Source organism: Bidens hawaiensis, unplaced genomic scaffold, assembly GCF_021521415.1.
Source record: "Bidens hawaiensis isolate Kalapana, Puna unplaced genomic scaffold, B.hawaiensis_p1.1 tig00002186_1, whole genome shotgun sequence".
NCBI classification, from domain to species: Eukaryota; Viridiplantae; Streptophyta; class Magnoliopsida; order Asterales; family Asteraceae; genus Bidens; species Bidens hawaiensis.
The window spans coordinates 516,222-588,310 of record NW_027491117.1 but is presented as its reverse complement, the minus strand read 5'-3'; the positions used below and the strand labels follow the sequence as shown (position 1 = coordinate 588,310).

General features: G+C 36.4%; 3 protein-coding genes across 3 annotated transcripts in view; 1 reads left to right on the top strand and 2 right to left on the bottom strand.

Annotated features, from left to right (window-relative positions):
• Positions 1-43,644: 43,644 nt before the first annotated feature.
• Positions 43,645-44,199, top strand: LOC143609734 (uncharacterized). Its single transcript, XM_077084410.1, has one exon. The coding sequence runs from the start codon at positions 43,645-43,647 to the stop codon at positions 44,197-44,199; it is 555 nt and encodes a 184-aa protein (XP_076940525.1).
• Positions 44,200-46,350: 2,151 nt separating this feature from the next.
• LOC143610502 (cell division control protein 48 homolog C-like) lies at positions 46,351-51,939 on the bottom strand. Its single transcript, XM_077084967.1, has 10 exons — positions 50,900-51,939; positions 49,067-49,683; positions 48,817-48,969; positions 48,626-48,742; positions 48,262-48,366; positions 47,770-47,835; positions 47,606-47,670; positions 47,312-47,513; positions 47,071-47,235; positions 46,351-46,587 (listed from the first exon to the last, which is right to left on the bottom strand). The coding sequence occupies exons 1-10, from the start codon at positions 51,873-51,875 to the stop codon at positions 46,540-46,542; spliced, it is 2,514 nt and encodes an 837-aa protein (XP_076941082.1). The 5' UTR covers positions 51,876-51,939; the 3' UTR covers positions 46,351-46,539.
• A 15,886-nt stretch (positions 51,940-67,825) lies between these two features.
• The window catches only part of LOC143609999 (RNA pseudouridine synthase 3, mitochondrial-like), a 5,204-nt gene continuing 940 nt past the window's right edge, over positions 67,826-72,089 (bottom strand). The window contains exons 3-9 of the mRNA XM_077084604.1: positions 70,572-70,730; positions 70,445-70,492; positions 70,253-70,333; positions 69,212-69,328; positions 69,028-69,120; positions 68,792-68,950; positions 67,826-68,176 (exon numbers count right to left, since the gene is read on the bottom strand). Coding sequence (XP_076940719.1) covers positions 67,826-68,176; positions 68,792-68,950; positions 69,028-69,120; positions 69,212-69,328; positions 70,253-70,333; positions 70,445-70,492; positions 70,572-70,730 — 1,008 coding nt within the window. The remainder of the gene's footprint in view (positions 68,177-68,791; positions 68,951-69,027; positions 69,121-69,211; positions 69,329-70,252; positions 70,334-70,444; positions 70,493-70,571; positions 70,731-72,089) is intronic.

The following is a 72,089-nucleotide window of genomic DNA, read 5'->3' as shown; positions in this document are numbered from 1 at the left end:
CCGTCAGTTTGGGGATGGTAGGTGGTGCTTAGGTCAATTCGGGTTCCTGAGGCTTCTTGTACAGCTTGCCAGAATCGAGAAGTGAAATGGCTATCACGATCAGAGATGATTGAAACGGGTACGCCGTGTCGGGATACGATTTCGTTAATGTAAATGTGAGCAAGTTTTTCGGTTAAGTAAGTGGTACAGATTGGAAGGAAGTGTGCGGATTTGGTTAGTCGGTCAACTATCACCCATATTGCATCGTTCCCTCGAGAGGTTTTGTGAAGGTGTGTCACAAAATCTATGGTAATTTGTTCCCATTTCCATTGCGGTATCTCTGGTTGGTACAACATTCCTGAAGGTTTTTGATATTCAGCCTTAACCCTCGCACAAGTTAAACATTTACCAACATACGTGGCTATATCCTTCTTCATACCGGGCCACCAATAATACTCCTTCAAGTCCTTGTACATCTTATCTGTCCCTGGGTAAATGGAATATTTGAATTTATGGGCTTCGTCCATGATCATGTCCTGACGAGTGACTCGTAGGGAAGCCGGTAAGCGAGTTAAAAGATATAAATGCATTGGCTTAACCAACTTCATTTCATGGAATTAGTTTACTATGGTTACTCATATGTTTGCAGTTAGGAGGAGGTAGAGGATGAAATTACGAGAACGTGGGCGAAAACGGGGAAGAAAACGAAAAAGATATGAAGAAAACAAGAAATTGAGGAAGAGCTCCACCGTGGTCCACGGGGTGTTGACCGTGGGCCACGGTCAAACTGGCACCAAAATCAACAGAATACACCATACTGTGGCATTCCGGGCACCGTAACTTGACCGTGGTCAACGGTCTGGATCGTGGCCCACGGTCCGACTCATAACAGCTGAGTTTGGGCCACATTTTAGGACGTTTTTGGGCGTCTTTTCAGATATCTTTCAATTGGGACGACCCTAGGGCGATTTGTGGAGTCCAAAACATTGTTTTTGGTGATTCTAATCATTAGATTGAGTGTTTGATTCTTATGATTAAGACAATTGAAGCTATGATGATTCATCAAACCATGAGTGGCTAATTTCCTTGGTATTTCTCTTGGGATGTAAGGTTAATTGCAAGACACTTTATGTTATTTGTTCTTGAATTTGGATTGATTGTCTAATTGTTATGTTAGTATGATCATGTTGTTTATGTGATTGTTTGTAGTTTGTCTATATTGTTTAAACCTAGTTTTGAATCACACGTTCTTGGTGTCGTTGACAATTGAGATTAAGTGAAAAGAGTTAGGGTTAACATTATTGATAGATTGTTAAGTAACAACCTCGCGTTCTAGGAATCTGAGTACTTAGTTCTTGAATAATCACAAACAAGTGCATTTACACAAAACCAAGATAATATGGTTTATCCATTGAATGTTAACATAAGTGTTGAGTAATAACTCGAACCCCTAGAGAAATGCTCGTTTAATCAATTGTTTAAAAATTCCGTTTAGTTTATTATAGTTCACAAAAATCAAATCAAAACCAACTTGGAAATTACTTTGTGTCATTTACATTTATATTAGTTTAATTGTTAAGCTACTTATTTAACACATATTCCACAAACTCCTTGTGTTCGACACCCACTTAGTGCTATCTATTTAGTTGTAATTGGTTTATTTTTTAGTGAGTCTTCGACCTCACGTCAAATTTTGGCGCCGTTGCCGGGGAGTAGTGTGCAATGTGTGTTATTTCTGTAGTTTTTGTTTAAATTGTTATTGTCAGTTTTACGTGGGTTGTGCTAGTGTGAAGATACTTATAGGTATATGCATACAAGACGCTCTCGGTCTTCATCACCGTTAGTGTTTGATCCTGAAATCGAGAAAAAATTTTGTCAGAACCGGATTTTGCAAAGGGAAAACAAGGTTATTGGGTCGCCTAGTACAAAAAGTCGAACAACTGACACCACAATCATGGCTTCGGAACAAACTGTACCGCCGATGCCACCACCCATTAATTCACCAAACCCACCATCTACTGTACCTATTACCACCAACAATTCCACAAGTGAACTTACTTCAGCTGCGTTTAGCTTTCAGCCACCAGTAACCTCCCACCCTTGACAAATTTCATGCCTATTCAAGGACAATCATCAAAATCACCACAACAAACATCCTTCCAATCTCAACAAAATCCACGTTATCAACAACCATACACATTTACCCAAGACCCACCTATAATTCATACTTCACCGGGTCAAAGATCGGGCCCGCATTTGTTTGGCGGGCCACGGTATGGTGATGGCAATGAAGGATATAAAGATTTCAAAGAAGGATATTCAAGCGGGTTGATAGGAGTCAGTTGAGGATTCAAGGGCAGTTTGGGTATGGATCCGAATTTCAACCGCAACAACAAGTGCAACAATGGGGTGGCCCGAATATCAATCAAGTACAACAACCACAACCATTGTAACAAGTTCCACTAAAACCGCATTATCAACAACCTCAATTCCAACAACCAAATCCCCAATCGCAAGTTCAACAAAATATGCAACAAAGGCCTGTTTACCGACAAATGGGTCAACCGAGAGTACCATTGGGGGTACCAAGAAGGCATGCAAGGGAGATGGTTAGGGGAACTGAAGCTCATTTTAGACCGGTCATCACCAACAACCCATCTCCGGTGGTTATTCCTCAAAACCAAAATGGAAGAACGTTTGAGGTGAGAACTAATGCACTCCAAAGTTTACCAAAGTACAAGGGTCTTGCAACGGAAGAACCCTATTTTCACTTGGAAGCATACGATTCTATTTGCAACACAATCGGAGGTCAAGGTTTCTCACCGGATGAGGTGAAATTGTTTTTATTTCAATTTTTGTTGGAGGATAAGGCAAAGAGATAGTTTTACACATTGCCATCCGCATCGATTTACACTTGGGCCGAGATTCAACAAAGGTTCTTAGAAGAGTTTTACACGGCCCAAAAGACTAATGATGCGAGACAAAGTTTGAGGTCTTTCCAACAACAATCGGGTGAAATGTTTCATGAAGAATTTGAGAGGTTTAATATGATGATCAAGAATTGTCCACATCATGGTATAGCTCTTTGGGAGTTATTGAATGCTTTTCATGAAGGGTTGAATGCGGAAGATGAAAGGGATTTGATGTCAATCACAAATGGTACGTTCGGTACCAATTATGAACAAGACGATTGGGCATTTTTGGAACAAATGTCGGTCACATCGAAGAGAAAGGCTCAAACTGCAAGAAGAGCAAGACCGGCAATTGGAAGACCGCAAGTTCATGCCGTGGAAGATGTGGGGGTACAAACTACTAATCAAAGAATTGATGTTTGTACAAATTGTAACGAGTTGGGTCATGTGGCAGATATGTGTACGGTAGGGCAAGCACAAGTTGAAGAGGTAAATGAACTTCAAGGTCAAGGGGGTGGTAATCGGAATTTCAACATGAACTCAAACACTTACCACACCGGGTTGAGAAATCATCCAAATTTCCATTATGGAAACCAATCGACTCAACTCAATCCTAATTTTCAAGGGACTTCTCAAACACATTTTGTTTCTCGTCAACAATATTTTAATCAGGGGAATGCTCAAAGTGGGTCTTCGGGTCAAAGTTCTTCAAGTGAGAATGAAGTCATGGATATACTTAGGTTGATGCAACAAGACTTGCAAAGGAGAAATCAACTTGATGAAATGCGCATGCAAAAGGATGAAGTCCATGACAAAGCCATTCAATCGTTGATCACTGAAATGTGTCAACTTGCAACCGATGTTGAGAATTTGAAGAAAAATAGCTCGAGCTTAAAGAAGGAGAACAACGTGCATATCAATGCGGTAAGTCTTTTACCTAATTTTGGAATTTCTAGTGTTCAAGTTGATCCAAAACCACAGTTTGTTGAGGGGGTGGTGGAAGATATTGGCAATGAGATTGAAAATGTGGGTAATCATGAAACAATTTTTCAAAATAAATCTGAATTACAACCGAATGAAATATCTTTTTGTGAGAATTGTTCTTGTGATAAATGTTTAAATGACAAATTAACCAAAATAAGGGATGAGAGGGTTGATAATAATAATATTATCTCGAGTAAACTTCAAGACCCAGGAATGCCCCTTTATCAATCCAAATTGCTGAATTTAAAACTGATCGGGCACTACTAGATCTTGGAGCTTGTGTTAGTATCATGCCCGGTAGTTTATATGATCAGTATGAGTTTGGTCCGCTATAAAAATCAAACACCACCATGGTTTTAGCAGATCAAACCCATACACTTCCCCGAGGCATGATATATAATGTGATGGTACATGTGGAGGATTTCTGTTATTCAGTTGACATTTTAGTACTTGATTATGCTAAAAATGTAACTAATACGCAACCCACAGTTATATTGGGTAGACCCTTCCTCGCCACTTCACTTGCTGTAATTGATTATGCTAAGGGGACACTGGGAATTAAATGTGGGAATCGTGATAAACAGCTATTATTATTTGAAAATACTACTGACCCTTTTGTTGACAAGGAAAGCCTGAAGGCGGATTTTGTTAACAAGTGTGTATCGTTGAGCAAGGATGACGCGAAAATGGAGTGTTTTGTGATTGACAGGTCAGTTGAGAAGAAAGAAGTTGAGCATCAACAGAGTGAGAAGGTGACAGAAAAAGGTGGCCGACCAAGGAAGACGAACGTGAGACATCCACCTAACCTAAATGATCCAGGGTAAAGGATGAGGATGTTCGGGCCCGACCCTGGTTTGCCAGAAGACTGGCAACAGTTTCTTGAAAAAGAGCGTGCTTATAACGAGAAGGCTGTACGGGAGTGTTCCAGTCACCCACCTTGAATGTCATAAAAGTTTCAAAAAGGTGGTAATTGTACATTTTGTATATTTTTATTTTTATTTTTATTTTGCTTTATAATTTCTAGGTTGTTTGTTATTAATGGTATTTTAAGTTACCATCTTAGCAAAAACCAAGTGTGGGGAAATTCTTATGGATTTCTCTTCGACACTATGTTGGGGACAACATGGGTTTTTCATGAAAAGAAGTGTTGCTTTTAATTAGTAGTATCTTTGTTTTTATTTTCTCAAAACCATACATTGGGGACAATGTATCCCAAGTGTGGTGATGGGGAAGTTTTTGGTTTTACAAAAAAAAATTATAAAAAAAAGAAAAAAACTTAAGAAAAATAATTTTTTGAAAGAAAATCGGAAAGTGGTAAGATGGCGGGGTAAAGTTTTGGTCCCTTTTCATTGTCACAATTCTCTTAAATTCAAGTTTGCTTAGTTGTTTTAAAAACGAGGTTGTGTAGTATTATAGTCAAGGTTAGCATGCTTTCGGTACAATTACCTGCATAACATGTCCATATCCACTTGTTTATTGGGAAAGTGAAGATGGGTGATAGATTGGTTATTCTCCGTTAGAACTTGTGCGATTAATGCATTTCGAGATCTTAGCTTGGCATAAGTGCAAAAGTGATAGAGGCAATTAGGTTTAAGCCTCGTCTGGATGAGCGTGAGTGTGGGTTTTGGGGGTTGGGCCTCATACATTACACATATGAGCATAGGCAATGAGAGGGGCGGGGGGATGGTTCCCGTAGAAAACAGTATTGGACCTATTCTTTTTGATTCGATCAACCCTGATGTTAATTTGCGAGACGATCCGGCTTAGTAGGTATTTCTTTGTATTTGTAATTGTTATAGTACTAATCAATAGGAAGTATTAAGTATTATGTTTACTCGAAAAAAGTATTAAAAAAAGAAAAAATATATGAAAAAAGAAGAAAAAAAAAGAAAATAGAAAAAAGAGAAGAAAAGAGAAACAGAAAAAAGAGAAAAGACAGAAAAAGTTGAGAGTTAATGTTCGAAGTATTGTGTAGTGAGTGTTGAGATGCAAGTCAGTAATGTTTATAGTTGTTTATTTTATTGTTTACTTAGTTTTGATGTAATAAGCCGGATCGGATTGCCTGAGCTACTTTCAATATTCCCCTTCCATACCCTTACACCTTGCCCCATTATAACCCGTTTTAAGTCCTCTTGATTTGCATTTGTGTCAAAGCATTTATATAGGTGGAGATTTGACGGTAGTACAAGCGTATGCGAGGAGAATTAAGTATTATTGGAATATATGGAACGATCACCGATAAGAGGGTCAATGAGTGATGGTGTGTTATGTGTGGGTAAAAAACCGAAAACATGTTAAGGTTGACCAGAATTCTATGTTTTAAATATAATATTAAGTAATACTAATGCAAACCTCTAATAATGAGGGAATAGGGTATGATTTGGGACCTTGACCGAACCAGGTGTGTTGGTATGTTTGGTGGTTGTATTTTGAAAGCAATTGTGGTTTTAAGTGTTGCTTAGGGGCAAGCAACGGTTACGTGTGGGAATGTGACGAGTGACTCGTAGGGAAGCCGTTAAGCGAGTTAAAAGATATAAATGCATTGGCTTAATCAACTTAGTTTCATGGAATTAGTTGACTATTGCTACTCATATGGTTGCAGTTAGGAGGAGGTAGAGGATGAAATTACGAGAACGTGGGCGAAAACGGCGAAGAATACGGAGTTGAAACGAAAAAGATATGAAGAAAACAAGAAATTGAGGAAGAGCTCCACCGTGGTCCACGGGGTGTTGACCGTGGGCCACAGTCAAACTGGCACCAAATCAACATAATACACCGTACCGTCGCATTCCGGGCACCATAACTTGACCGTGGTCAACGGTCTGGATCGTGGCCCACGGTCCAACTCGTAACAGCTGAGTTTGGGCCACTTTTTAAGACGTTTTTGGGCGTCTTTTCAGATATCTTTCAATTGGGACGACCCTAGGGCGATTTGTGGAGTCCAAAACATTTTTTTTGGTGATTCTAATCATTAGATTGAGTGTTTGATTCTTATGATTAAGACAATTGAAGCTATGATGATTCATCAAACCATGAGTGGCTAATTTCCTTGGTATTTCTCTTGGGATGTAAGGTTAATTGCAAGACACTTTATGTTATTTGTTCTTGAATTTGGATTGATTGTCTAATTGTTATGTTAGTATGATCATGTTGTTTATGTGATTGTTTGTAGTTTGTCTATATTGTTTAAACCTAGTTGTGAATCACATGTTCTTGGTGTCGTTGACAATTGAGATTAAATGAAAAAGAATTAGGGTTAACATTATTGATAGATTGTTAAGTAACAACCTCGCGTTCTAGGAATCCGAGTACTTAGTTCTTGATTAATCACAAACAAGTGCATTTACACAAAACCAAGATAATATGGTTTATCCATTGAATGTTAACATAAGTGTTGAGTAATAACTCGAACCCCGAGAGAAATGCTCGTTTAATCAATTGTTTAAAAATTCCGTTTAGTTTATTGTAGTTCACAAAAATCAAATCAAAACCAACTTGGAAATTACTTTGTGTCATTTACATTTATATTAGTTTAATTGTTAAGCTACTTATTTAACACATATTCCACAAACTCCTTGTGTTCGACACCCACTTACTGCTATCTATTTAGTTGTAATTGGTTTATTTCTGAGTGAGTCTTCGACCTCACGTCATGTCCTGCAACTTGTTAATAGTGGGATTCCAAACGCAACTTTTGTCGTATAAAATTTCGTCGGTTCTTTCTTCAAAATTTTGTTCGGTCCCGTGTAAGTCTTCATTTTCCAATTGATCTTCTTTTAATGCTTCTTTTTGGGCAATGCAGATTTGTTAAGTAAGACTAGTTTGGACTATCATTCCAAGTGCTCGGACCCTAAGTGGTTTGATTCTATCTTTCCTGCTCAAAGCATCTGCTACTATATTGGCCTTGCCCGGATGATATCGTATTTCACAGTCATAATCATTCAAAAATTCTACCCATCTTCTCTGCCTCATGTTCAGCTCTTTTTGGTCGAAAATGTGCTGTAGGCTCTTGTGGTCGGTGTATACTGTGCATTTAGTGCCATATAAATAGTGCCTCCAGATCTTAAGTGCAAAGATAACCGCGTCCAATTATCATGGGTGGTGTAATTCTTCTCGTGTACCTTTAAAAACTATCGAGAAGCGTATGCTATAAACTTGTTTCCTTGCATTAGTACGCACCCTAAAACTTTCTGGGATGCGTCACAATAAACTACCAGATCATCAATTCCCTCTGGAAGACTTAGTATCGGGGTTTGGCATAACTTTTGCTTCAATAATTGAAAAGCCACTTGTAACGCCCGTCACTTCCGGTCTAATGATTTTAAGTCTTGTAAAGTATGTACAATTCTCGGGAGTGATCCGGCATTCCTCGATGACCTTCTCACCTCCCCGGTACGTTAAACTAATTAAACTTTTTACCAAGTATCGCATCTATGAAAATTTGGAGGGGCAAGAATGTAAATGTTTTATGTTATAAACAAACCCTAACCCTTCCCTCCCCCCCCCCTTTGGCCCATCGGAACACAGCAGCTGCAATAGGGCTTCGTTTTTCTTTTTTCTAGCCGCTCCCAAGGTCTAAAAGTTCAATTGAAGGTTAGTTTTATGTTCCCCCAAGTCTTTTACACCTTAATTAGTTATTATATCTTGCGTATTAATCGATAAACGGCTTGTTCTAGGCTAACCAGGAGGCTGTCCAATTGAGCAATTTCGGGACTGTTTTGGTGGAGGATTTTGCACCAACATCTTCCTAGGTATGTCTAGTATAACATACATTAAAATCATGTCTATTGGTGTACGTTTGATTGGTCAACTAGTTGTAGATTGAAAACTAGTTTTCGGTTGTCTAAAATAGTGATTTGTTGCGTTTAACGCGAGGGATGAAGTAAGTGATGACCAATTCAGTTTGGATAGCTTCGGTTTATTGTACGGGCTGTTGGAAAATGATTTTTATAAGTATTGGGGCTGAATTGGTTGTCGGTTTCTCAAACGGGTCGGTACAACGCGCATTCGCGTTTATTGAATAGTTGGTGCGTTGTGCTTGCGAGTTACCGACCCATTTGACTCGTGTAGCATTGTATGGACTTGTTGGCTTTGAATTTATCATATTGGGTCCACACGGGGCTGAGTTGGATGTTAATTGCCTAAATGACTCTTAAACGCGCTTGTTAGTATCACCTAGTGCTTCCAGGGGTAATTTGGGAATTCTTTATTCCCGGGAGTATCTAAGGGTCGTGTTGGTAAACTTAAGGCCCCGAGGGCTGTTATGAATGAGTTTGATGAGGTCGAGGCTTTAGGTAACTAGAACCATTCTAGAACGTCTCGTAGGATAAACGAGTCCTTTCGGTGTCGTTAGTAATGTTTGTATGTAAACCGATAGACTTTTGAGTTGTGGGGATACTTAGGGGTTCTCTAGCTCATGGTGAATTCCTGCCTTGCATCAGGTGAGTTCATCATGCCCCTTTTTACTCTTTTTAAGTTTTTGGGATAGCATGCACACCTAAGTGATTTTCTTTGATGAACCGTTTAAATTATTTTGCATAGGTTTACTTATATAAGGTAGGCCTTGGGATGATATTATTGTATGTTGTATGTATTTTTATACATGTATTATTGTATGACCAATAATTGGAGATGTTTATTAGTCGTTATCGACTAAGGATGTTTACGTATGCCTACTTAGGCATACGTTGGATGAGATGTTACGTGTTTGGGTTGTACGTGTGCTCGACCCTGATGTTATTACTTGGATGATAATTATAGGGATATAATTATATAGATGTATACATATAAGTATGACTACTTATTGTTGATGATGGCCTAACTGTTTGTATCCCGTTTTATTTTAAAATTCTTGGAATGATGATTATTATTATAGATGTCAATTATTAAAACTTGAACTCACTCAGCTCAAGCTAACTTTGTGTGCATGTTAGTGTGAGTTTCAGGTTAGGAGGAGGATACTTTATCGCTTGGACGTGCACGAGGCTACTTGGATGGTGGAGGCATATTTAGTCGGAAGTTTTCTTAATGAACATTGTTCTTTTAAATTTTTACTAAATACATTGAAATTTGATTTTGGGCATAATTCCCGGGTGTTGGGAACTTGTTTTAAATATTTTGATTTTCCGTTGATTTATACTCTGAACTGATTTTTTTGAAATGAAATGAATTGTTTGAGTTTAAGTATTTTGTAAGTTTATTGTATGAATACCAACTGTAGGATTCCCGGGATTCGGGGTCTTACACCACTTCTTGATCTTCTCCCCAAACATAAGCACGATCTTTTTGGGTCAAAAGGGTTAGAGGTTGGGCTATGCTGGAAAAGTTTGCGATAAAGCGCTTGTAATACCCAGCTAATCCCAAAAATTGGCGAATCTCTTTCGGTGACTTTGGGGCTTGCCAATTTTTGATGGCTTCAATTTTGCTCGGGTCTACATGGATACCGTGTCAGTTAACAATGTGACCTAAAAATTGTACCTCTTGTAGCAATAATTCACATTTTGACAACTTGGCATACAACTTTAGCTACCTCAATAGCTCCAAGATAGTTCGTAAATGTTGTTCGTGTTCCTCCTTGGTTTTCGAATATATTAGAATGTCATCTATGAATACAATGACGAATTTGTTGAGGTACGGCTTACAAACTTGGTTCATGAGGTCCATGAAAACCGCGGGTGCATTAGTCAGCCCAAGAGGCATAACTAAGAATTCATAATGACCATAACGAGTTCGAAATGCCGTTTTAGACACATCTTCCTCTTGGATTTTGACTTGATGGTTAACGGATCGGAGTTCGATTTTTGAGAAATAATTTGCACCTTGCAGTTGGTCGAACAAGTCGTCTATTCGTGGAAGAGGGTATCGGTTTTTTATGGTAACTTTGTTTAATTCTCGGTAATTGATGCACATTCTAAAACTTCCATTTTTCTTCTTTACGAACAATACCGGTGCTCCCCAAGGAGAATAGCTGGGACATATGAAACCCTTATCTAACAATTCTTGTAACTGGTTGGATAATTCTTGCATTTTAGAGGGTGCCAATCGATAAGGTGCCTTAGCAATAGGGGCTGATCCTGGGATTAGGTCAATACGGAATTCAACCTGTCGGTTCGGTGGTAATCCAGGTAAATCGTCGGGAAAGACATCGGGGTATTCACATACAACAGGAATATCTTCTGTGTGCTTCTCATCAGGGTTCTTTATGGTCACGTTTGCCAAAAGCGCCATACACCCTTGGTGTAAACATTACTACACTTTGAGATGAGACACGAGAGGTAATATCGAACCAGACTTCTCTCCCTGTACTATATTCATTTCACCATTCAAAAGGGGAATTTTAACTGTCTTGTCATCACACATAATCTCTGCCTTATACTTGGTTAACCAGTCCATGCCGACAATAACATCGAAACTTCCTAACTCTACTGGGAGTAGGTCAATAAGGAATGGGTGGTCAGTTTGAACAATGGAACAGTTTTGGGCTATTTGGTTGACAGTTATAGAGTTACCGTTAGCGAGTTCTATAGTATAGGGATTTGTTAGTTCACTAACTGGCATATTTCCCAAGGATACAAAGCTAGTGGAAACAAAGCTTCTATCGGCACCCGTGTCAAATAATAAAGAAGCATATTGACCAGAGACTATAAATGTACCTGTCACCACATTCAGGTCTTGTCGTGCTTCTCCTGACCCAATTACAAACGCACGTCCTCTAGGCGCAGTTGAAGTCGATGCTCGGTTCGGTCTAGTAATTGCTCTTGGATTCAACTTGGGGCAGTTTCTTCTAATATAATCTGTACCGCCGCACTCATAACAGGCACGTTAGGTTGTTGTGGCTGCAGTCTGTTGGATAGGTTGTTGGCAGATTAGTTGAGGTCTAGGTGGTTGTGGAGGACGAGGTTGAGTTGCTTGGGTTGGTCGGTTCACAATTTCTGTACCTGCTCTACAATTAGGGGCATAATGCCCAGTTCGCCCACATTTCTGGCATACCGGCAATCTGCATTCTCCCACATGATGGTAATTACATTTATCGCACTCTGGCAAGGGTCCCTTGTACATGTCTTGTTTTGTATCTGAACCAGTTATAGCATAATTTCTTATTGTCGGACATGTACGTTTGCTTGATTGTCCTCATTGTGATCTCGTCCCGTAGTCGGTTCGTTTCATACTCACTGATTCTCCTGTCTTTTTCAATACACCACTTCTTACTAAATCAAAAGTCACAATACCAGCCTGAGTCACGGCATTCTCAAACGATGTGTGACCCACGGAGTTCACCAAACTCCTCACTTCTGGGGCTAAACCCCAAACATAACGTTTAATTCGTTTGTCTTCAGGAGTTACTAACCAAGGTACTAAGCGAGCCAGTTCATTGAAGCGGTTCGTGTATCCCAAGTGATTCGCTCCTTTCATCTCTAAACTCCAGATCTCATGTTCCAACCTTTGTATTTCATTCTTTGGGCAAAAATGTTCTAGCATTAATGTTTTGAGTTCAGCCCATGTCATGCGATTAACTGCATCTTGACCTTTTATCTGAACTGTGGTGTTCCACCACATCAAAGAGTGATCCGTAAAAGTAGAGGCAACATACTTAACAATACTCTTAGGTGGACAATTGCTAATATTGAGAACAAATTCAATCTTCTCGATCCATTTAATCAACCCGTTTGGCCCTTTGGTGCCTTTAAAGTCAATCGGTTTACAGGCCATGAAATTCTTAATTGAGTATTCTTTACGAGGGGGATTAGGATTGTTATTGTTATTGTTTGGGTTCGGTGGAGGATTATTGTTGTTGACATTATTTGTATCAGGTGGGGGATTATTTGCATTGGGAGGGGCATTTGTATTAGGTGGGGGAATGTTATTCGTGACAGTTTCAGTGTTGTTTGGGGGAGCATTATTGATTGGTTGTTGGTTTGTTTGCATATTTGCATTTACACCGGTAGTTACTTGTGTTACAATAAGTGGAATCGTTGCCTGCATTTGCCGGGCAATCATCTCGGTTATTTCTGCTTCACTTATAGGGATTGCTTTCTTTGGGGCCATTCTATAATGATAATCAAATATAAGCCAATTAATACTAATTCCAGTATGTAACACATTGTAACAATAATTACAATAAGGGTTGAACAAGTAAATCAGAAAACACACTGATATTTCACAAACTGTTATGTACATGATAATAAAAGTACATAGACTTAGCCTGATAAAGGCCAGTGCTTGCATATATATATATATATATATATATATATATATATATATATATATATATATATATATCAAAATCTGTCACTAAGTGACTTCTAGACTTAACCCTGTAAGGGCCAGTGCTTGTAATAATACACAAAATCATGCTCCATGTTAGCATAACATACTACTATATACATACATGGAGTGTCAAAAGACCACATACACAGATCTGTAACATCCTGTATCTATCCATACAAACGATGGACTAACCAAAAACATAAAAACAACAACACCGTAATCACCTAGTAACAGCTTCACAGTCGGACTGTCACCCTATCAAGCACCAGTGGTGGTAAGCATCTGACTGCTGTAAGTTTAGTACTATCTGCTGCAATGTCAGTAAGCACTGGGTCACGTCTCTCCTCCTTTGGTTAATGTTAGCTATGGCTATCGAGTGGTCTATTGACCAGCCATCCAAGAGTTGTTTTCTATGTTTGGGTGGTCGGGGTTAGAGGTAGGTATGCTCAACGAACAGGAAGATGAAGTATCTGTCCTAGGACGTGAAGGCTATCCCCGATAGTGGGTAGATCTAAATGGAATTGAGGTAGGGTCAATCGGGGTTACCCTAATACGAGCAGTCTGTCGGACTCGTGCAGTAGCTGAAGTTGTTGGGGACAGATGGACAGGTGGAGTAGGTGATCTGGCTACTCTAGCAGGTGAACGATACTGACTGATAATCTCTTTCTGCCCTCTGGGTGGTGACCTGGGTGGGTAACTATTGCATCTGTAGTCGGAAAAGTCAGGCTCGTTTTGAGGTAGCTCTCTGCAAATCACTTCCTCTTCAATCTCTTCCTCATCGCCCTCTGGATCTTCCTCCGGATCCTCTTCTGGGTCCTCCTCCAGATCCTCCTCTGGGTCCTCCTCTGGATCCTCCTCCTCAATAGATATTACCGGTTCTTTTTTCGGTACGTAGTCATTATTCCTTGCCATACCTCTCCACAAAAGTTAGTTATAAGAATAATATTTATTGCTAGTGTTAACTATTGTAGGGAAGGTTAGTTAATTAAGCCCAATTTAATATTAATTATATTAAAATATAGTAAAATTTTAATTATAATTATAATTATAATTAATATTGAATATAAATGATATAATATTCATAATAAGGTTTACCGTTATCGATAGTATCGTACGCACACGTATTCGTACACCTTGTTTCAGATAAGCACGTATGTGTTTTACATATATATATATATATATATATATATATATATATATATATATATATATATATATATATATATATATACGTACTCAGTATTAATTTTTATACGCATATGTTGCCAGTTTTACCTATCTGCACATTCCGCGACTTCTCCCCGAATTCCCTCGTACAAGCAAGTTTGTTATTATGTTCCGGACCACAATAACTCACTTGCCCTACAAGTTCATCTCGGCATCCATCAGTATATAATATTAAATTATTATTTAATTATTTTTCGCAGAGTTACTCGAGCCTACGGTTATATTTTAGGTACCCCAAGGGATAACCTAATCCTTTATAACCTGGCTCTGATACCAACTTCTTGATACCAACTTTTGTCACACCCCGACTAGTACAATGCGGAAGCGTAAGACGGGAATGTAACAGACACCTCTGGTATCAACAACATTATTTTTAAAGAAACATTACAAACTAATTTACATTATATTACATTGATCTATCTTTGTTCACAACTAGGTGTTACAACAAAATATATTCGTTACATTATTCTATTCGTACTAATAACCTTGCGTCTATTCACATAGCATCAAGAACGATCCACGACAGGTAGTACATCATCACATTACACCACAGTTCAGATAAAAGGTCAAGATGCAGTTAATCGCAAGACATGGGCTGAACTCAAAACATTAATGCTAAAACATTTTTGCCCAAAGAATGAAATACAAAGGTTGGAACATGAGCTCTGGAGTTTAGAGATGAAAGGAGCGGATCACTTGGGTTACACGAACCGCTTCAATGAATTGGCACTTCTGTCACACCCCGACTAGCACAACGCGGAAGCGTAAACGGGAATGCAACAGACACCTCTGGTATCGATAACATTGTTTATAAAGAAGCATTACAAACTAATTTTCATTATATTACATTGATCTATCTTTGTTTACAAACTAGGTGTTACAACAAAATATGTTCATTAAACTATTCTATTCGTACTAATAACCTTGCGTCTATTCACATAGCATCAAGCACGTTCCACGATAGATAGCACGAAATCACTTTACTCCAACTTTGGTAATCCTGAAAAGCAGTTTAAAAATGGGTCAACTACTGGAGTTGGTGAGTTTCACGAGTTTCAAGAAAACAATTATGAATATTCACAAGTTAACACTTGTAATTATGATATAAATATGTATTTATGTAAATGATGTAATTATGCTAAGCTACAGTGAAGCCTTGACTGTATGTGTTGCGTGCATCCATTTCCCACGCTCAATCAACCACTGTGGCTCCCCTTCCGCCCACAACATGCCCCGGTAGCTATGTCTAACACTACATAACCTGTTTGTATAAATATGGTCATGTGCAAACGGCGCTATGTGACACGGCAACCAAACCGATTCCATTTGGGTTTGTCAAACCAATAGTAGTATTCACAAGCCACCAGCTCGAAGTTAATCACTGTGTTAGTGGGGACTTTTGTGTGTTAACACTTAGATAATTCACATCATTACAAGTTTCAGATGAGTATGCATAATCAAACATGCTTTTCACCCCAAAAGTTCGTAAAACAGTTCAGAAGAGGGGTCATGAAACTCACTGTTTAGTAGATAATCAACATTGTGTCAGCTCGCGGTTTGTTCGATTCGCTATCACTAGTTCCTATAATCAATATTATAATAATATCAATATTTTAATATTATTATAACTCAATACTAAAATGGGCTGTATATCTAATCTGGGTATAGATGGAACGCCCAGAAAGTGTCATTAGGCTTAGGTTGTGATGTTGTTCAATGTCTAGTACTTAAAACCGAACTTAACTCAGTTTTCCTGTGTTCCCAGCTGGGCCAAGTTGTTCGTTTATGCGTTCAAAAAACAGTTATGTGGAAGTAAGCTTGGGTAAATGTGTTGCTTGATAAAATGATTAAGTTATAAGAAAAGATCACATATTGGGTTCCGGCTACGTTATGGGGGCCGTTTCCGTTTATTTAGTTTAATTTAAGGAGAAACGCACACAATCTATCCAGATTGTCCAGGTTTCTCATAAAAAGGTTCGTTTTTACTTAATTAATCCAAAAATATGATTTTTGATCACTCTTGGTGTTCTGATATTTCCGCAGGTTCGTTAATCACGAACTTTCCGGTTTTTATCTGAATTGAATTTGTTTAATTTTTTAAATTAGCATAATTAATTAACCATTAATCATTAAATTATGAAAATTTAGCCACTTCAAATAAAATATGTAGATTTTTATAAAAATATTTCTGGAATTATTTGTTGGTTTATTAATTTATAAAAATTCATTTTTCCTGCTATATATAGCCTGAAAATCGTCCGTTTATCCCAAACAATTTCTGAAAATTTCACAAAAATTCCTGGATGCTAAATTTATATCCCAAAACCATCTATATCAATTCCAGAATGTAACAACCTTGTTCAATATTATTTTCGGCCCAAATCCGGCTATCAAAACTTATACGAACGCATATCCACAAAACATACATAGGGTTTTCCAAATGATTCAAATTTCATATGTGATCAAAATATAATAAATATGAGTTCCCCACAAAAGTTCATAATTTTTCAAGCATTTTAACTATTTTTCCCAATTAAACGTAACAAATTCGGTAATAAATTTGCCAAATATTCTCGGATGGTTGAAACATTACCAAATTTGAACAGGGACTCAATGATATGGTCCCTGATGTCCCTGAAAAATTTCAAGACCTAAAAATTTGCACATCACAACCTTAACCTAAACAGCTCGTAATCGCGTGTTTCGGCATTACCTTAGCGGGTTTGGCTCGTTTCCGCCTTTCTAATCAAGTTTTCAAGCTCTTGTGCTTCTATGCAGGCTAGATAAAATTCCTATGTCACAAACCAAGAAAATTTCATCAACATAACAGCCTTTTAACTTAGGGTTTCGACTAGGGTGTAAAAACGAACATTTGAACCGTAAAAATGTCGTTTCAACCATCTAATCCGTGTTTATGGAAAAAAAACTATCAAACCAGGTTTCTTACCATGTGTATGATCAAAACATGTTTATGGACCATTTTTAGGATTTGTACATGGTTAGAAATGATTTTTAGTAATCAAACCATGTTTACAAGTGATTAAGCGAGTTTAAACAAGTTAAAAATTAGCCAAAAATGAAGTTTTTACCTTGTTCTTGCTGGGTTTTATGAGGATCAGGGCTGGTGTCCAGATTTTTCTATAAAAATGATGTTAAAAATATCTTGTACTTAATAAATATTAAAGGAAACCTTAGGGAGGGTTCCCCTATTGTGGTCGCCCCAAAGGTGGGGTCCTAGGGCCCCCCTCTTGTTCATTTGTCTTGTTTTTCATGTCCTTACGTGAAATCCCGACCCCAAATTTATTTCGGATTCGGTTTTTGGCACGAAAAATATATCGGGTACGCCGAACATTGCGAAAATGAGTGTTTTTTGGCTAATTTATTGTAAATTTAGAAAAAGGTAGTATTTGCTTGAAAAAATCGAAAATATTTTCATGGATTACTTAAACCATTCCCACTAAGTGTTTGGTAAATCTTTTTTGGCTTAACGGATGATACAATGCTTGGTTTGTAACTATCTTTTGCATTTAAATCTATAGCAGGTAGTTAAACGAGCATATTTTCGTTTAACTTGTTTGCTATCGAACTAAGGCCATAATACTAATATATTAGCTTATATTAAACGTATATCACTTATAGATGGCCCCCTGGGATATCTGGGTCATAACCCGACCTGTTCGGTTAATCATTCGTTCATTACGTAAAAAACGTTTATTTGTTGAATCGATAAATACGTACTGAGGTGTACCTTGTTTTGGCTCAAATGTCACAAAAGGTCAAGCGATGGTGCCGGTGTTGACAAAATCATATATTGTGGCGACAGAACCAAAACTGGATGGTAGAGTCGGTGGCCGGCAATCGGAATTGAACATGTTGCGTTAGGTGATCGGAGTGCCAGTTCTAATTCATGATTAAACAAGAAAGTTGGTTCGATTGACAAAATCATAGATCACGGCGACGAAACAAAGACTGGATGGTAGAGTCGATGGCCGGCAATCGGACGGCGATGGAACAAAGACTAGATGGTAGAGTCGATGGCCGGCGATCGGAATGTGACGTTGGTGTTCGGAGTGCCAGTTCCGATTCATGATTAAACAAGAAAGTTTGTTCGATTGCTAATTGTTGAACAAGAATATTGTTGTTTCTTGGAGACTTTGAGTTTGTCTTCCGTTGTAAGACTCATACTTCAAGAAAATTAACTTTCTTGTTTGGGTTACCAAAAATATAATTTCCAGAATTAATAAGCAGATCGTGTTATGGAATATTGAATTGAATTGAAGAATTTGCGTATGCTTTTTAAATATGTGTGTATATATATATATATATATAGTTAACAAATAAAAAAGGTTATGACGATCCTACCCCTATGTATTTTATTTAATCTAATGGTCCTAATCACTTTCTATACTTTTTAGACACACTTCACTTCTTATTCTAACCTTTCTTTCTCTCTCTCTCTCTCTCTCTCTCTATATATATATATATATATAAAGTTTTATATATTTTTCATTCGTGTGTAACATAAGATCTAACCTGGTATCTAATAATACCCACATAAGAAACCCAACCATAATAAATCCCACTAAACCCAACTTTAATACGAATTCAGTAAACCCAACTAGGTTTTGGTTCTTATTTTTGGGTATGATTTTGGTTGAAATCATTTGTTTACTTTAAAGGGATTTTTACATATTTTCACCTTCTAAACCTTTGAAATTACATATTTTCCCAAAATACAAGTTTTTAATGCAAAATGTACAATGCTCTTTAAGCATGGTTTAGAAAAATATGTAATTTTAAAGTTTAGGAAGAGAAAATATGTAAATACCCCTACTTTAAACATGGACTAAAACATATAAATAAATAAGTTGCCTAATATTAAAATCCCACTTTAATCATTGACTTTTATATCAAAGGAATCTAACTCTAGCTTTACTAATAAAAGAAAATAATAAGGATGATGTAACAATCCCATATTCATTTTTAGTCTAATCTTTCTTCTTATTCATTCTATCTATTCATGGGTTGTGGGCAAAACCATTTTGACAAATGGGTTATAATTTCCTTTTTAATCTTTCATCTTATACATCCTATCTATCCATGGGTCATGGGTTAAAATAATTTTGGCAAATGGGTTATAATTTCCTCTATAATTCTCTAATTCCTTATCTTATCTATCCTACATATCCATGGGTCATCGGTCAAAACAATTTTGATAAATGGGTTATAATTTCCCTTCTAATTTTCTAATCTCCCATCTCATTAATTATAGTTATTCATAGGTAATGAGTAGAAACAATTTTAACAAATGTTATATATTGCTGTAATGGGTCATCTCATTCTAATTTGTAAATTTAAGATTATAGACCTCTTATTATTTGTAGTATTTATTTTATTTTCTTCTTACCTTTAGTTTTATTCATTTCTTTCAAAAAACGTACCTTATTTATTTATTTATATTATTTAACAAATCTCGTGTAATACACGAGTTTAAAAGCTAGTTAGTTATATATCACCATCTTGAATCACTTATTTATTTATTTTTTTCTATTCAGTTTTGACTTTGAGCTCAGCTTTCAACTCAATGAAAAGAAAACAAGATGAGTAGACTCGGTACAGTTTAGAGCTGAAGTCGGAACTGATAGGCTTGACTCAAACCCAACCAGTGAATGACTAATTAGTAATTTCCTCCTAGACCAACTTCTTTTTAGAAAATTCATCAGCAACGAAGGGATTTATCGTCTAATTCATATTACATAATTTAAATTTTAGATGCTACATAATATTAATAATATTAAGAAAATCATCACCTGGATTAAAGTGGAAGTATATAAAACTCTAATAGTCGATAAGAATAATTAGAGTATTGGAAAAACTTGATTGAAATGACTTTCCATTATTTAAAAAAAAAAAAAAAACAGAAGAATTTTCATCGGAAAACAAAGTTTAGACTTAATTACAGAATTTAGAAATGAATAGTTAAATTGATTAAAATTTATGTGTGTTTACATCCATGTGATATTTACATTAGTTCGTTTAACAGAGGAAAAAGCACTCATGGGTATTACCCATGCACCGATCAATCCGGTACTACTGGTTCATTTCTACCCTCATATACCCACAAATCAAAAACTCACCGGCGACACCAACCCTCAAATACCCTAGAAGATTTTGTGTTTTTTGTTTTATAATCTAAAATAAATAAAACAATTAAATGTAATTAAAATTAAAGTTTCATTAAAATTAAGAATATAACATTTCTGAAATCCAAAAAAATAAAATACAACAATTCAAAACAAAAAGAAATAAAATACAAAATTAAAAGTAAAAGATCCTTCAGCCAATTATATTGCTCGATGATGATGTTGCCGTGTCTTCCTCTTCGGCATACTCGATGAGATCTTTGAAATATTATATGCTACTATCGTTTGAAAAAATGTCGTTACCAGAATCGTTCGGCGGCATGAATATCCCAAGATTATCATTTGATAAATCAATCATTGAGGTCTGAGTGAATAAAAATGACGAAAGATTTGAATTAATAAAATGACGAAGAGTTAGTAGTATTTATATGTAATAATAATTAATTAATTGCACATTTATGTTTTCCAAAGCCATATATTTTTCATGGCAAAGGTTTGCATTGAATTGCAATTTGGCAATATACCCATATAGTGTAACGTCCGCACTTTTGATAATTATTAAATAAAATATTATAAGTTTATAGGGTCATGTGTCGTGTGTTGTTATTTAATTTAATTAAATACTAATATGATGAAAGGATAAGGTTAGCGTTGTCATGGACTTATAATAATTATGGGCCTAAAGCCTATGGGCCTAATAGGATATAAATCCAAAACATTCCCTAAAACCCTAAAACCCCCATTCTTTCATCTTGCCTTCACACACTAAAAACACACACACAAATACCTTTCCCTTATTTCGGCCAGATCCGAATCCAACCAAGGCAAGTTCGTGTTAGATCTTCATCCAAAAGAACAAGAAACGAAGCCTTAGTCCCGTATCCAATCAGATCCGACGCAAAACCATATCAAAAAGGTACGTTTTCGTTCAAAAGGCTAAGTGTTTGAGGTCGGTTTGCCATGAAACTTGATATAAAGGTAGATCGGGATGTAAGAAACAAGAAAAATATAACCTTGATGAGCCATAAGTTAACGGGTTCATTATGGAACGAACAAGTGACGTTCGAGCTATGTAAAACTCGAGTAGACAAAGTCGTTACGACCCAAAACTTACCAGAACAGTAAAACGGGTCGCAAGGATGGGTTCTAGAGGTTATTAGACGAAAATATGGTAAAATGAGGAAAAACGAATTTTTGATCGCACGGTAAAGAATCGCATCGCATAGCCATGCGATGCAATTCATTTAAAAATGCGATGCGATTGTTTTCATGCGATGCGAATTGTTGACCATGCGATGCGATTGGTTTCCATGCAATGCGAATCGTTGACCATGCGATGCGATTCCTTCAGCCAATGCGATGCGACTGGTTTTACATGCGATCCGAATTGTCGTAGAATTTAACATGATTCATTTTTATGATGAACTTTTAATATAGACTTATTAATGAAAATAAAATTTTTCCAAACTGACCTGACAGACCCCAGCTAGGGGCTCTGCACCTTGGACCCTAACTAGGGGCTGCCGTGTAACACATCGCTAAAACGGTCATCTTCCGTAGAATATTAAACATAATTTCTTTACATTAATTTCTGTTGGATTAAATTTTGATAAATTTAGTCATAATGGGTCTAGCATAAGCCGCATATGCACGACATATTGAATTTAAGGAATTTTTTTATTTACTCTAAAACCCGGAACGACCCGTCGAAGTCGAACGTTGATGATAATATATCAAATACAAGCAAAGTATTAAACAAGAGAGATAATAGTACTTATATATATATATATATATATATATAGGGTAAGGTTAAAATGAAAACCCACTTGAGTTGTGAAAACCCGCGAAAACACTATGTAACATCGTTTTTTTTTTGTTACATGTAATATATGTTGCAACATTTAATACAAAACATCGAAACATAAAAAAAATGTTTTGCTATTTTTTAACATTTTTTTACTAATTTTTATATACGTTTTCATGAGAGGGAAAAAGTTATATTTATATTTACATTTTTTATTCACTTTAATTGTGGATCACAAGATTTAAACATTAATTAAAAACATATGGTTGAGAATGAGTTTCTAGAGTTTTCACAACTCAAGTAGGTTTTTATTTTATACTTAGCATATATATATATATATATATATATATATATATATGTATATATATATATATATATATATGCGCGCGCGTATACTAAATATAAAATATTGTCAACATTCAACTAAGCATGATTTTAATTAAAAAGATTCTCTCAAAATGTCATGTATATATCGATGATGGTTGAATATAAATGTGTGTGTGCATCGTGGGTATATCATACTAGTGTTCATTATTCAAAAAGACCAAATAAATACAAACTCAAATATATATCACATCACACATTTTATTTGTATAAACTTATACAATAATATAAATTCTCTACACAGTTCATTTACAAATCTAATAATTAATAAATGCCACAATATTATAGCATCACGTAACAATTCACTCGCTTAAAAACCCACAACAATCCAATACAAAATCTAAGCTAAAGATACATGCTTGACCACTATCATTTCAAACCCACCATACCATCCTTAATTATTTTAACAAATAAAAGCTACAAACTCTACTCTTTCTCTTCCTTGAGTTGTGACCACATATCACCAAGGACCCACAACCTTATCTTTCCCTTGCTTGTAAAAATTGTTTTAAGATTAATTATAACTTGTACTAGAGATCTTCAACAGATACCAACACCTGGCCTTATCCATCTAAATTTATGCATACTCATGGCATGCAAGATCTCTACTAAAAACAAACAAACAGATAAAACACTCCTGCTCCTCTAACTCTTTCTTTCCTTGAGGTCACTCTTCTTTCTCTCTAAACGTCCACCAGAAGCCACCATTAGCCACCACCAACCATTATTTTCACCGCCATAAGCAACCACCCCCACCTCCGAACCACCAGCAGCAGCCACACCCTCTCTCTCCCTCTCGGCTTTTGAACAACACATACACCTACAAATTTATACCAAGAATCAGGAAATAAAGCATGGTTTTGGAAGTCCAAGAAGGTGCCTATAGGCTGTAATGGGTTAGCTCAAGATCTTGATCTTAAACGTATTCTTGTCGCAAAGTGAGCTTCCAACATCTCAATCTCATCTTTATGTACCTATGAGCGTGTTTATGCTGTGATCATCACCCAAGTAGTAGATCTAAGGATTTACATGTTAAATTATATATTGAACACTACTACAAACTCATTACATGAAAACTTGTTATCATGTAGGAGCCTTTTAAGAGTATTGTTATATGGCTTTTATTATAGTTTACATAAGAAAAATACTGAAAACAAAACCCTTTTATGGACATGTATAAAAATCTAAATGTTTTCTTTTTTAGAAAATAAATACACAATTTGTTAATTTATATTTAATTATCGACTGTATCGATTATTTTGGAACAAAACAACAATATACAAAATTGACACGAGTAGGTTCAAGTTGAAAGCCGTACTTTATATTTATATATTTTATATATATCTTGTTTGAAACCACATGAATATACCATCAATGGATCGTCACCAAATTAATGAACTACACGAATCTAATAGATTGGGTGATCGGTTTGCATAAACCAATATACACAATGGGAATTGGTCCATTAAAATGTCTTTATACATGATAGGACACCAATAGGTAGATGTTGAGACAAGGGCCTGCATTCAATGTCTTTACAAATACATATTCGTCAGGTGAGTTCACGACCCCTCTTTACTATTTTACTGTTTTATAACTACGGAGGGAAATATACTTCCATATTCATTCTTCATTTTCAAAAACATTTTTTTAATATGCTTGAACTTACTTAGAATCATAGTATATTATTTTTTACGCAATAACAAGAAAACCAAGATACGACCTTTTATGGTGAGCATGAGTTTCATGTAACATAGCGCTAGAAGTCCCCATATTATTATCATAACCATTAACTTATATAAGCCGAGGAAATATTGATAGATCTATTGGGTAAGACATGCCCCATTCATAAGGTTGTCGCTCAACCTTACCATTATGAATGTTTATTGTCCTAATTGGGTGAGCATTGCTGAACAGGGGCAAAAATATGATTGTCTGGTTTGGTTATGAGCTCATTGCGTCACATATATTTCGTTTTCCTTGCAAGTCTACGAATAGGCAACAATGCTTGTTTTGTTTATCGTTATAAATATATAATTACATAACCCACAGTTTTAGCTATACCACGAGGGTCTCACTACCTTGTTTTGTTATCAAGTGCACTTAAATTTTACCAATGTTTTAAGGAAAACTATCAAACGTTATGAACATATTATTATAGTTTTTGAGTAAAACTATGGAGCATTACGAAACAATTACATATTATTATAGTTTTCAAGTAAAACTATGGAACATTACGAAACATTTATATATTAATATAGTTTTTTAGTAAGATCATGTAATATTATGAAACATTTACATATTATTATCATATTTTTCGAGTAAAAGTATGGAACAGTACTAAACATTTACATATTAATATAGTTTTGAATAAAACTATGGAGTATTACAAAACATTTACATATGATTATAGTTTTTTTGAGTAAAACTATGAGACACTATAAAACACGTACATAGTAACAACATTTTCAAAAGGAATAGTTACTTATTTTCAATTGAGGTTTTCAAGTAATTAACATTTACATCGTGTCTTTAAACCCGTGAACTCACCAACTTTATGTTGACGTTTTGAAGTATGTTTTTCAGGGAGCTGACTTGGAATCACAACGTTATTAGGAATGATTTCGCATAAACAAAGGCTACGAGAACCATGATCGTCGCATCTCGCGTTTCCGCCTTGGCGGGGTGTGACATGCCGCCCCTAGACCCCGCTACCGGGGCGCTGCCCCCGGACCCCCGTTCGTTAGGGACTTCATTAACCTAGAAGTGTGACATGCTTAGAAGTAGTTAATTAATACTTATAATTATTACATAGTTAGCCGTGCACAGCTAAGGAAGGGTATTACCATTAACTCAGAGAGAAACCGACTTCAGGTGAGTTCTAGCCTTTTTTTCTCTATGATGTTTTTCGGGGCAGTGTACATAATCCTATGTGATAGTTAATGCACTTACTTGTGTGGTAAGTGTATGATACGTGTATGATTATGTATTGAATGTTATTAGTATAGTATGTTTATATGAATGGATATGTATATATATTTATATACATAACTAGAATATATGTAAAGTATGCACGTATGATATAATATATGGATGATTGACGAGACAGGTATGGTTGTATGGTTGTATGGTTATTCGAGACAGAAGGGAGCATACCCTGATCATATCTGTGACAGGGGGGACCAGACCCTAATAATATCTGAGACATAAGGAGCAGACCCTAATAATATCCGTGATGGTAGAGTTAGAATAGCTTATGGTATACCATAGGGAATTATGAAAGAAAGTATGTATGTATGTATGTAACAACAACAACAACAACAACCATACCCAGTATAAATCCCACCAATAGCAAAACTGTTAGTAGGGTTTGGGGAGGGTGGGATGTAGGCAAACCGTACCTCCATCCCAAGGGATAGAGAGGTTGCTTCCAGAGAGACCCCTGGCTCAAAAACCGTATGCATGAGATCAACAATAATAGTGGTATTAGTAATGAATAGATCATTAATAGTGATATTAGTAATGATAGTGATACTAAGTATGAAAAATTAATAATAGTGATATTAGCGCTTAATACTAAATATGTGTTATAAATACTAATTTGAGGATAGGGTATTATAGTAATATATCATTTTTCACTCTAAATAAGGTGAAGAAACGCCCCCTATGTATGTAAGAATGTTGAAAGAAGAAATAGTAAGTAAAGTATGAAATACGTATCTTCTGACACGTATAAGTAAGGATATGAATGTAATATATGTTAACTGATTAACTAGAACCATTCAGCGTAGCTGTCTTTTAGTATGCACGCAGGTGAATAGAATACGGCAGGTTGCTTGAGGGGAGACATGTGGCAATAAAGTGAAGACTGGCATCGAGGAAAGAAGATTCACGTGTTATTTATATTTATCATTAAGACTTATGTCCTTTTGTTTAAACTAATACTTGATGGTTCGTAAGAATGGTTGACTTTTAAACTTTCGCAAAAGGTTTTAATTAATTCTGATATTTAGAAATGTGTTTATGAGTAAATCCAACACCCGAATGTAGGGCACCGGGAACGTGGCCTTACATATAGGTAGGGGTGGGTTTTCTTTGTGATTTGGACCCCATGAAGCTTACCCTTACGTATGCCCCTTCCCCTCTTAATTGAAGTGATCAAATATTGAAGAACGATTATGTGACGTTCGTGACAAAACCGGTTACACCCTAGTATTCACATATCGAATAAGCGAGTAACCACTTATTGCATATCGAACAAACGAATAACCAAACGGGTGTCACACCCTGCCTTCGGGCCTAGGCGTGTGACTAAAAGTTGGTACCAATTATGTCAATTTTTCAAAGTTTGCAGCGGAAAATGTTAGATAAAATATTTACTTTTCATAATATAGGGATTTAAATAACCTTTTTAATTTTACAAAATTACTTGTTTAAAAACAAGTTTTTACATATGCATCATTACAAAATTAGCTGAGCCACCAGCTGCATTCTATACCTAGTGATCTTCTATCTCGACTAGCATATCCACCACTATACATTACTCCTGATTACCTCAAAACAGTTTTAAAATACGTCAGCTATATGCTGGTGAACACGCTAACTTAATAAAATGTTCTCATAATTCATAATACACAGCACCAATAACGTTCAACGACTCAGTGGGTATCAATCCCATCTCATCGGAACTAAACATACGCACAAACCACATAATCGGACTTCACTTGCCCTAGAGACAGTCACTTGCCTCATGGTTAGTATGTCTGTAGTGTGCCCACTACATTACATATATGTAAGGATCCAGACGCATGTGTATTTTAGCCTGAGTGTTTAGAACTATCTTGTATCAAAAAGTTTTAGAGGATTTGAACCAAACCTCATTTAAATACTTTCATATTTACATATGGATGATCGTCCATAGTTTAAAGAGTAAATATCATTAAAAAGATAATTCATTTAGACGTATTCACGTCGTAAAACACATTCATAAAAAGGTTGGACGTATTCACCTTTTGTTATAATCAATGTTTCTCACTGATAAATGCTTGATCTTTATCTCGGACCTATAGTAACTAGAATAATATTTCATAAATAACTAGATTTACAATCTAGCTTTAGACTTTTAGTCTATTTTCATAACCTTTACTTTGACATTCATTTCTTTTATAAAACATTTATATGCTACGTTTCTTTTTCATGAAGAAACATTTATAACAAATTTCTTCTTTCATAAAAAATATCTTTATATAAAATAAAGAATAATATTTCATCTATAATCCTATCTTATGGAAGCTACATTTCACTTATTTATTTGATCAAGGTATAGACTATACCCCCGACTAGGGTCTAAGTTATATATAATAAAATAATCGGACAGAACCCCTACCTTGTATGGCTTGTCTATGCGAATGCTTAAACTTCACTTGGGCAGCACTTCTACTTGCACGTACTCCTAGACAACAAACACCTCGGAACGTTGGGATTATGACACGGTTTTCGAGGTTAAGTAGGTGTGAGTGGATGAAATGGTTCCACCCTAGTGCCGTCTATTTATAAGCTGATTCTAGATTTCTTCGCAACGCGCAAAGAATTCTTTGCATAGCGCGAAGGACAAACTTAGCCGCCCTTATCTTTCTTGCCGTTCGCGTCGCGCGAAGTAGACTAATAGGTTTGATGAGTCGACCACTAGACCTGCCACTTGTCGACACGTGGTGACACGTGTCAGCACCTGACGAAGTTACTTCATGGCTACTTCGCATCGCGCGAAGTTTCCTTACCTGTTTTCTTCGCGTCGCACGAAGGAACTTAATTTTCATTTTCTGTCCCTGAACTTTGGTAGCTCGTCACGTCTTGGTCTATCTTCCACAGTTCAAAAATACTAAATTGGCCCTTATGCGGCCCGCGGTGATGCAAGCGTACGAAGTGCAAAGTGCGCCATCAAAGCGCCACATTGCGCCCATCGCCCGAGCTCGTGCTCGTGCGCGTTGGGTGCTTCGTACCTCCGCTAGGACTAGTGAGAGTGGTTAGCCACATAAGAACATTACCATGGAAAAATCCTTTATTATAAAGTGCTTTCATTTCTTTCCTACTTTCCATGTGGGATAGAGTTTTCCTTATTTCCTTAACATAATATGCTTTTGTTTTCTTTATCTCATTTCTTTCCATTACTTATCTTAAGTATATTTTTGGTCCTTTATTTTTGTAAATTTGTCAAATTTGGACCGAAACTTTGTGGGTGTTACAACGGGTCTGGTTATGAACCGAATATCCCCCGGGGGGCATCTTTAAGTGATATACGTATATTATAAGCCAACATATTGATATTATGGCCTTAGTACGATAGCAAGCTAGTTAAACAAAAACATGCTCGTTTAACTACCCGCTCTGACTTTAAACGCGAAAGACATTTACAAAACAAGTATTGTATCATCTGTTAAGCCAAAAAAGACTTAAAAAACATTTATTTGGAATGTTTTAAGCGATCCGTGAAAATATTTTTGATTTTTACAAACAAATGGTATGTTTTTATAGATTTACAAGAAAGTGGCCGAAAAACACTCGTTTTCATGCTGTTTGTCACACCTGATATATTTTTCTGGCCAAAAACCAAACACGAAATAAACTTGGACTCGGGATTTCATGTTCGGGCATGCAAAGCGAGACTAATGGGCCAAAATTGGGCCCAAAGGGAGCCCAAGAAGTCCAGCACGCCAAAGTGGACAAAAACCCCTTTTTATTCATTTTTCATGTTTAAACAGTTGTACAAGATATTTTTGTATGAAGAGTCCAGATTCTACATCAGTTCTTGCTGCTCTACAAACCCTCCATGAAAAACCCTAAGGAAACAACCCATTTTGATCCATTTTAAGCTTGATTAACATGAGTTTTTGCATAAAAATTGATCTTTGATTGAAAAAAATTACTTCTAGCCATGCAAAAGCCATAAAAATGATCAAAAAATATGTTTTGATCATACGCATGGTTAAGAACCTGGTTTGATAAGTTTTTTGGCCATAAACACAGGATTAAGGGGTTTAAATCGTGTTTTTACATGATTAGTTTTGTAATATAGGACCTAGTTACTCTAGCTAGAAGGCCAATAACCCAGAAAAGCGAGTAAAGGGTTGAAACAGTCGACAACCGCGAAGGTATTGCCGAAATACTCGTTTAGGGGCTGTTTAGGATTAGATTGTGACGTGCTTATTGTTAGCTTGTGAAATTTTTCAGGGACATCAGGGACCATATGACTGAGTCCCTGTCCAAATTTGGTAATTTTTCAACCATCCGAGAATATTTGACGAATTTATTACCGTTTAAGGACGTTTATTTGGGAAAAATACTTAAACTTCTTGAAAAATTATGAAATTTTGTTGAGAACTCAGATATGGCATAATATGATCACCTGTAAAATTTGGGGTCCGTTGGAGAACTCTAGATATGTTTTCGGGTTTCACGTTTATTCAAGTTTTAAAGTCGTTTTTGGCTCGAAAAGCTAATTTGGCAAGCTTGTTAAGTTCTAAAAATTTTACATGGTGTTTTGAGAGTTATTTGGATCACTCAAAAAGTTTTTTGATTTTTTGGAAATCTTCTGGTATAAAAGGATGATTTGGGTTAAATATAGCCTATAAAATGAATTTTTATAAATTAATAAATTAGTAAATAATTTCAGAAATATTTTCACAATCTAAGTCTATTGACATGTTCTGGGTATGACAGCTATACCCAGACTATATATACAGCCCAGTTTAGTATAGAGATTATAATAATATTAAAATATTAATATTATTATAATATTGACTATAGGTACTAAGTGATAGCAAGGGAAACAAACCCCAAGCTAACATCGCACTGAGTACCTACTAAACAGTGAGTTTCACGAACCCTCTTTTCAAACTGTTTACAAACTATTGGGGTGAGAATCATGTTTATATACGTTTATCTATCTGAAAACGGTTCAGGATATGAATTATCTAAATGTTCATATACGAAAAGTCCTCACAAACATGATGATTGACTACGTGTTGATGAAAGGTGATAATGATTGACTATGGGAGTGTAATCAACCAGAGCATGACCCATTTAGTTAAATGGGTCAAACAAGCCAACTCGAACACGACCCGTTTATCTAAGCGAGTCAAACGGGTTTTTTGATTGTAAATGGGCAGTGGTCAAGTGTCTAGTTGTTTGATTAAACGGGTTGCACAATTGACCCAAACATGACCTGTTTAGTTAAACAAGTTAAATAGGTCAACTAAACTTGACCCGTTTAATTCATTTACCTAAACAAGTCAAACGGGTTGTAAATGGAATGGAACCAATCAAGTTGTAGATGTATTCAACGAGTTGGAAGGTTGTAATATATGGCCAGGTGAAAAGGATTGACTTATCGCCGTCCTATTTAAATATTATTATTAAGCAGGTTAACCCGAACACAAAGCATTTATTAATAAACAAACACAATGGTGTTACTGTGATGAATTGGGATTGGCGTCAACTGCCTAACTCCCCATTTGAGGTTTCGGAGTTGTTCAATTTAATAGATAAAATTTATGATTATAAGTGGGGTGAGGGCAAAGACATCTGGAAATGGACAGGTGATGGGTCAGGTTTTTTCTCGGTTTCGGAAGCTAGGAAACTGTAGGTTCCCAGCCGGATCTACACGAGATATCACGTACTACGCAGGTGCGGAATCCCTACGTAAGATGTTACGAGTATAGAAAACAATACGATTAACACACGATAATCAAACACGTTGTATACCAACCTTAAACACGTGATACGAAGATCACTTGATTACAGACTCTCTCTGACTCGAATACACGAAAACTGTAAAACTGAATTAATTTTTTAATAAGCCGTAACAGATGGCTTATATAATCACGACAACTTCGCCTGGCATGTTCAGGCGAAGTTGTCACTAACTTCGCTTGTCTAACAAGTTCGCCCATATCAGCGAACTTGTTAGCAACTTCGCTTATACAAAACATAAAACATTACAAACGCGATTACAGACACTAGACACTGAACTACTGACATTATGCACCAACAGACTCCCCCTTGGCAGTAGCTTCATCTCTTTAGCTTCAAACACATGTCTTGTAATCTTCAATCTTGTATCTTCACGCATGCACTCCTTCTCTAACACAAACCGACACAACTCTTTGATATTTCCTCGCTTCGTCTTTCCAAGCAGGAATATAAAAGATTTTCTTCTCATTGAGCACCTGCAGATCAGCTTGCGATAAGTTTACCAAATGCATCGGATCGTAAACTCTTAGAAGCTCTTGTTCATCCTCGTCTTCCATCACTGCCTCAGCTGTCTCACAATCTACAAACCACCACTTTAGGTCTTTAAGCACATCCTTGGGCATAAGCTTCATCGGTACTTCTTTCAAACACCGGATCGGTTTATACTTCATGACCATCCAAGGCTTTCCATCAGCTCTCAAACCTCTATCCTTGTCTTCAACAAGTTTTCCCTTCTGTGGTTTTAACAGCTCAAATTTCTTCTCTTTTATACTTTCTTTCCATACAATTTTCCCAATAACTCTAGCCATATTATCGTCACTTTGATTGATTAACCCCAATCTGGCTAAGTCTTTCACTTCACATTCCGGCAGTGTATTCAACGATCTTAACAGTCTTTTAAAATACTGAACACCGTCATACCTTTTAATCACGAAGAGCCTCAACTGCTCATCATAGATCCAGCAAATAATCCCTTTCTTCGCTTTAGCATAGCCTTTAATGTTGTAACTCTTCTTAAACATTGTAGGGACCGCCGGTTTCTTCGTTTTGACGAACCACTGAGCGTAGCCTTCCTTCCACCTAGGCTGCTCTTCCCATTCAGACTCATCGCTTCCAATCTGTTTACTCATATCAGCTTTCTCAACATCTGGAATGTCATGCTCCACATTCTCTTCTACTATCTCTCCCTCTTCAATCTCATAATCAATCACAATATCTTCTCCAATCTTTTCTATCACATCACTTGGTAGAATATCATCATCACCAACCAAGCTATCATCCATCTCATCTACATCCACCACCACCACATCATCACCACCAGCTGCAGATGTCGACTCCCCCTGAGTTGTGGAATTTCCAAGAGCTTGAGTAGTTCTTGGTAGCTCACCACCTGCATCTTTCGACGCATTGGGATCATCGTCTCTATCATTCCTTCTCTTCGTCCTCAACTCATCGCCTTTACAGCTCGTCTCCCCCTGAGATGCCAAGAACTCCTTCAGAGCATCTATGATCTTTCCATGTTCTACCAGCAGGGACGACTGCATCTGATTCTCTGCAACTAGGCGTTGAATAGCCTGGGTCTGGATAAGATTCACCATTGATTGTTCTGCCACGACCCGTTCAAGTGCAGCTATTCGTTCTGAGTCTGAGAGGGTTGCATCGAAATCGAACCTCATATGTGAAATGTCTTGAGTGTACTGAGAAGGGATTTCCGATGTCACCGGGACCTCAGAAGTAGAAATAGACGTAACCGCAGGTGGTATCGTCACCGATAGCCCTGCAGTGGCCACAACAGTCGACTCAATAAAGCGTGCCACGATCTCCGATGGAGTAACAGTCGGAGGCGGCAACGAAACGATCACGGGAGTCGAAAGTTGGAAAGTAGTGGGTGGGAGGCCAAATGTAGATGAGGTAGCCACTACGGGAACACCCGTAGCGCTTGGCCTTGTAACCTGTAGAGATGAGGGAACCATTGTCATACCGGATAGTGCTGGTGGAGTGAAACGTACCACCCTAGAGCTTTCACCGGCTCCTGATCCTACACCTATCCGTTCCCTTCTTGACCTCCTTATCAACTGTTGTACCTCTTCCTCAAAGTCTGACTCGTCATCATCATCTGTTCTCTTTCTTTTCCCATGTAGTCTTTCTCGAGTCACCATAATCCTTCTCGCCTCTGCCACTTCATCATCAGAATCTGAGCCAGCCACCGTTGTAGCTGCCCTAGTAACATGCACAGTCGAGGCACGTTCAACTGGGACCTGAACGTTCTCCTCTGGATCCACCCGATCCATATCAAAGAATCCTTGACCACCAAATTCTGCATCAAGGTCCACTTCCTCCTCCGGTGACACAACAGGAGCAGCAGGTATAGCTTGAGGTGCTCCTGCATGTTGTGGTGCCGGGTCCCTAAACTCATCCCCACTAGCAGGCACATACTCTGGGTTGATTAAGTACCCAAAGAGTGGAGTATGGCGAGGACGAAGCTCAGGTTTGCTCATCGCACTGGAGGATCGACACTGGGCGAAGATCCGTTTGTTCACACTCTCTACATATCGGATCGGACGGCGCTGAGGAAGTGTTGGAGCAACATGATTCAAGATCATTTGAAGGAATCTTGGATACATGATGAACCGCTCACGCGCCATCGCTCTTCGTTGACGATCAATCTCGTAAAAGACCATCTGACTAAAGCTGAATCGCTTGTTGTATGTCAGAGCAGTCATCGCTGACTGCATGGTCGTGCCCATGCCATCAGTGTCCTCCTTTCTCCCTGACATGCATACTATCATAACATGCATGAGAAAGCGCCACTGGTCAAGCAGAAATCCCTTCCTTCTCTGCGAATCCCCCAAGGGACCAGAATAACCCATCCTCAAAAATGCCCCATCGCGGAAAGGAGCTACAAACTCCGTCGGGTCATCCCTTGTCTCGTTTCCAAACCGCAGAGCCGCCCGGATATGTTCAGAAGAGAACTGAACAATATGATTGTTGACGGTTGCGCGCATCACCGGGGGTTTGACTCTACAGTCGTATTCCACGGTCTGCCAGAAATCCTCAATGTTGGGTAAGGATATCGGCAGAGTTGTTGTAATGGCGTGGAATATCCTCGAGCGTAAAAGGAATGTGATGATTTCGCGGAAATCATCAACTCCGCTCGCTTCCGGGTCTAAGGTGATATACATGTTGTGACCCGGGAAGAACTGTCTTTGTTGATCACCTCCGTCATCACCGCCTGCACCACCTGCTCCAGCAATAGCAGCCATATCTGCAGCAAACAGGTTAAGTTAGATAAACGTCAAAGCGAATCACAAGTTCCCCTGTTACCATGAGCGAAGTTGTGATCAATTCTGTATAGGCGAAGTTAAAGGTGAGGCGAAGTTGGGAAACAACTTCGCTTCAACTTGAACTTCGTCTTAAAAAAGTTAAGTAAAATGGTCCAGGCGAAGTTACGGATAACTTCGCCTAATCACAACATCGCCTCATAAACTGTTTCAAAATCAATAATCAGGCGAAGTTAAACCTCAGGCGAAGTTACGGATAACTTCGCCTAAACTGTAACTTCGCCGAATTCGAATCGGCAACAGTTAAGGTTGTTGAACGACGTGTAGATGATGATTTCGGTGATCGAGGACTCCGAAATACATGATTTTATGAAGGTTTATACGTTCAAGTGGTTTACTATCACGTAAAAACAAGTTTGAAAATCGGGTGTTTAGGTTTCAAAAAAATCGAGGTCACGAAACGGGTCGTATCGACCTGTGATAATCATTAACGACAATGATTATACGAATATGGAACCCTACACACATTTAATCGACAATGAAATCGAGAAAGAAACACAGAATGATTGATGATAAAAGAATCGATAAGTTCGCTGGATTTTGAAATAAATGAACAGTTTGACCTTTAGAGTCCTTTATATAGGGTCACAGATGTATCGGCGAAGTTGTGGATAACTTCGCCTATCAGGCGAAGTTATGCAGAACTTCGCTGATATTAAAAATTTTCAAAACAAACCCCATAATTTGAACAATTTGCAATTAAGTTTTAAAACATCCTTTAAAGCGTTAAATGATACGATCAAGACCAAGTAACCAGGTATAAAATCAAACAATTACAAAAGTAACAAAAATTTGAAAAATTAAAGTACACGGGATCAAATTTCAGTCTCGACAGGGACTACCATGTTTTAGAAAAGATCCGAACAGGAATCATACTAATATCGTGACTGTCACACAGATCCGTGTTCAGCTGTATTATGACATAAAGAAATAGGTTGTAAGCAGGTAATCTACTTAGAATGGTTTTCATCGTTTCTGTGATACGAGTTAGGTTCAATTAAGCTCAAAACTTAAGTGGGCAACAACTCAGAGATTATGATGCCTCCTATCTATTCTCAAAGCGTATTTGGCTTTCCCCAAGTCACCCCGAATTGACCTTGACCCGTAGTGTCTGATTAAGTAGGAATTACTCTTCGATCTTAGACTCTGCTTCCCGTTCACCTTCTTGTGTCTTGATTGATAATCATTATCATTATGAACTCTAAAAATTATTATTATTTTTTTTATTATTATTTTTTTTAATCTAACATGTATATACACAACTTCAAGTAGAAAATAACTGCAAGTCCCGAATCTGGATCACTGCAGTGTCTTGACACGCTATTTTCACGGGAATCAGAACACTCACGGGCTCGTGTATGACTGGGTAATCGCTTTTCTGCCTATCATACGGAAAGATATGTATGAAGACACGCACAACTCTTAAGGAGTTTCCACAAAAAATCGAGTAGATTTAGTTAGTATCATTTCTACTTTTACGCACCATAAAAAGCTACCATGATATACAATGACTGTTCTAAAGACTTTTAAGCCTAATAACTTCACTAGTTAAGCACACAGAATCAGTATATCTATCACTTTCCAAGGTTGGATCAATTTTCTGTTAAACATAGTAAAGTAACTTCTTACGAAGTAGTAGACTTGAAAAATAATTTCATCTCCCGAAAAGAAAAATTTAACTTCTATCGCCCCGACCAAATCAAAGTCTTCAGGTCAACGGCTATCCCGAAGATCCAATGGATCAGCTGGACCGACCACATACTAGTATGTGTCCTTCTAACTAAGTATGATCGACTAATTTTAAGCGAAAGAATGAAAACTCATCATAAACCGCCCCGGTCACTTTCAGTCATCTGGTTAATGGCTATCCTCATATTCTACAAGTAGAAATGAGGACCAACCATATCCTAAGACATGTCCTTCAAACTGAGGCAACCGATATAATTCTAAGCGATAGTGACGGGCTTTTTTTTTTTTTTTAATCAAAAACACAAAGCATGGTTACTCAGGATTGATCATCCCATTCAGCTCAACAAGGTTTTGAAATCTAGTTTTGTCAAACGCTTTCGTGAATAAGTCAGCGAAATTATCTAACGTATCAACCTTTTCGAGCTCAATCAGCTTCTTCTCAGCACAATCCCGTATAAAATGATGACGTATGTCAATATGTTTAGTTTTACTGTGCTTCACGGGATTGTTAGTTACTGAGATAGCAGCAGTGTTATCAATGCAAATAGGAGTAAGTGAGAAATTCAGACCATAGTCGCGCAACTGTTGTTGAATCCAAAGAACCTGGGAGCAGCAGTTGGATGCTGCCATGTATTCTGCTTCACAGGTTGAAATTGCGACTGAAGTCTGCTTCTTGCATTGCCACGACACCAATCTGCCACCAAGAAACTGACATCCACCAGTTGTAGATTTCCGACTCTGATTGCACCCTCCATAATCAGAATCTGTGTAAGCGACTAACTCCAAGTCTCCTCCTCTCGGGTACCACAACCCTAGCTTCGGCTTGCCCTTGAGATACCGCAGTATCCTCTTCGCACCCTTCAAATGAGATTCTTTTGGGTTTGCCTGAAAGCGTGCACAAAGACAAACAGCAAACATTATATCAGGCCTAGAAGCAGTTAAGTACATTAAAGAACCTATAATAGCCCGATATTGGGTTGGGTCCACGTTTGCATCGTTATCTGAATCAGCACCCAATTTGTGATTGACGCAGACTAGAGTTTCATATGGAGTGCTGTCCTCCATCTTGAAGCGTTTGAGAACATCATGGACATACTTCGTCTGATGAATGAACATCCCGTCTTTCTTCTGATCAACCTGCAATCCTAAAAAGAAAGTTAGTTCACCCATAGCTCTCATTTCAAATCTCTTCTTCATGACGGCCTCAAACTCCTGACACATGGTGACCTTTGATGCAGCAAAGATAATGTCATCCACTTAGACTTGCACCAGCAGAAAGTCGCTTCCCTTTCTCTTGAAGAACAACGTGCTATCATTCTTACCTCTTTCAAACTCATTCTCAAGCAAGTAATCGGATAACGTTGAGTACCAGGCACGAGGTGCCTGATGTAGTCCATACAGCGCTTTACTTAGCTTGTACACGTGATCGGGAAAGTCAGGGTCAGGAAAACCCGGAGGTTGCTCAACATACACAACCTCATCGACTTTACCGTTTAGGAACGCACTCTTCACATCCAACTGAAAAACTTTCATCTCCTTATGAGCAGCAAATGCCAAAAACAGCCGAATGGCTTCCAATCTTGCCACAGGAGCAAACACCTCATTGTAATCAATCCCCTCTTGTTGATTAAAGCCTTTAACAACCAGCCTTGCCTTATTCCTGAGAACAACCCCTTTCTCATCTCTCTTACATTTGAAGACCCATTTTGTGCCAATCGCATGCACATTTCTTGGTTTTTCAACCAAATTCCATACTTCCATTTTCTTAAACTGAGCTAACTTTTCTTGCATGGCTTCGACCCACGAGCTGTCCTTCAGAGCCATTTGATAGTTCTTTGGTTCAATGTGGCTGATGAAGCAAGTGTACAAGCATTCGTTGATAATACCCGTGTCTTTAATGCTTGTGTAAACACAGGTGTGCTCATTCAAGCTTTGTCTTGTTTGTACACCGGCGGACAGATCACCTATCACATTCTCCAAAGGGTGATTTTTGTGAATTCTCGTAGTCGGAACCGAACTGACATTTAGATTATCTTCCAAGTTCGAAGATAGCTCATCCATGGTTGATTGATGTTGAGTGTGAAACGGATTGATGAATTCCTCTTCAGTAGAGGCAGCAGGGGTATTGACAGCATTTGACGAGGAAGGCTGACATTCATCATACTGTGGTCTTTGTACCAAAGTGTCTTCCTCATCGCATATCATCTTCGTAGCAATTCTTTCCTCAGCTTCTGCAAAATCCAGATAAGGTATGTTAAAAGATTTAAAGAGTCTATCATAGTCGAAAACCCCAGCGGGTCCCGTGCTTGGTTTTGGTGATTTGTAACTTGTGATATCAGTGTTACACACCACCTCAACCTTGCTGGTCGATGTATTAAAGACCCGTCTGTTGGGAGTCCCAACAACGTATCCGACTAAGATTCCTTCGTCGGCTACTTCACCAAAATTTGAATTGGTCTTTAATATCGAACACGGGGACCCGAATGGTTCAAGACCACTCAAGTTGGGCTTTCTCCCATGCATTAGTTCATAACAGGTTTTATTTAATCTTTTAACAGTTAACACTCTATTAAGGATATAACAGGCTGTAGCAACAGCTTCAGCCCAGAACACCACGGGAAGTTTCGAATCAGCCAGCATGGTCCTGGCTCCTTCAATCAAAGTTCTGTTCTTCCTCTCAGCCACTCCATTTTGTTGCGGAGTATACGGTGCGCTGTATTGGTGTTCAATCCCCTTCTGTAGGCAGAAGATCTCCATCTGATAGTTCTTGAACTCAGTCCCATTGTCACTCCTGATGTAGTTAACTCATTTCCCATAATGTTCTCAACTTTGGTAATCAAATTTATTACCATCTGAACAGTTTCATCCTTCGACTTCAGGAAATATACCCACGAGTATCGAGAAAAATCATCAGTAATCACCAAGCAGTACGATGTTCCCCCTAGACTTTTTACATTCACGGGACCGAAGAGATCCATGTGAAGTAATTCTAGGGTACTGACTATTGAGTTGACCTTCTTGGTGTGATGGGATTTCTTGTGTTGCTTTCCCTTCTTACATGATAAGCATTTGTCTTCGAAGTTGAAATTCTTCAAGGGAACCCCCAACACAAGCCCATTTTTGACAAGGTAGTTCATCTTACGAAGATGAATGTGCCCCATTCTCCTATGCCATAATTCGGACTCTGATTCAGTCGCTTTCGACAAAAGACACGATTCTTCAGTGGCCATTTCAGTAGACCTCATATCCATGATATACGTATTCTTCACTCTCGGAGCCTTCATAACAATCCAGTCCTCTGGTATCTTAAAACCAGGATACAACACTATCGCCTCATTCTTCGTGAAATGCACGGTATAATCCTTGTCACATATATGCGAAACACTCAGCAGATTGTGCTTCAGTTCTTCAACAAAGTTAACTTTCTCTAGCCGTTAGTCACAGTCCCAATTCCTGTGATCTTTCCACCGCTCTCTCCTGCGAAACTCACTCTACCCCCTTGAACAGGTTTCCAGTCTTGTAACAATTTCTTATTACCCGTCATGTGCCGGGAACAGCCGCTATCCACAACCCATTGATTGTTGGCAGCCCTGTTCAACTGTTCCTGCACGATTAAAGCAGATTATTAGAATCTTGGGACCCAAGACCTCTTGGTCTTCGGTCGATACATCCCGTACCTTGGTTGTCCAAAGTTAGTATCATAATCATTTCTGTGAGTCCTAACAGGATACCTTCTTGTGGATTGTCTATGAGGCCATCCAAACCGTCTTGAATTAAATGAATTATTAGTTATGGTTTGGGTGTTACCAGTGAAAAACTGAGATCTATTTCTTTGAAAACCTGGATTAGTTCATTTTCTGAAATTTGATGGGTTTTCAGTTTTATCATTAAATTGATTACTGTTAGCTCTTTTCTCAGATTTTAAAGGCCTCACACCTCTGAATTTTTGCTTCAGAGGGCAATCAGCAACAAGATTTCCTTGTTGATTACATCTAAAACAACACCTGTTTTCAACTTTCTTATCAAAAGTTGTCTTAGATGTTGAGGCTGTATTATTGCCCGTTTGTCTCGCATATGGTGGGACATACGGGTTTAGTGGAGACTTCTTTTCAGATGTTTTCTTTTTCTCTCCACTCTTTGGTAACACTTCCTCTTGATTTGTCTCACTCGACTCAGAGGATTTGTCCGAGTTAGATGAGACAGGACTCGGAGCAGAAATCTTAACACTTGCGACAGGCTTACTAACTTCTTATTCTTTAGTAGTAACTGGAACTGGAACTGTCTGACCATAGTCAACATCGACAGATTTCTGATTACTAGGGTTATAAGTGTAATTATGATTGAAAGGCGGTGGAACTTCATGATAACCAATTCCTCCCCTTTTTGGGGAACCTTGATCACTAACGAGGTGATCAAGTATAGCAGAGGAATTTCTGAATTGCTCCAGTTTCCTGTTAAATTCCACCACTTTTACCTGGTGATCAGCAATTTGTTTTTCTCTTTCAGCTATTAGTTTGGTTTTTTCTTCTAGAACCTCATAGCTAAGATCAATCATGTTAATTTTTTCAGCAAGCTTTGCTTTAAGACTTTTAATATCTGTTTCACTAGCTTTAATTTTTACTTTGTAACTATTTTCTCTAGCTTTAGTGAAATGATGATCTTCTTTTAAAGTTTTATATTGCGCATCCAAACTAACAAACTGATCAGTTAGAGTTGTCAGTTGTTCAGACAGATGTTCACACTTAGTACAAGGAAGTTCGGTACTTACCTCGGAGAGCTGGTCTGCTACATCTGCCATGTACGCTTCATCTTCGCCAGTTCCCTTCTCACTATCTGCATTTTCGATGTTTGCCAAGTTGGCCTGTTCAAATACTTCTTCAACATGCAGATTCCAGTTGTACTCTTCGTTCTGTCCGGAAATCATGGCTCTATAGTCATTACCACTACCACTTTGCTGTGTAGATCTGTTCTGACTGCGTTCTACACGTTCATTCTTGCATTCTTTTGCAAAGTGGCCATTCTGCTGACAGTTGTAACAGCGAACCTTCGTCTTATCAAACCCTGGCCTCTCACCGACAAACTTCCTGCCAGTTTTCTTCATGAACCTCTTTACCCTTCTCACTATCATAGCCATCTGCCACTGCAGATCCATCTCCTCCAGATCATCAGCATCGATCTGGTCATAGTCTTAATCCAAAACTGCAGGATCAACGATCTTACCCTGAATGTAGTTCTCATAAGAAGCAATAAAAGATGCATAGAGAGCAAACTGCTGTTCAGCAGATTTGACACTCATGGGCATCTTCGAGTAGTTGTTGCTTGAAACACTCGGGGAATAACTACTCTTGTTTGCTTGAGGTTGAGAAGCATTTGACCCTCCAGCTACATAGCACACATCACCGTTCATGTTGAGAGATACGTGTCCCTCAAGTGTTGAGCTCGCGCCTGACTCTCCCTTAGAGTAATAAGCAGATGATTCCGTTTTCGAACTTGATCCAGAGCTAACCTTTGCACCATACATACCCGGATCTTGAACCTGATCGGTAGGTGTCTCCTTTCGTACCATGTTCAGTTCAAACGTTCTTAGCTTGTTAACTGCTGTCTCAAGGTCATAGTCAGCAAAGTCTTTATCTTCTCTCATCAACACTGTATACATCTCCCATTTTGGTGGGAGAGCATCAAGAAGCTTCTCAACAATCTCATCTTCTTTGTATGAGATTGAATAGTTGCTGAGTTCAGTCATCAGATGATAATATCTGGTGATGATATCATCAAGTGATTCGTTTTTCAGATACTTGAAGACCGAGAATTGGGTTTTTAGAAGTTTAATCTTCGAAACACGAATTCCCACATTGCCCTCAAAACGGTTTTCAAGAGCTTCCCAAAGCTCTTTAGCAGTCTTATACTTTCGGAAGGTGTGAAGTATCTCTTGTGGAAGAGCCATTGTAATTGCTGCATGAGCTTTACTTTCTGCCTCATACATCTTCTTCTCTTCATCTTCCATCTCTTTGTACTTCTTGATCTGATCACGACCTTCATACTCAGTAGTAGGTAGAATGTAACCATCTTGTATACACACCCACATCTTGGCATCTTGATACTTGACATATTGTTCAAAACGATCTTTCCACGCTACATAATCCGTTTTCTTAAGCATCTTGGGTGCTTTTGTAGCCGAACCTGCTTCTACTTCCATCTTTACTAATTCGGTAATGTTTATCGAAGACATCTTTCTCAAAACTCAAAGAAATCCGAAAATCAAAAATTTTATTTTCAAACAGCACAGTAGGCGAAGTTGTGGATAACTTCGCCTAAAGCTTAACTTCGCTTAAAGCTTAAAGTTGTGGATAACTTCGCTTAAAGTTGTGGATAACTTTCTTAAATTCGCCGGATTGGCGAAGTTGAGAATAACTTCGCTTAAGTTGAGCGAACTTGGGAGGTAGGCGAAGTTGTGGGTAACTTCGCTTAAGGTAAGCGAACTTGAAGAGGTAGGCGAAGTTGTGGATAACTTCGCTTAACCTTATATCTTCGCCGAAACCCTAGTAACAGTGACGGCAACTTCGCCTGATGAACACGAAGTTTCTGCAGATTAGATTTCTGGGTTTTTCGAGGTTTGTGAAGGTGTTATGGGTTGTTTAAGCTTGTAGGAGATGAGTATGACACAAAAACTCAGAAAACTCGTCCCGCGAATAGTCGAACGGAACGATTTCTATACCCGCGTGATAATCCCGAACCACACAATCGAGCAAATGATCTGATACCAATTGTAGGTTCCCAGCCGGATCTACACGAGATATCACGTACTACGCAGGTGCGGAATCCCTACGTAAGACGTTACAAGTATAGAAAACAATACGATTAACACACGATAATCAAACACGTTGTATACCAACCTTAAACACGTGATACGAAGATCACTTGATTACAGACTCTCTCTGACTCGAATACACGAAAACTGTAAAACTGAATTAATTTTTTAATAAGCCGTAACAGATGGCTTATATAATCACGACAACTTCGCCTGGCATGTTCAGGCGAAGTTGTCACTAACTTCGCTTGTCTAACAAGTTCGCCCATATCAGCGAACTTGTTAGCAACTTCGCTTATACAAAACATAAAACATTACAAACGCGATCACAGACACTAGACACTGAACTACTGACATTATGCACCAACAGAAACTAATAGTCAACAACCGTAATTATCAACCTTTTGTTAAGCTTAATAGGGAGAACTGGATTCCGGTTAAGTGTGGCATTTTGGCGTGGCGCGCAGAGCAAGATAGGATTCCTATGAAAGATGCTCTTACTAAACGAGGGATGGCTTTTTCGGATGATTCTTGCCTGTTTTGCGAGTCGAACAAGAAATCTTCGAGCCACATCTTTACTGGATGTATTTTCGCAACAGAGGTTTGGTCTAGGATTTCAGCTTGGTGTCGGTTGAATCCTATTTTCGCTTTCGACGTCCGTGACCTTCTTATGCTTGTTAAAGGCTTTAAAATGGGGAAGTATGAGAAACGGGCGATGCATGGTATCATTCTAACGACCCTTTGGTGCATATGGATTGCTAGAAACGAGCGGATCTTTCAAAGGAAAACTATCAAAGCTATCGAGGTGGTGACCAAGATCAAATCGACTTCTTATTTTTGGATTACAAATAGGTCGAGACATAAACATTTAGATTGGAATGATTGGTGTACTTGTCCTATTGGTTTGATGTAACTTGGTTTCCCTTGCGGTCCTTACTTTGAGGACTAGCAAGTGCCGTTTTTGTGGTTGAATGAAATTTACCTTTCAAAAAAAAAATTACAGAATTTAGAAATGAATAGTTAAATTGATTAAAATGTATATTTGTGTTTATATCCATGTTATATTTACATTAGTTCGTTTAAGAGGGGAAAAAGAACTTATGTGTACTACTCATGCATTGGTCAATCCGGTACTGCCATCTCATTTTCGTACCCACAAATCACAAATTCCCCGAAGGCACCTACCCAAAGGTACTCTAGAACATTTTTTGTCTTTTGTTTTTTATAATATAAAATAAATAGAACAATTAAATATAATTAAAATTTCATTATAATTAAAAATATAACATATATGAAAACCAAAAAAATAAAATACGACAATTCAAACAAAAAAAACATAAAATACGAAAATTAAAAGTAAAAGATCCTTCGGCCAATTGTATTGCTCGATGATGATGTTACCGTGTCTTCCTCTTCGGCTTGCTCGATGAGATATTTGAAAATTGTATGCTACTATCGTTTGAAAAAATATCGTTATCAGAATCGTTCGGCGGTATGTATATCCTGAGATCGTCGTTTGATAAATTAGGCATTGAGTGTTTGAAGGAATTAAAACGGTGAAGGTTTGAGTGAATAAAAATGATGAAAGATTTGAGTTAATAAAATGGCAGTTTATTAGAATTTAATAATCCCAATTGATTGATATTGGCCGATAATAATCCCTATTCATTTTATCACCACTGGTGGTCTTAAATTTAAAAAAGTTGGCCCTCAATGGTCCCCCGTTAAAAAGGACTTAACGGCGTTTATCCTTTTCTCCGAATTTCAAACTAATGTTTTAGGTATTTTGATCGGCAGGAGGATACGAGTCGATTGATGCAAAACTTAGTTCGAAACGGTGCTCAAAAACGACGCATCAATGCTTTAATTCGGGTCTTTGAAGTTCCAATAAAAAAAATCAAGACGTTCGGATCACCGTTTCGAGCTAGGTTTTACATCAATCGACTCGTATACTCTATTCGATCAAAAGCCCTAAAGCATTAGTTTGAAATTCGGAAAAAAATATAACGTCGTTAAGTCCTTTTTAACAGGAGACTATTGGGGGGCAACTTTTTTAAATTTGTGGCCGCTAGTGACGATAAAATTAATAGGGATTATTATCGGCCAATACCGGTAAATAGGGATTATTAAAATCCAATAAACCTAAAATGGTGAAGAGTTAATAGTATTTATATGTAATAATAATAATTAATTACACATTTATGTTTTCCAACATTATATATTCTTCGTGGCAAAGGTTTGCATTGAATTGCAATTTGACACTCTATCCACGGAGCAGGTTTGCTTTGTGATTTGAAATCCATGGTTCCATGGAGCTTATCCTTACATGTGCCCCTTCCCCTCTTAATTGCAGTGATCAAAAATTTGAAGAACGATTATATGTGAATCTTTCAGAAACTGAGATTCAATGGCTCTATATGTTACGGAAGAATGTGTTTAAAAAACCTGTTTGGATCCAAATCGATTCCAATCCCGACCCAAATCGCCAGTTTGTATACCAGTTTCCCTCTCATCTCCAAAACCGATTTTTAACCAGACCTGATTCTCCAGAAACCAATTTTGAACCGACCAAACTGCCAGATTGGATACACGAACTGGTTTCAAACTGATCTAGTCTGATTCAGTATAGGGTTCGAGTATTTCACACCAAAACCGATTTTTAACCCGAACCGGTTTCTTCTCTAAACAGTTTTGACCAAAGTTGACCAAACCGATTTGGTTTACAACCCGAACCGCTTCAGACAATAGCGTTTTGCTTTAGTTATACATGTTTGCTACATAAATACATAATTGTGTCAAGATCTGTGCAAGACATACAGATCAAGTAGCCTAACACGTCTCATTTAACTCATGTACCTAAACGAGTCAAACAAGTTATTATCACCGTGTAAACTTGTTTAACAAATTATTTCTTAAATTTGATTGCTGAGGCTCAGAACTTCAGAAGTATACCAATCAGTAGATTCATGGATTAACCAATAAACAAACCAACTTCTGAATTGACACCCAAACTCGATGTTTTACTCAAAACAGCATATTTCCGGTTTCTGTTCTAGCTAGCCTACTATCAATCTTGTACCCATACATTATAATGATTTAAATACTATATTTTGAGAAACAAAAATGAACACCGCCCTCTAACGTCGTCAAGGTAGATGCAACTCGTTCTGAAACGAAACAAGTGTCGAACTAGATGTATGTCGGTGGTACCTTCATATACACGAATGATGTGCAACAAAACCGTACTCCACATTCATGATGCTTTGAAGCTCTCTGACAGTACTTGATAATATTGTTTTTGCTGCAAGAACACAGAAAACGCACATTATTACCAACACCAATGTCTAACTACAAATTGATATCAAACACAACTTTTACTTCGGGATATACGCATCATTATAGCACTACGAGTTTGTATGTTGTCAACTATGCTCTGAGCAATGGCAGGTTTACAAAGAGGGTGACGAAATAAGGGGTGTTAACTGTTCAGTTTAGACAAAAATTGTAGGTCAAACCAGTAACAACGATTTCAAAAATGACAAACCAAACAGGCCTGCTTTAAAAGCTCATGTTCCAAAACTTAAATTTTCTGAAAACGAATAAAATAATAAAGGCTAAACAACTCGTTCCAGATTCCAAAAGCATGGCCCGTAAATTATCATACCGGATAATCTCAAACGAAATGAAAAAACAAATTTGTGTTGGTTCACCTGGTTTGAACGGTTTACAAAAACAACCCTAAATTGTTTATGAATACAGAACACAAAATAGAGCAAGTTTATACCTTATCAGAGACGGAAGGTGTGATTTTTCCCAATGCTTGCTCAAAATGGACAGCTTTAATAGTATGTGTTATGCCACCAAGACAGCTTTCTGACGTCCCTTCACGAGCAGCAGCTTCAATTTTACTAAACTTTTCTTCAACAGCAACCATGGCAGCTTCATTCATCTAAAATATGAACAAACAGGTTAAACAAATGAGATCAACTGTATTGGTTGCTTAGCGAGTAAAAAAGTTCACAGACCAATGCAGAAAGATCGGCTCCACTTAAATTTGCACAAGCCTCACTCCGTGCAATAGCAATCAAGTCCACATCAGCATCTAATGGTTTATTCCTAGAAAGAGCTTTCAAAATCAGCCCTCGCTCGTCTTGATTTGGCAGAGGAACATACATAAGTTTCCCAAACCTTCCAGGTCGTAACACTGCTCGATCCATCACCTCTGGCCTGGAATAACAATGGAACAAGATAAGTAAGTAGAAACTATTTTTCATGAATAAGTAGATTTTTCTAACCAAAAGATGGTGAGTTGTAGGTACCTATTGGTAGCACCAATAATGTAAACGCCCTTGCGTTGATCAGCACCGTCTAGCTCTATCAATAGCTGTAAAAATGTAAAGAAATTTCATATCTTGGATATGATGAGATTATGTGCACAAAAACTTTGAAAATGTAATGCACGATGAATATCTAAGAATCTTACCTGGTTTAGAAGCCGCTCAACAACCCACCCCCCTTCCTTTCCACGCTTTGTTGTCAGAGCATCAACCTAAAGTATTAATCCAAAAGAAACCGGTATCAAGCTTAAATCAACCATTACAACTTTTATCATCAGTTTAGTAATAAATTAAAGAGCAAAGAATGATTTCATCCCCCCCAAAACTTAGTATAATATCATATATAGTCATTTTCAAATTTGTGGCATTTATAAACTTCCTTAAAACATACACTAGAATATGAGAGTCAAATTATAAATAAGAAGAGAAAGATATAATGGTCATAATACAAACTGTAATTTATAAAATACGTGAATATAATGTGTTCATTACACTATTTTTTTGGTTGGGTAATTGTGTATTTATGCAAGTTTCAGTACAAATAAAATTGCTCCTACGCTAAGCATGTGAGAATAATACCATATAAGTAAAGTCACAATAATGAAATTTATCAAAAATAAAAGCGAGAAAAAAAAAACCTCATCGAAGAATAATATGCATGGAGAACATGTCCTTGCACGACTGAATATAGTCCGCACCGCCAATTCACTCTCGCCAACATATTTGTTAAGAAGCTCCGGACCCTTCACAGTAAAGAAAAATTACAAATTTTAGGATATAAAAGCATTAGATGAATAAAAATATCAAAGGGTGTCATCATAAAGCCAATCGTGAGCAACTCCAGTCCGGCTTGCTAAGAGATCAAATCAAGCCAAGCTAAAATGAGCTAGAGTCTACATTAAAGATCATTCAATAAACAAGTCCAAGAACTTGACTAGGCTCGGGAGCCTACAAGCTGAATATTTATATAAAATGTTGAAAATGGTAGAATCACTGACAAACCTTAATGTGTATGAAATTTGCTCCTGCTTCATTAGCAACAGCTTTGGCAATCAATGTTTTTCCACAACCAGGAGGCCCGTAAAGCAAAAACCCAGTCTCCATATCAACTCCATAATCCTATAAAAATAGGAAAACAAGTATGAAAAATCGTTCTTATTAAAATCAGCAATACCATCATATAGTAAACTTACCTCATACTCATTGGGATATTTTATACGCCTAACTATGTAACGGTCAAACTCCCTTCTCAACAAATCAAGACCTCCAACATCTCCCCATTTGACATTTGGAACACTCGAAAACCCTTCTCTTCTAGAAGACGGCTGAACCAATTTGGCCGCCACCTGCGTATAAATTAACAAAAGTCAACTACGGTCAACAATGAATAGCAACAATCAAACAAATTTGATAAGTAAACAACAAACTGTCTCTTCATGATACCTCAAAGTCAGACATTGTGATGCTTAATTTGTCCATTTCTTCAGGAGTCCATTCCTTCTTCCACCAGTCGTCATTTTGTTCATTATCTGTACTTTCTATAGAAAGTTCCATCTTTCTTAAATCAATAATTCTCTTCATAGCAAGATTGCCAGCTTTATTCACCAAAGCAGCTAAATCTGCTCCAACAAAACCAGGAGTTGACCTTGAAATTTTAACCAGATCAAATGCGCCTTCAAGTTTTAAATTTTGTGTTAGTACAGAAAGAATCTTTATTCTAGCATTTTCATCCGGAACACCTAAAGATATCTCACGGTCAAAACGACCAGGCCTTCTTAATGCTGGGTCGACAGCATCAGGTCTATTAGTAGCACCGATCACTAAAACATAACCCGGTTTGCCATTTGGTGGTTCTGTGCTTTTAGAATTCTCGTCTGGTTTAGCAACCCTGTGAGATTCATCCATACAAGTCATTAACTGTGTCACGATACGTCTTTCCATCTCACGTTGAAGGTTTTCTCGTTTTGAAGCAATTGCATCAATCTCGTCAATGAAAACTATAGATGGTGCGGTTCTGTATGCTTTTGAAAACAATTCCCTTATATTCTCTTCTGATGCACCTGATATGTCAAGATAGTATGTCAGTTAAAGCTGTTGATGCAAAAGAACTATAGAAGGTGCAATTCATATATACCCCTACAAACTTGGAAAATATCAATATACTGTGCCAAACTAAAAATATCATATATGCCCTTACAAGATAATTAATATATATCAAATATACCCAATTCATCAAAAACAATTTAATTATGGCTGCTTTACCCTTACTTTTCTGAAACTTTAAAATTTCATATACTCCCATCAGTAACTTCAGATTTTTTTATTTGCCCATTTTTAACTTCAATTTTGTTTTACCCATTTTTAACTTCAAATTATTATATTTTTACAAATAAAAAATAGTTTTCTCAAAATATTATATTTAACTTTCTTGCTTTCTTGTATAGCATGCATACATTTGAGTCCGACTATTTAATTCGACCATGCATATTCAATTGTTCAATCATCTGCCGATGAGAGAACAAATCAGAGGAGACGGCTGTTTGATTAACTCGCTTATCTTCTATGTCGATCAAAATCCAAACAAAAATAGGATTTAAACAAATATAATGGAAAGAGGGAAAATGGTCATTAAGTAAAAATCGCTGAAGTTGCACATGTATGATATTTTTAGTTTTGATTGAATGTAGATTATTTTTTAAAGCTAATATCGTACACAGTCTCATACTCGAATACCTGTCCCGAATATTTTGGCGATAGTTATTAAACGCCCTCGCTTAACGCGCCTAGGCCCTCTCTTCGTAAAGTTGACGACACCTTTATTGGTACTGAATATTGATGACATCAAGAACAATGATCATTTGAACCTTTACGGTTTATTACTTTTTGAACTTTTGGTTATCATGTCTGGAACTTTTGGTACTTGACTTTAAACATTTTGTTACTAAAGTTTTGGAATTACATTTAGCTTTTGTTTATTTTATATGAAGAATAGTATTATTTTTCTAATGCATAATATATTTTATTAATATTTTTATTTAAGAATAGTATTATTTTTCTAATACATAATATATTTTAATTTTCTTATTTAAGTGCACCTTTTCTTAGGCCCCAATTTTGTTTGCACCTAGCGTCTTTGATAGCTATGGTTTTGGCACATCCCTAATTATAGCAATTAGGACTTTCAAACACACTACCACAAACTAAAATCGCAATTCATAATATAATGATGCAATCACACAACAGTATACAAATTCAAGTCAAAAAAGCAAACGTTACCTGATATACCCGAGACCAACTCAGTAGCCGAAATCTTATAAAACGGACACCCAGTCTCATTCGCAATGGCATGAGCTAGTTTCGTCTTGCCACACCCAGGCGGCCCATGCAACAAAATACCCGACATCGGTCTCACCCCAAGCCTCCGAGGCAACTCAGGATGGTACAAAGGAACAATCACCTCCATTTTAAGCTCATCCAACACCGCATCCATTCCACCGAGGTCCTTAAACATTGGTCCATCATCTTTCCCATTCACATCACCACCACCACCACCATCATCATCAACACTCAATCCGTTCGAATCGCTCGATTTATGTCCTCTAGCCTTAACTTTCACCGCTCGTGATTTAACTGTTTTCGCTTCCTTCAACATATCTAACTTTTTAGTTTCCTTATTATTACTATTAGTAACCACCTCCAACTCTACATTTTTAGCCGATTTCGTGTACTTGTTTCGAAGCATAGATTTCGTTAAATCAAACTCCGGCTCAAATTTCAAACTGTACACGTCATCCTCCAACGTCGACACGGCACTTATATTATCATCATCATCTTCTTCTTCTTCTTCTCCATCCTCGGATTCCGACTCGGACTCCTCAGACTCCGATTTCGCCTCAACTCGTCTCCGTGCCACGTGTGCAGTCTCCAATTGGAGTAACCTCTCTTCTCTACTATCAACTCTCTTCAATTTCTTACTAGTCGGAGGTGACGTCATGTCGACATCAGCATCTACAAAATTGAATGATTTTTTATCACTACTTTTGTTGTGGTTGACCGAGTCTAGGGTTTGTTTGACCATTCTGGTGAACAATTGGGGTTTGTGGCGGCCGTACTCGGGGTATTTGGAGCGGAGGCCGTCGATGAGGTCGGTGATGGGCGGCGTGGAGTTGCCGTAGGTTTCGTGGAGGCGGCGGCGGAGGAGTTTTTCGAATACGGATGATTTAACCGGCGTCTTATTGCCTGATTTGCCCATAGCAGCTCAGACGGCGGCACAGATGAACGAACCCTTAGCTGCTGGTTTTGGTTAATTAGGAATAACAGTATCGTTGGGGTTTTGACTTTGTATTTTTATTTTAAATTTTAAGTTTTTAATTTTTTAGCACAAACGTTTTTGGATTCACAATGTAGGCACAAAACTTTTGTTTTTCAATTTCGTTTAATTGCGTATCTATCCACCCAAAAATTCAATGCCATATTTCTCATCCTTGAAATTTTTATATTGACAAAAATGCCCATTCATAACTTCTCGAATTTTGAACTCCTCCAAAATAAATAAAAAATCATAAAACCCCAAAAAAAAAAAAAAGAGAAGCAGAATTAAGTAAAAAAACACAAAATGTTTATCTAGCATCACACGTTAAAAAAATAAAAAAGAGTTTTGGTTTAGCCTTCGGGTTTAACTTTTGGATTTAGTTTAGCTTTTAGGGGTTAGAATTTTAGCGGGGTATTTCGGGGGGGGGGGGGGTAGGTTTTTTTAGCAGTCGCTAAGCGGACCCTATGCGATCGACTAGGGAGTTGGGTGTACTCGAAGTACTCGGGAAGTACTCAGAGAATACTAGGAATTGGTAAATATAAAGAAAATTGATTTTTGAATATTATATAAATGTCAAATATCATAGGCATACTAATATTTATAACAAAATAAATTGATATCAATATAAATAACTAAAAAAAGTGATATGCTTTTTTTAATATTATAGAAATATGAATTATATTTTATTCTTAAAGTTAAAATGGCACAAGTTGACCGATTAGATGTGATTTTGGCTGAGGTTGACCATATTTAATAACTAGGCGGAGTTGGAGAAACTCTCATCAGCGCCATACCTTGTAGCGAGTACTCGGAGAGTACTTGGCATTGGAAACCTACTTTTACAACATTGGTTGAAAGCACACCAAAGTAAGGGGTAAAATAGTCATTACACAAACTATTTTTAATTAAAAAAAATAACACGGATAAATTTACCAATTTTGTAATTAATGAGGGGAAAATGTGCAATTGAATATTTGGGTTAAGTATATATGCATTTAGAAAGTTTTAGATGAGAAAATATGCAATTGCCTCTTAACAAAATAACCAATTGAAATGACGTGATACAACATTAACCGCAAGTCACATTAGTGTAATGCTAAGTTATATATGGAACACTTTGGTTACAAGTATAGTCATTTAATAATTCACTCACTTACACATATCATATTGTTATCATAGTCACATATTGATTCTTAAGCATGAGGGAGGCCTATTTTTTACATTGAAGCTAACTAGTATTGGTCTATGTAGTTACTTTGCTAGAGAGGTTAACTCAGTGGTCACTGGAGGTGAGATAGATCCATTGTTGGAAGTTTGGGTATATTTGTGTGTGAATGAATGTCTTAAAAATGGAAGTGGTGCATTTCGTAACTGATAGTCAATGACATTAATGATCATTAAACAGTAATGATTATTATTTTCTGTTTTATTGCACTAATAATGGCCATCATTAGTGCAAGGAAACGTAAAATAATAATCATTACTGTTTAATGATCATTAATGTCATTGACTATCAGTTACGAAATGCACCACTTCCATTTTTAAGACATTCATTCACACACAAATATACCCAAACTTCCAACAATCCCCCACATGAATGGAGGTCGAAACAACATTATTTCGATTAGATTTCAGTAGTTGAATCTTGCATACAATAGGTAGATGTTACTCTTTGAACCTTTGCTTATGAAGCGCACTTAGCCACTGACTCTAAGTAGACAGCGATGTCTTTGAACTCATCTGTCGTTTGTGTAGACGACAATACACTTCACACAAGACTCTCCTTGACAAAGTCAAGTCGTTATAGTTATGTTCGTTATGGTCATAGCAATACCTTGTACAGGATTGCTATGTGTACTTATTTAAGAGTAAGGATGAGGCTATTGATAAGTTTATCTTGTTTAAAGCCAAAGTTTAGAATCAACTAAATCGGAAAATCAAAAGAGTAAGGAGTGACCGAGGAGGAGAATATGTTTCACCTTTTGTTGATTTGTGTGAAAGAGATGAAATCATACATGAACTCATGCCTCCTTACTCCCATCAGTCAAATGGCATAGCGAAACGCAAGAACCGCACTTTGAAAGAAATGATGAATGCCATGATGATAAGTTCTGGTATAGGCCAAGAAATGTAGGGGGAAGCAATATTATCGGCGAATTATGTCTTAAACATGATACCCAATAAGAAGGAAGATGTAACTCCATATGATTTATGGACGGGAAATAAACCGTCATATAAATACTTGCGAGTATGGGGGTGCCTAGCCAAGGTAGTAGCAACACCACTGAAACGGCTACTAATAGGACCCAAAACAGTGGATTGTGTATTTATAGGATATACTCGTCCTGGTGGTGCATTTCGTTTTCTTGTGCATGATTCCAAGAACCCTGGAATAAACAAAGGCACCATACTATAATCAAAGGATGCATCATGGTTTGAACACACGTTCCCATGCTTGGATAAAGGAAAACGAAGTTGTTTTAGACCGGTTGAGGAAATTGTTCTAGAAAACGAGGGTGCAAGAGATGAACCTCGAGAACAATCCGAAATAGAGGAAGTTGAAATTTGAAAGAGTAAACGGCAAAGGACTGAAAAATCCTTCGGCTCTGACTTCCTTACCTACATGGTAGAAGAGGAACCTCAAACATACCAACAAACTTAATGATAATAATTATTATTAATTTCAGTTTCAAATGTTGCACTAATGATGATTTAATGATCATTATGAAGTTTGTTACGATTTTTATGATTATACTAAGTATCATTATGACGTTTGTTATGTTTTCATATGTTGCACCAATGAACATTATTCTGTTTTAGTACACTTTAATGATCATTATGACGCTTGTTATGATTTTATGATAATTACTAAGTATCATAGCCATCAAAGGTGAGATAGATTCTATCTTACAAAATCATACTTGGGAACTAATGGATCTTCCTTAAGGACGTAAACCACTAGGATATCGATGGATCTTCAAGAAGAAGATGAAACCAGATGGCACCATCGATAAGTACAAGGCAAGGTTGGTGATCAAAGGATATAAACAACGAGAAGGTTTAGATTACTTTAACACATATTCGCTAGTTACGCGAATAACCTCCATCAGGTTGGTGCTTGCCATTGTCGCCATTAGAAATCTGGAAGTTCACCAAATGGATGTGAAAACAGCTTTCTTGAATGAAAATCTGGAGAAAGAGATTTACATGTAACAACCTGAAGGTTTCATAGCCATTGGGCCAAAAAAAAAAAGAAAGTTTGCAAACTTGTAAAATCCTTGTATGGATTGGAACAAGCTCCAAAACAATGACATCAAAAGTTTGATCATGTCTTGCTTGATGCCGGGTTCAAAATCAATGAATGTGACAAATGTGTATACGTGAATGACACATCAGATGGATATGTCATTCTGTGTCCATACGTAGATGATATGCTCATTGCTGGAAGTGATGACAAAATCATAAAGTCCACAAAGAACATGTTAAAGGCAAGATTTGACATGAAAGACATGGGTTTTTGCGGATGTGATTTTGGGAGTTAAAATCACACGAACCCAAAGTGGACTTGTTTTAAGTCAAGCCCATTACGTGTGAAAAAAAATTTCTTGAGAAGTTTAATGCTAATGACTCTATTGTAGCTAGAACTCCCATTGACACGAGTCAACATCTGGCTAAGAATAGAGGTGGACCCGTTATCAGTTGGAATACTCAAGAATTATCGGCAGCTTAATGTATCTTATGAGTTGTACTAGACCAGACTTAGCAGATGCTGTAAACAAGCTAAGTAGATACACGAGCAACCCAAGTTCAATTCATTGGAACTGTGTGATTCGGTTGCTTCGGTACCTAAGATACACTCAGGAATACGGGTTGCATTATAACAGATATCCGACAGTTATCGAAGGACACTGTGATGCAAATTGGATATCTGGCACGAATGATTCCAGAGCAACAACTGGGTATGTATTCACACTTGGAGGTGCTGCTATATCGTGGAAATCATCTAAGAAAACGGTTATAGCTAGATCCACGATGGAATCAGAATTCATCGCCCTAGATAAAGCGGGCAAAGAGGCAGAATGGTTACGTCAATTTGTTGAGGATATACCAAGATGGCTTAAGCCGGCATCGGCCATTTGTATACATTGTGATAGCCAATCGGAAATTGGCAAAGCTCATAGCACAATGTATAATGGTAAGAACAGACATATTAGACGTAGACATAATACGGTGCGACAACTAATCTCTACAGGAATTATCACTGTTGACTATGTGAAGTCAAAAGATAATATTGCGGATCCGTTAACATAAGGCCTAAGCAGAGAGTTAGTTCAGAAGTCGTCCACGGGAATGGGACTAAAGCCCTTGAAAAATTAAAAGTTCATACGAAGGAAACCTAACTCAACAGACTGGAGATCCCAAGAATTGAGTTCAATAGGAAAACCTAATTGTATGAATTAATGAGGTCACTGTGGGGAGGATAACCCTACGTATTTAAAAGGTAGTTTACTACATGGTTGGTAAACTTCCTAGTCCATTCCTAAAAGTGACAAGTGTGAGGCTAAACCTATGGCTTTTAATGATTCAACTAAGGCAACCATACATGGTGAATCACCTATGTGAGAGAGAAGTGGGGTCGCTTCGAAGGGTATTGTTGGGGCACAATACTTAATTGCTCTCACAGAACCAGGCTCATGTTCATGACCATAACGAACATAACTATGAGGACTTGACTTTGTCAGGGAGAGTGTTGTGTGAAGTGTATTGTCGTCTACACAAACGACAGAGAAGTTCAAAGACATCGTTGTCTACTCAAAGTCAGTGGCTAAGTGCGCTTCATAAGCAAAGGTTCAAAGAGTAACATCTACCTATTGTATGCAAGATTCAACTGCTGAAATCTAATCAAAATAATGTTGTTTCGACCTCCATTCATGTGGGGGATTGTTGGAAGCTTGGGTATATTTGTTTGTGAATGAATGTCTTAAAAATGGAAGTGGTGCATTTCATAACTGATAGTCAATGACATTAATGATCATTAAACAGTAATGATTATTATTTTCTGTTTCATTGCACTAATGATGGCCATTATTATGATAATTACTAAGTATTATTATGCACTAATGGTCAATAATAAGTTACAAGTTTTATTGTTATAAAACTAAATGAAATGCTTCAGTTCATATAACCAGAAAAACACACAACTCTCTCATCCTCTCCACTGCAACATCATTACGGTTTCGTTTAAGATAAGTGATCAAGTCCGGCAGTCTGCTACTGCTTCGAACCGGAGTACCCTGGGAACAGACCGTGAATCTGTTTAAGGGAATTGTGTCAAGCACTAGCCCGGTTCACTGTTATCCTTTATTGTTTCTATTCTATTGTTTCGGTTCTAATACAGGAAATACCAACATCCATTTGGTGTCGTTTGTGTTTGAATCAAACGTATAATGAGAGATGGTGTTTAGCATATACAATGTCTTCTTCAATGATAACAGAATGGCGTGTGGGAAGTGGCGACAAAGATAAATCCAACTCTAGTGTGCTACATGATTGATTATATATCACGACTGTCCACTAATTTCTCCGGTGTTTAAATAATGGCAAGGAGTGACCTAAAGTTGGGAAAGTATGCAAAGGAAAATCTCCATCAAATAATATGTTAAGTTTAAAAACAAATTGAGAGTACTTTATGTACATGTTTACAAATGGATCCTTTATACAAATGAAATAAACTTGCAATTTCTTTCTTTTTTGTGTAGTTGTTTCCCTACAAAATACAAAGGAACCTCATGGTTATCTCTGTGAGCATGAAACAATAAGTTTTTGGACCCGTGAGTAGAAATAACGTTATCACACCATAAGTTTAAAGGTATGCAAAGTGGAGCCATGGTTTGCAAGAATAAATGGTAACCAATTGATCTTAATAGCAGTATTCGTTAAAGCCTTGCCCTCAAATCATAGAAGAGCGAGAGACCTTATGATCTAGAGATGAACAAGAAACCAAGATGGCAATCCACAAGGCCATTTGTCATCTAATCTAATCTAACTGTACTAATAAAAGAAAATGACGAGGATGATGTGTCAATCCCACATTCAATCTTGGTCTAATCTCTATTCTCATTTATCCTACCTATCCATGGGTTATGGGACAAAAACTATTTTAACAAATGGGTTATAATTGTTGGAAAATTAGATAATGTGAATGGAATTTATTAAATTATTAATATTAAATTCTTTATCTCACTTATTTGATTTATGAGAATTTATATTAATATTAAAACCTTCATATTGTGAAAAACTATTGAGTAAAGCTCTTTATGAACTTGATTAGTTTTTATTAGACTTTATGTCTCTAATTAAGTGAGATTATTCATCATCCATAACTCTTATACATAGTAGGCTATGTGCCTCATTTTTGACAATGCTAGAGATAATATAAGCTTGAAAATACAAGGGAAATTGTATGCATACATGAAGAGTTCTTGGTGAAGAAAAAAGTCTTGAAGACCCATATGTTGAGAACCTATAGAGATGAGTTTCTCTATCCGATTCCTACCTTTTCATTCTTTTTATAATTTCCACAAGTCCTAACACTATAATTTACCTGATTTAACCTCTGGCGCGTGGACATTTCCGGCAGTACAAACTGCTTCGGCTGTTGTACCCTGGGAGATAGACGCTGTCTTATGTAGAGGCGCAAAATCTGTTTTAAGGGAAGCGTGTTGAACACGTGCCTCAGCCTCAACCGTCAACTTTTGTTTTGTTCATTCTTGCAACAAAAGAGACTACTAAAAGCCGTTGTTGTGGTAAAAGTTGAAAAAATTATTTTTAAGTTCTTGTCAGGGAGATTACAAGAACATGTTGCTGAATAACAAGTTGAAGACTTTATCCTTTGAAGTTCTTGAGTTGAATCATTTAACACATTTGTTATGTTTTTTATTGTTTATTTCTATTTTGTATTACGATATTTGTACTACTTATTTCTCATGTTAATAACATGAGTATCGTTATTATTTATATTAATTTTAATATACAAAGTGACTCATTCCAACAATCTTAAAACAGATTTCCATGAGATTGTTAAGGTAATCTTAAACCTTTTTACTAAGGATATTGTCACACCCCGACTAGCACAATGCGGAAGCGTAAAACGGGAATGTAACAGACACATCTAGTATCAACAACATTGTTTATAAAGACACATTACAAACTAATTTACAATATATTACATTTCATTGTTCTATCATTGTTTTACAGTCTAGGTGCTACAAACAAAACTAGTTCGTTAACTATACGATCTTACTACTAACACCCTTGCTTCTATTCACATAGCATCAACCACACACCTTGGGCAAGTAACAGATCACCAAATCATTCCGATTTAGGTACACCTGAAAAGCAGTTTAAAACGGGTCAACTACTAGAGTTGGTGAGTTTCACGAGTTTCAAGAAAACAGTTATGAACATTCACAAGTTAACACTTGTAATCATGATATATGTATATATGTAAATGATGTAATTATGCTAAGCTACAGTGAAGCCTTGACTTGCTGCGTACATCCATTTCCCACGCCCAATCAACCATTGTGGCCCCCTTTCCGCCCACAATATGCCCCAAGTAGCTACGTCTAACACTACATAGCGTGTTTGTATATTAATGGTCATGTGCAAACGGGTAAAGTCTCAGCAACACATGCCAGCTCCATTTAGGTTTGTCAAACCAATAGTACTATTCACAAGCTACCGGCTCGAAATTAATCACGGTGTTAGTGGGGACTTTCGTGTGTTAGCACTTAGATAATTCACATCAATACATGTTTTAGGTATGTATATGTAATCAAACATGCTTTTCACCCCAAAAGTTCGTAAAACAGTTTAGAAGTGGGGTCATGAAACTCACCGTTTAGTAGATAATCGGTAGCACGTCGGTTCGAGGTTTGTGTAACTTGTAATCACGGTTTCCTATAATCAATATTATAATAATATTAATATTTTAATATTATTATAATCTCAATACTAAACTGGGCTGTATAACTAATTCTGGGTATAGCTGGAACGCCCAAAAAGTGGCAATAGACTTAGGTTGTGATGTTGTTCAATGTCTAATACTTAAAACCGAACTTGGCTCAGATTCCCGTTTTCCCAGCTGGGCCAAGTTGTTCGTTTACGCGTTCAGAAAACAGTTATGGGTAAATGTATTGGTTAATAAAATGATTATGTTACAAAGAAAGATCATATATTGGGGTTCCGGATTAGCTATGGGGCCCGTTTCCGTTTATTCAGTTTGATTTGAGAAGAAACTAGCACAATCCCTCTAGATTGTCTAGGTTTCTCATAGAAAGGTTCGTTTTTACTTAATTATTCCAAAAATATGATTTTTGATCACTCTTGGTGTTTTGATATTCCCACAGGTTCGTTAGTCGTGAACTTGCCGGTTTTTATAAAAACTGAATTTGTTTAATCTTTAAATTAGCATAATTAATTAACCGTTAATCATTAAATTATGAAAATTTAGTCACTTATCAATTAAAACATGTAGATTTTTATAAAAATATTTCTCTAATTATTTACTGATTTATTAATTTATAAAAATTCATTTTATCAGCTATATTTCGCCTGAAAATCGTCTGTTTATCCCAAACAATTTCCAAAAATTCCACAAAAATTCCTGAATACTCAAATTATGCCCAAAACAACTTGTATCAATTCCAGAATGTAAAAAGCTTGTGCAATATTCTTTTAGGCCCAAATTCGGCTATAAAAATTCAAATGAACGCATATGCACAAAACATCCTTAGACTTCTCCAAATGATCCCAAAATTCATATTTGATCAAAATACATTAAGTCTGAGTTCCCAGAAAAATTTCATAATTTTTGAAGCATTTTAACTATTTTTCCCCATTAAACGTCCCAATTCAGTAATAAATTCGCCAAATATTCTCGGATGGTTGAAAAGTTACCAAATTTGAACAGGGACTCAATGACATGGTCCCTGATGTCCCTGAAAAATTTCAAGGCCTAATAATATGCACATCACAACCTTAACCTAAACATCCCGTAAACGAGTGTTTCGGCATTACCTTAGCGGTTTTGGTTCGTTTCCGCCTTTCTAATCAACTTCTCAAGCTCTTGTGCTCCTATGTAGGCTAGATACAAGTCCTATATCACAAACCAAGCAATTTTCATCAACATAACAGCCCTTAACTTAGGGTTTCGGCTAGTGCACAAAAACGAACTTTTGAACCGTAAAAAGGCCGTTTCAACCCTTTAATCCGTGTTTATGGCCAAAAAAACTATCAAACCAGGTTCCTTACCATGTGTATGATCAAAAAATGTTTATGGACAATTTTTAGGATTTTTACATGGTTAGGAATGATTTTTAGCAATTAAATCATGTTTTTATGATTTTAAACATGATTAAAACTAGTTTAACATGGTGAAATTAGTAGAATTTAACTAGGGTTTTGAGAGAAACCTTTGAAGATTATCTGGGTTTAATAGCTTCTGCAGTAAGTCTCCCAAAATATCTTAATTTCTTTTATATATTAAATTTAGTTAATATTAATAATAATAATAAGAGTGGTGGTTTGGGGCCCCCTTGGGCCACACTTTGGCCCAATTAACTGATTTTTCAAACCCAAATACGAAATCCCAATTCTAAATTTAGTTCGGGTTCGTTTTTTGGCGCGAAAAACTTATCAGGTGCGTCAAATAGTGCGAAAACGAGTGTTTTTCGGCTAGTTTTGTGTAAAATTATAAAAACATACTATATATTTGTATAAATCGAAAATATTTTCACAGATTGCTTAAAACATTTCAAAGAAGTGTTTGGTAAGTCTTTTTCGGCTTAACGGATGATACAATGCTTGGTTTGTAACTATCTTTCGCGTTTAAATCTATAGCGGGTAGTTAAACGAGCATGTTTTCGTTTAACTTGTTTGCTATCGAACTAAGGCCATATTACTGATATTTTAGCTTATATTAAACGTATATCACTTATAGATGCCCCCCCCGGAATATCTGGGTCATAACCCGACCCGTACGGTTAATCGTTCGTTTGTTACGCAAAAAACGTTTATTTGCTTAATTGGTAAATACGTACTGAGGTGTACTTTGTTTTGGCTCAAATGTCACAAATATTGGGTTAGCGAAAAATATTAAAATTATTTCGTGATTGTTGCAACAATCTTGTATATGTGTTTTTGAAAATATGCATGTAGTACAAATTGTAGTGTATAGATTTATAGAGATGTGATACAATCTTAAATCCTATACCATGATACAAGAAGAATGATTTATGATTCAATCGTTCGATTTAAGACAATTTTTCAATCGTTATTTTTTCTAACTTGTGTGTTAGACCGGGTTTATTGGTGTAAACCTATGTTCTTTGTGAACATTAAATTCTTAAACGTGCATGTTAGACCGAATGTATTTTATAAACAATACATTTTGTAAATGTTTCATTTCCTAGCATGCGTGCTAGAAATTCTTACAAGTAAATATTATGGTTTAGAATGTTTGTCCAAATGTCTCATTTCTTAAACCAAGTGTGAGAAGTAGTTTATTTTATATAAACTAATAAGCCTCATAATGATTTTTGTAATCATTTAATTCTTAATAAGCATGCTAGATTTGGTTTATTTTTATGAACCAATAAGTTTTATAACGGTTTATGTAATCGTTTATTTCTAACGATTGTGTTAGAAAATAGTGCATGGAGACATCCATTGGGTGCATTTTGGTGAAATACAAACATAAACTTCCATGTTTGGGTTATAGTGAACTAGTACATATGAGACGAAAATATGTGTCTATTAAGATTCCTCTCATTAAGTCACCAATAATCATAGCTTTAAATAAGTGTTAATGGAAGCCTTAACTAAGCGTTAATGAAAGCTTTAACTATTGCTAATGAAGTGACTCTTGGGCTTATAAGGTTTTATTTATGAACTAAATGTTTCACACTATTGTATGGAAAAACAAATAGTTTAAAAAGGTTTTGTCTCAATGTTTAATTTTTTTAATAAGTGTATTAGAAAAAGTTATTTTATAATTTTAAACAACGCTTGTCTAAATATTTTAATAGTTTAGCTTGCGTGTTAGATACGATTTCTTATGTGAAACCACGGTTTTAAACCTTTTCAAAAGAAACAATTTATTTTATAGAATAAACGATCAAATAAAAACTTGGTGTTTTTATGAACGTAAGTTTTGTTAAAATTTGCAACGTGCATTTAGTTAACACCTTGTTGTTGTTTTGGACAAATTTTGATTGCTTAAGTATATAGTTTCAAGATGAAAATGAGGATCTTATCCTTATGAGTGCATAGAGAACTATTGAGGGAGTACCTCAAGTCACAGCATAAAAGGATATTAATGCGATGATTTCGATCAGACAATGAAAGTGTTGAACATAATAACACTTTGAGATTTGTTATCTAAATGTTGTCTATTTATCCGTTTGAATTATTTTTAAAAAGTGTTTTACACTTTATTTTGTAAGTTCGGTTGTATTGTTATTTTGTGTTCAATATCTTCGGATAACACAAGCAATTATACAACGAAGTAAATCAGAATTTTAACATAAAATGGGTAATTTTAAACGGATAGTGAAGGAAAAATTTGCACAAGAAACAACTTGAGAGTTATGGTATTGACTAAAGTCTAAGATGAGACATCAAATGTATAACTACATTATGAGAGGTTCATGGAAGAACGTGGCGAGTGTATTAAAATGAAATACACAAGAATATTATATTTAAATCCTTGAAATTCACCAAGTGTGAATTATAAAATATATATGAATTAATATATGTTAATGAGAAATTAAACTTCTTGGAAATTCACTAAGTGTGAATTATAACATATAAGCTGATGTATGTTAAGAAGAAATTAAACTATTTGGAAGTTCAATAAGTATGAATTATAATATATGAATTAATATATGTTGATGAAATTTTTGAATCCTTGAAAATTATTGAAGGATTACATCTTTGGAAATATAAATACGTTGATCATATATAAAGAAATATATGTTACTATTGTAAATGAATTTAAATAAATCTTAAGAGATTTATTATGATAAGCTTACAATAGCTATGAACATATAGATGTTTCTACTCCCATCCATTTTGTTTGAACTATGTGAAAGTTTGTCTTTCATTTAAGGAGAGTATCTTAAAAATAGTTTCAAGAGGCAACAACGAATTGTATAAATCACTTTATGCAAATGTAAATTCCAAGAGTTTGATTGTCAATCAAGTTGACTTTATCTCGACATAATAGTTACTGTAGATGAGTAATGTTCATCTTGTTGGTGATGAATGTATTCATCAAAATGATTTGGATTAAGGCTTACGTTTAAAGTCCATATAAGTTAATGGTGAAGCCTTGAAGATTAAAGACAAAAGAGTTATGTTCCTTAATTGAATGAAAAATTATGTATGATCTATATACAATAACTTGTGAGAATTTCCTGAATATTAACGTTTGGGGATTGTGAATAGGTCTCATAAGTTTGTCTAAGCTAAGGGGTGAATGTTTGAAAGTGATATTGTAATAATATTATGGCTGTGAAGAATCAGAATGAAGCATCTTCTGTTCACATGCTAAAGTATTGTAGTCTAAAGCATGCTAGACTAGTACCTGTTAACTATGGTGCTTTGCGAAGACTAGTTAACGTGAAACATTCCAAAGATACACAAACACATGAACGAATTTCTACATAGAAAAATTTGAAGTGGGTTTTCATTCAATATAAGGAAATAATATAACTTATGAGGATCTTAAAAAGATCTTAAATTTCTAGGTTTGCCTTAGAGGGTGATTTAGAATCCTTCTAATTTGGTGATGTTTAATAACAAACTTATGAAAAGTGTTATTTTATTAGTAAGCATTGATGAACTCATTCATACAAAGACGTGGTTGTCTTGTTCAAATCATGAGTTTCGAGTTGTCTTCATAAGTAAAGTTAAACAAACTATATCAAAATGCAAGAAATGTGGAGGAAAGCCATTTAAGAAATTACTCTTTAGAAGTATATAGAAATGGTAATTGATAAAATATATCAAACTTGTGTTAAAAGGAAGAACCTTTCTTTACCCCATTAAAAGTTGGATGATGTTATCCAATAGCACTTAAAATGTGGAGGTGTCTTGCATTTAAATTTGAAAGGTTTAGCAATGAGGATTATTGTAATCCAATCTAACATTGCAAACACACGACTAAGTGGAGGATAAAAAGGTCATAGTGCGTAATGAAGATGTGTTTGCCTTAACAATAAGTGTATCTTACAAAGACAAAGATTATAACTAGATTCAGGTAGCCACTGAGGTTATAGTATTAGAAAGTTGACACTAGGAAAAATTAACTTATAAGTTAAGAACACATCATGACAACTAATCTCAACTCGCAAGTTATCTGTAGTGACTAGACAAAGTCAACGATAATGTTATGGATCCAACAACCTGAGGGTTTAGTAGAGATCATGTTGTAGAATGAGACTAAAGCCCATGAAAAAGGGTATATAAAGGAGAACCTAACTTAGTTGACTAGAGATCCCAGATCTAATTTCAATAGGACAACCTAATTATATATCCAAGGGTGGTCACTGTGGGGGCAAAACTTATGTATAATTTGACACATAAGCTAATATATATATCCTCTTAAATTAAAAAAGGGAGTCTAATTACTTCCTACTCCATTCCTATAACAACAGTGACATGTTGTTAGACTAAGCATAAAGTATGGTTAATGATTTATAACCTTAATGCTTTTAATGATTTAAGGATAATCACCTATGTGAAAGAGAAGTGGGGTCACTTCAAATGAAATTGTGGGGTGCGCAATTCCTAGAGCTTTCACAGAACCAGGCTAGTGTTCCAGGACCATAATGGAAATGACAATGAGGGGATGTGCCAGGCTAGGGAGAGTATTGTGTGAAGTGTATTGTCGTCTACACCAATGGGGTTTTGTTCAAGGACACCACGTCTACTAACCGCTAGGAGACTAAGTATACTTCACAAAGGAAGGTTCAAAGTTAACACCTACCTATCCTACAATACTCAACTGTCGAGGTTAGATTGGATACTTTATGTGTTTTGATCAATTTCTATTCATGTGGGGGATTGTTGGAAAATTAGATAATGTGAATGGAATTTATTAAATTATTAATATTAAATTCTTCATGTCACTTATTTGATTTATGAGAATTTATATTAATATTAAAATCTTCTTATGGTGAAAAACTCTTGAGTAGAGCTCTTTATGAAATTAATTAGTTTTTATTAGACTTATGTCTCTAATTAAGTAAGATTATTAATCATCTATAACTCTTATACATAGTAGGCTATGTGCCTCATTTTTGACAATACTAGAGATAATATAAGCTTGAAAGTACAAGGGAAATTGTATGCATACATGAAGAGTTCTTGATGAAGAAAAAAGTCTTGAAGACCCATATGTTGAGAATCTATAGAGATGAGTTTCTCTATTCGATTCCTACCTTTTCATTCTTTTTATGTTTTCCACAAGTCCTAACACTATAATTTACCTGATCTAACCCTGGCGCGTGGACATTTTCGGCAGTACAAACTGCTTCGGCTGTTGTACCCTGGGAGATAGACGCGCTGTCTTATGTAGAGGCGCAAAATCTGTTTTAAGGGAAGCGTATTGAACACGTGCCTCAGCCTCAACCGTCAACTTTTGTTTTGTTCATTCTTGCAGCCAAAGAGACTACTAGAAGCCGTTGTTGTGGTAAAAGTTGAAAAAAATATTTTTAATTTCTTGTCAGAGAGATTACAAGAACATGTTGCTGAATAACAAGTTGAAGACTTTATCATTTGAAGTTCTTGAGTTGAATCATTTAACACATTTGTTATGTTTTTTATTGTTTATTTCTATTTTGTATTACGATATTTGTACTACTTATTTTCTCATGTTAATAACGAGAGTATCGTTATTATTTATATTAATTTTAATATAAAAAGTGACCCGTATTCCTACAATAATTTCCTCTTCAATTCCTTAATCTCTCATCTTATTTATTATATCTATCCATAAGTCATGGGTCAAAATAATTTTGGCAAATGGGTTATAATTTCCTTTCAAACTCTTTAATTTCCTACTTATTCATGGGTTATGAGTCAAAGCAATTTGAAAAATGGGTTATAATTCCCTTCTAATTATCTAATCTATCATCTCATTCATCATAGCTATCAATGGATAATGGGTCAAAACAATATTGACAAATGTTGTATATAAAGAGATTTTTTTGAATTTGTAAATTTAAGATTCTAGACTTCTAATTATTTGTGTTATATATTTTATTTTCTTTTTATCTTTAATTTTGTTCATGTCTTTTAAATACCGGACCTCGGTTATTTTTATTATTTGACAAATCCCGTGTAAGTACACATGTTCAAAAGCTAGTATATGATATGTCAACACGCCGGAATAAAATGCATTAACACGTTGAATCGAGGATATCAAATGATGAGTCAATAAACGCGTTAAAGGTAAGAGGAGAGCAAACATTAAAAGTGAAGTTATGTGCTGCCATACATAAAAATTACGCAACGTATACCATTTAGCGTGTCTTATTTGAACTTCGAAACTGTACGAGACCCTTACAATATTATACAATATTTACAAAAACGTCACAAAAATCATTGAAAAATGGTCTGAAGCAGCATGTATATGACGATACCAATACGTCACACAATGGCATGTAGCAACCATATGACATGATATGTACAAAATGAACCAACATCATATGCTATCAAAAACTTTTCTTAAATACATTTAAGCAAAGTACAATCATCATCATCATCATCATCATCATCATCATCATGCAATGTCTAAATCCAATTATAAACAAAAGTCTAATTCAAACCAAGAAAGAAGACATTAGATTCCAGCTAATCTTCATGTGAGAAGGCATTCGTGCCACAAATCTAAGAACATCTGGCTTAGATTTTGTTTGTTTATTAATTTCAAGATGTTTGGCAACATTAGGAACTACAAGCTCCCTACAATGTAGATGCAACAAAGGTACTTTTGAAAGCACACTTCCTTTTTGAATATCAATCCCGGCAGGCCTTCTCAACTTGTATGGTTCCCCGGATATAGTCTCGTAATCGGTTCTTGGCATTTGCTTCCATCGGCTGTGAACATACCAACCGTATTTGTAGTCCCCCACGATTGGTGTACCAAGAGCTTCAGCACAGTGTACCCGTAGCTAGGGTTAAAAAATGTAAAATATACGTCACTAATTCATGTTTGATATTATTCATTAGTGAAGTCAAGAGAAGACTAGGAAACTTTTTTGTTCATTTAGTTAAACAAACGAGAACATGAACACAAGTCTCTCTCATTCATTTACGTTTGTGAATGTTCATTTACACTCATTCATTTATGCCCGTTTATGTTCATTTCTGCTTGTTGGTTTTAACATTTGTTTATGTTCATTCGTTTATATGTTCATTCTAATTTTTACCCATTACACTTTAATCTAGTTTTATAAAATTGAAATATCACCAACTAGAATTATAGTCTACTTTTATAATTTTTTTAAGCCCAACTAATTGATGCTCACGTTCACCTTTAATTGGTGTTCGCTCGGTTATGTTTGTTCATTTATCTTCAGTTACGTTTGTGTTTGTGATCCGTTTGTTTATACTATTAGCAAGCGAACATAAAAGAACACGGACACACTCATTTTCTTAACAAACAAACATGAACATGCCCCCGTTCGACTAAATAGATAGTTTTTATAATCACGGAGATTTCTAAGAAAGGTAACTAAAGATCCCAAGTTTTTATAAAACTCACGGGTCCCTCCAATGGTTCATACCTGATGCTTATGATTGGTAAGCGGGCACAACTCGAGCCACGAACAACCACTAATTGTGGGACCAAGCACTCGATATTCTGTCACAGCTTCTTGGGAAGCTTCTAGACCACAACCATAAGCCAACATTACCCTCTCGGCTTTCCCGCCATTAAGCATAACCTGTAACAAACAATTTTACACCTTTTATTTCTTTTATAACTTAATTATTATTATTATATATAAAGAGAGATAAATACCTTTGTAAGAGGGGCACAAATGAAGCCTTCTTTTTCCTTTGGAGTACCAATAACAAGTGCCCAATATCTTTGATAACAAGTGTCATTACTTGCCTAAAGTTGTGATTATGGATATTATTACCATGATTAACCGATAAAGAAAATGTGACATTAATCATTATTATACATGTGGGTTAATGTGTACCTTAAATGAAAATTTTATCCTATTAATGTCACTAAACAAGTAATGAAGATGAGATATGCTCTCTTTTGTTCTGCCCATTAGAATAATTCCGCTGCTTTCTTTATCAAGACGATGAACCTAAACAAAACTCACATGTTTAGAATATAAGTGGTTTGGGTAATGGACCAAATGGGTTCCAGTCAAAAAGTCCAAACATGCCAATCTTAAGTACAGGTGGTATCGCCAACATCTTTTTGTCAATTTCTTCAAAAATTCATATGAAAATAATGTATTTAATATGATTACAAAATACTCTAATTCTTTAATAATTTAATAACGCACCTTAGGCAACGATCGACCTGTCACCTTCAGGCATGTAAACAAACTGAACGTTCGGTGAACCATTCGGCTGGAAGTTCATTTATGTTTGTTCGTTTAATAAACGAACGAACATGAACACAAATTTTTGGTCATTTACTAAACAAACGAACATGGACACTTGTCCCATTCGTTCATTTACATTCGTGAATGTCCGTTCATAAACCTTCGTTTACGTTCGTTTAAATATTCATTCAAATATATTTATTACAAGTATTAGTTTTAGAATCAATTTGAATTTCAAATTTAAAAACCTTTATTATGCATTTTTGTTTACTTTTTAAATGTTGGATTTAATGATTATGGCATTTTTTTTACTTTAATTTGGGAATACGATTGCTTTTTATCAGGTATTCGTTTATGTTTGATTACATACATTTGTGTCCATTTATGTTCGTGAACCATTCGTTTAGAATATTAACGGACGAACACATTCGTTTTCTAAACGAACTAATATGAACAAAAAAAACTGTTCATGTAAGTGTTTGTGTTCGTTTGTTTGTTCCGTTAAAGTTACACAAAAGAAGATGAACAAACCTCATTCGTGTTAGTTTGCTTCATTTAAGCCTTTCCTTTACAGTTTTTTTTTTTTCCTTTTTCTCCATTTTTGTATTTTACACATTTGGCCCATAATCTTTTAGCGAGGAAGAGCAATATAGCAGTAACCAATTAAAGAAGGATTACCAGTTTAGGGCCCTCATCGTAATCATAACATAATGCTGCAGCCGCTAGTGCATCCATGCTGTTATGAACAGGCAGATTTCCCTAAAATATCAATATATATTGATTAAACTTCGAGAAAAATAGCACTGAAAACAACCTAAAAATAAAAATAAAATAAAAAATAAAAAAAGAACTTTGACCTAAGGAACCAACCTTGACCGGCACATTCGGTGGCTTGTTTAGAACGAGTATTGCAGGGTCCTACAGTTTCAAAACAAAATGATCAACAAATTATATTTCAGAAAGCTACAACTGTAACAAATATTAGAAATCCAAAAACCTTGTACATAACAAGCCTTCGTAAATATTTAATTTCATCTGCATTTGGACACAAGGTTGCAGTTGGTATGGTATCAAATCTCTTGGAGATTCTAGATTCAGCAACAGATACCGAAACAAAGATTCTAGAACCCGTCTTCATGATTTCACTATGCTTAATCTGCATGTTAATGAAGTATTAATAAATCAAACTAGTAATCACATACAAAATGAGTTCAGTAGCATACACCAAAAGTTACAATTACAGGCACAATTACAGTTATACCCTCATGTTAAATGACATATTGAATAAATTCTAGGCTTGTAAACGAATTCGTTTAAGAACAAATGATCCATCACGAACAATTAAAAGGACAGGGTTTTTGTAGTCCATGTTCGTTCGATAAGAAACTGAGCATGCTCGTTCGTAAGGATACTGAGAGCGTTCGTGTTCGTTCATTAAGAAACTGAGTGCGGATGGTGTTCATTCTTTAAGAAACTGACCATGATGGTGTTCGTTCGTTCAGAAAGTAAGCGTGTTTGTGTTGGTTTATGTTCATTTGTTAATAGTATGAACAAACAGTTCATGAACATGACGAATAGGCAAAACTGAACATAGATGAAGGAACGCAACCAAGTGAACACCAATTAAAATTAAACGTGAACATCAATCTATCGTATTTAAAAAAACTAGACTAATTTGTAGCAGATCAAATAAAATTAACTGAATGTGTAATTAAAATTCAGGGGTTATTTCTTGTTTTAACTTTGTATTATATTATTTTCAATATTAGTATTTTCATTCTATATTATTATTATTATTATTATTATTATTATTATTATTATTTAGTCTATCTATTATAGATGCTGCTTAAATGTTACCACTAGTTTATTGTTCCTAGTATAGTATTTATTTACTACTTTTTTCTTTTATTTTTTATTTTATTATTAGTATTTTATTTTATTTTATTTTTTTATCTACTTATTTTTGAGTTGGGGGTCTCACTGGAAGCAACCTCTCTATTCTTAGGGATAGAGGTAAGGTCTGTCTACATCCCACCCTCCCCAGACCCTACGGATAACGTTAGTTATTTGTGGGATATGCTGGGTATGATTGTTGTTGTTGTTGTTGTTGTGTAATTAAAATTAAACTAGAACCCGTCTTCATGATTTCACTATGCTTAATCTGCATGTTAATGAAGTATTAATAAATCAAACTAGCAATCACATACAACATGAGTTCAGTAGCATACACCAAAAGTTATAATTACAGGCACAATTACAGTTATACCCTCACGTTAAATGACATATTGAATAAATTCTACGCTTGTAAATGAACCGAACACAAACAGGACATGCTCATGCTTGTTCGTTTAACTTTAACTGAACAAATGATCAAACACGAACAATTAAATGGACATGGTTTTATAGTCCATGTTCGTTCGATAAGAAATTGAGCGTGTTCGTTCGTTAGGATACTGAGAGCGTTCGTGTTCGTTCGTTAAGAAACTGAGTGCGATGGTGTTCATTCTTTAAGAAA

Excerpts from the sequence above, each read along its gene's own strand:
- LOC143609734 (XM_077084410.1), top strand. The coding sequence starts at position 43,645 with ATGCACCAACAGAAACTAATAGTCAACAACCGTAATTATCAACCTTTT.
- LOC143610502 (XM_077084967.1), bottom strand. The coding sequence starts at position 51,875 with ATGGGCAAATCAGGCAATAAGACGCCGGTTAAATCATCCGTATTCGAA. Across the intron at positions 48,743-48,816 it reads AATATCCCAATGAGTATGAG|GATTATGGAGTTGATATGGA; the intron begins GTAAGTTTACTA and ends CTATTTTTATAG. Across the intron at positions 47,836-48,261 it reads GCATATTATTCTTCGATGAG|GTTGATGCTCTGACAACAAA; the intron begins GTTTTTTTTTTC and ends TTAATACTTTAG.